The sequence below is a fragment of the Vicugna pacos genome, chromosome 1 (assembly GCF_048564905.1).
Source record: "Vicugna pacos chromosome 1, VicPac4, whole genome shotgun sequence".
NCBI classification, from domain to species: domain Eukaryota; kingdom Metazoa; phylum Chordata; class Mammalia; order Artiodactyla; family Camelidae; genus Vicugna; species Vicugna pacos.
The window spans coordinates 6444698-6516786 of NC_132987.1; the positions used below are offsets into that span (position 1 = coordinate 6444698).

At 40.7% G+C, this 72089-nt stretch overlaps 2 long non-coding RNA genes across 4 annotated transcripts; one reads left to right on the forward strand and one right to left on the reverse strand.

Moving 5' to 3' along the window:
• Positions 1 to 16171: 16171 nt before the first annotated feature.
• LOC140696972 (uncharacterized) lies at positions 16172 to 17530 on the reverse strand. The gene is made up of 2 exons (XR_012073813.1): positions 17446 to 17530; positions 16172 to 16309 (listed from the first exon to the last, which is right to left on the reverse strand). It is a non-coding gene; the product is annotated as an uncharacterized lncRNA (long non-coding RNA).
• Positions 17531 to 17626: 96 nt separating this feature from the next.
• LOC140697085 (uncharacterized) lies at positions 17627 to 41315 on the forward strand. Of its 3 annotated transcripts, XR_012074155.1 has the most exons (8): positions 17627 to 17825; positions 19448 to 19630; positions 28015 to 28101; positions 28849 to 28987; positions 30156 to 30255; positions 30796 to 30866; positions 31511 to 31781; positions 41099 to 41315. It is a non-coding gene; the product is annotated as an uncharacterized lncRNA (long non-coding RNA). The 3 variants fall into 3 exon arrangements; XR_012074077.1 differs by lacking the exons at positions 30796 to 30866; positions 31511 to 31781 and adding an exon at positions 36298 to 36423; XR_012074281.1 differs by lacking the exons at positions 30796 to 30866; positions 31511 to 31781.
• Positions 41316 to 72089: the final 30774 nt, after the last annotated feature.

Genomic DNA, 72089 nt, shown 5'->3' on the forward strand with positions numbered 1-72089 from the left:
TGTAATTGATCTGGTATAGCCTGGGCATTCGTAATGTGTAGCCGGGTTAAGAAACACAGTCCTAAAAGATGGAAGGAGGAAAAAAAATGTATGATTTTCTGATTTTCAGGGAATTTATGTACCTTTGCAGTATGCTACTTTCTTTAACAAATGAGTGCACAAAGGCTTTCCACTGGACTTTGAATATTTAAAAAAACAACAACAGCTATTAAAACAAACCCAATTCTCTGGTCTCACGCATATTTGCATTTACTCAAACAGTTTTCTGTTTAAAAAACTGAATTCTGCCTTCGTGGGACATATAGGATGACATGTGATTGTGGCTTTAAAACGTGAATATTCCATCAGTCATCTCTCTCTGCTTGAATTCTGCCTTGCCCTCTAGACAAACTCCCACCAAGAAAAAGCTTAAGTGTCTCACCTAATTTGCCAGGAGGCCGCTTACCTATTTAGGTTAGGGGACCAGAGTTGATGAGAAATTCTTTGGGAAGCCAAGCACAAGTTTTTGCTTTCAACTATTTATAGCAATCAGCTGGCTTTTCCAGTCCCTCATTAGATCAATCATGGCCATTGTCTTACAGTTGAGTGGGAAATCGTTACAGGTGGAAGAGGCGAGATGCCTCTAATTCAGCGGAGGCCCCCCTAACAGGAAATCTGCGAGGAATTACAATCAAATAGGGGCCTTGTCAGGGGGATGGGGTTGCTTCCAAGGCAGGATTTCTGAAGCCTTTCTGGATTCTGGGTTGAACATACAGTGAAACATACAGAGAAGCTACAACAAACCCACATAAGACAAAGAGAAGACGACCCTTTCGGTTCAGGCACATTGCACGCCTGGTGTTGGGTTTTTGGCTCTCGCTGAAATGCCGTTTGGTACTGACAAACTCAGACTTGGCGGGGGCTTATCTTTTTTACAGGCCATTTATTTGGGAATGTGTTTTACAGGTGGCCCTGCCGCTGGGTCCAAACTCCGGGCTTCTGTAGTGTAGCACACTGCACATCTTTGCGGCTGAATCAAGTGTCACATATTATGGGCTGCTGGTAGCCAATAATTTGGGAAGCTCTTTTTTCCCTCTCTTTGCTTTTTCCCTGGCTATTGAGCAATGACAGTCAAAAGCCAGCTGAACCCATCATGAGGGGGCAGGCAAGAGAGAAGTCGCCAGGCTCCCGATTTCCGCTCAGGCCCCTACGTGGGCTCTGGGGCGACCCTAGGAGCAGGTGGGTCTGATTTGGCATCCCTCCCATTAAAACCTGCCTCAAAAATCAGTTTATTTGAAGGAGTTAATGAAAGTGCTAGATATTTTCTACCCACTGGCAGAGGAAAAAGTAGTGCGCACGTCTGAATAAATAACTGAAAATGGCTTCTCACTGTTCAGGAAGTACAATCAATTTGAAATTAGGATTATGGAAACATCTGCGAAAATTCAAGTGTCATCTCAATTTGGGCTCATTCAGATCCTGTATTTTTCAACTTCCCAAGCAGTGCATTTAAAATCTAATCCTAATTAACACACATAGTTTAATTATAGCCAACAAAATATTCTACAAAAATTGTGTGTGCTGGTTGGGGGGATGGGTGGGGAGGGAGGAGGCGAGGGAGAAAGCCAGACAAATGTTCCCTGATTGTAAAAATTCTTGTTTGGTTAATAATATAAATCCTCAAGATTTTAAACACACACTGAAGTTCGCTTACCAGTAATCAAAGTGACAGGATCCTAAAAGCGTGGAGCCTCCTTTCGTCCTGGTCCTACTTTCTTCTTCCTTCTTATTTCTTCTTAACTTGGAAAGAACAAAGGCTTTGTTCATTTGGCTCACACACTCTCTTTTGTGAAGACCTTTGTTGCTTTGTTTATTTTTTCCCCTCTGATCAGAAGATAAACCTTTATGGTTGTGTTTGAGTACAAATAAAGAAATAAATCTCCTTGCATAAAGCAAACTTTATGGTCTGTTGTTTTAGTGGTGATGCGCACCTCTAAGGATTTGAAGGTTTAACTGAGGCGCACCAGCATGTTTGGATGCTTTATTGGAACCTCATCCTAATCAAACCAAACGCAACAATCAACCATCTTGCAGAATTATCGGCACTCTCTCCTCCCAAATCAGGCGTAAGTGGAATGTGCAAAGGGAACATAAATTTAAAGAAAACAAAACAAAAATCAAGCAAACAAGGGGGGAAACCCATCTAGAAGCTCAAGAATAATTTTAACTGAAATTAACTCTCGAAGAGAATGTAAAAATCTTCGTTGGCTTTGTCTTGGTCATTTTGTATGATTATTTTAATCAATAATAAATATAAGGATCAAAAGTAAGATTTTAAAAATTTTCTTAAGTACTCTGTTCCTTTGTTGCTAATACTAAAATACAGAAGACTAACTTCTACTCTAGATTCTGTTAGTAAAATTTAATTATATCCCTACTGTTGACAAAAGAAAAACACTCAAATTCTTGGTGTCATCCTGAAATTTTTACTGTAGTATTTGCTGTAATGAAATTGGACCCTCTGTTAGTATTAAGTTAGTCTAGGTTTCTGAGGATAAGGTGATGATATTTCTTGTAGGTTAATACCACTGTAATTTCCCACATCTAAACCCAGTCTTGAAGACAAAATTCACTTTCTTTAGCATTTAATAGTCTGTACATTCGCTTTCTTTATAAATCAATTCATTCCTTTGTTCATCATAATTTTTAAGAATTCGTAACAGTGGGGCAGTTTTCCGCCAGTGAAGAGTAATGAGGAAATTTCAGAGGGTGTGCTAGGACATTTTGCTGAAAAGAGTCCTGCATTTCTTTCCAGTGGCTCAGAAAGGCCTATGGAGAAGAAATGTAAGGTATTTCTATACTCAAAGGATAATATTTAAAGACTAGAACCAACCTTGAAAAGTTGTCTGCAGAGTAAATTTTGATTAAATTTTATCAGATAGTAAAGCTAACAATTTTTTTTTTTACCAATTTTTACTTTCTTTCATGTTCTTTCTCTCTCCCTCTTCTTCTTTCTCTTTTCTTGTGTCTTGCTAAGTCCATAGCTCCAATAGTTTGTTTTTTGGGGGGGGTAATTAAGTTTATTTATTTACTGATTTATATAGGAGGTACTGGGGATTGAACCCATGACTTGGTACATGCTAAGCATGTGCTCACTACTGAGCTATACCCTCCCCTTATAATTCCAGTTTTTAAAAATGTCATTCACAAATAGTTCTTGAGTGCCTACAATGTACCAGTTCTTGAGAATACAGGTCCTTACCTTCATAAAACTTATAGTCATGGGGCAAAGGTCAGCTAACTACCATGTGTGGGACAAATCTAGCTCTTTGTCTGCTTTTATAAATAAAGTTTTATTGGAAACACAGCCATGCGCCTTTGTTAAGCACAGTATTTGTGGTTCTTTCCTGTTGCAGCGGGAAAGCTGGGCAGTTACTACAGAAACTGTGCAGCCCTCAAAGTCTAAAATATTTACTATCTGACTCTGCAGAAAAAGTTTGCCAAATTCTGGTCTAATGGATTTATAATTTCTTTATCTAGAAATGTCTTCTTTAACTGCAAAAGGCTAATTAAAACAAGAAAAAAAAATCCCTCTGAATGTGAACAAGTTTTAGTCCTGACAGCCTCCACTATATCCAATACAATTTTTCATCACTTCCTAAGAGAAGGATTCTGTTTTTGCAACTGCGGGAGGTTGGAAAATGGCCTCTGATGGGTCCACATCTCCTCCTCATTGTTCTCAGTATTTAATTATCCTCCAGACCTATAGCCTAGTACATTGTCCTTGCTTTTCTAACTAGAGAGAAGAAACCATGTGCTATGTTACCCAATATGGCTGAATTGCAAAACTTTCTGACAGACACAACTTTTAGCCATGCAACCTAGAAACTGCTCCTTAATCCACTCCTTAGTAATAATAAAATTAATCACACACTCACATGCACTTAAAATACTGAATACCTTAATTATTTCAGCCGTCCCATTTCAGAACTTTGAGCATGTTTGTCCACACATTTTAGCATAATCTGGTTAAACCTTTTAAACTTTCTCATCTAAAATATACATAATGAGAGGTGTGGCAAGATTGTCTCTAAAAGAGGCAGAGAGCCTTCCACAAAGGATGGTTGAGTTCAGCCGTGTCATTTTCTGATGAAGCCCTTCTAGCCTTGCTGGAGGGGGTAGGGGGCGGGTAGTGAGTGACCCTTGGAACACAACACAGGGATCCAAGCATCTGGCTTCCTGGATAAACTCTGTGACATGTCCTCTGGCACAGCTTTGCTTGTGCAGGGACTGCAGCGCAAAAACCAGGGCAGATGGGCTATCTTGTTGGGACATGTAGGGCATTGGCATCTGATTTCGAAGCTATCATTTGGACTTACTGCCTTGATGAATAGTTTTCTTGAGCAAATGTTGTCGAGAAGGGTTCTAAGCCTGGATGCTTAGAAACGGCCAAGCTGGAGTTACCGCTGAAATTACCCTCAGCAGGAACGTCTGCAGGCTGGGGACGGCACAGCACACACCTTCGAAACCTCACCCATGCTAGGTTCCAACTGACTGGCTCTAAGCCGCAGTGGGGAAGGGAGCAGACACCGTATAAGACTGATAATTCAGAAAACAAATGATCAGAAAAGGATGAATCTGAAAATCGGGCTGCTGCAAAGTTGTACTCAAGGATACTGAGTGGGGATGGAGAGGAGGAACTTGGCTCCGCCCATTCCAGGAGAGCCTGGTCAGCAGAAAAAGGGGTTTAAAGGCTCCTAGGTGTGTGAGTCACCACCAGGAGGTGACCACTCTAACTTGCTGCTGTGTGTTGACTAGGTTTATTTTTTTAAAATGCTAAAAAAAAAAAAAAATAGAGAAAGTTAGTGGCTTAAGGAACTCTAGGGCTACTTGGAATTAAAACTTACATCAGAACTGGCATGCCACATTGTGAGGTGCCACGCCAATTAGAAGATCATTACATAGACACCTTAGCATTTTATTTTTAATTTTGTATTGACATATAGTTGATGTGCAATATTATATATTATGGGTGTGCAATATAGTGATTCACAGCTTTTAAAGCCTATGCTCCATTTATAGTTATTATAAAATATTAGCTGTATACCCTATGTTGTACAATATATCTTTGTAGCTTATTTTATACCTAACAGTTTGTACCTCTGCTTCCCCTACACCAATATTGCCCCTTCTCCCTTCCCTTTTCCCATTGGTGCCCACTACTTTGCTCTCTATGTCTGTGAGTCTGTTTCTTTTTCGTTACATTCACTAGTTTGTTGTAATTTAGGATCCCCGTACAAGTTATTTTATATAGTATCTATTTTTCTCTCTCTGATTTATTTCACTTGGCATAATGCCCTCCAAGTCCACCCAGGTTGTTGCAAATGGCAACATTTCATTCTTTTTTTTTTGGCTGATGTTCCTCTCTCTCTTTCTCTCTCTATTTCCTATTTCTTCCTGGTTCAGTCTTGGGAGATTGTACATTTCAGAGAATTTGTCTGTCTCTGCTACGTTGCCCATTTTATTGGCATACAGTTGCTCATAGTAGTCTCATAAGATCCTTTGTATTTCTGTGGTGTTGGTTGTAACCTCTCCTTTTTTCATTTCTGATTTTATTGATTTATTTATTGTGGACTCTCTCACCATTTTCTTGAAAAGTCTGGCTAAAGGTATGTCAATTTTGTTTATCTTTTCAAAGAACTAGCTGTTAGTTTCTTTGATCTTTTCTATTGTTTTTTACTTTCCACTTTATTTATTTCTGCCCTGATCTTTATTATTTCTTTTCTTCTCCTTTGGGTTTTGTTTGTTGCTCTTTCTCTAGTTCCTTTACATGTAAGGCTGGGTTTTTTTATTTGAGATTTGTTTTCATTTCCTGAGGTAAGATTGCATTAATTTTCCTCTTAAAACTGCCTTTTTTGCATCTCATCGGTTTTTGGAATTGCATTTTTATTTTCATTTGTCTCTAGGTATTTTTTTCTTTCCTCTTTGATTTCTTCCATGATCCACTGGTTGTTTAATAGCATACTGTCTAGCCTCCACATATTTGTGTTTTCTGCAGTTTTTTTCTTGTAGTTTATTTCTAGTCTCATAACATTATAGTCTGAAGAGATGCTTCATATAATTCCAACTTTCTGAAATTTACTGAGGCTTGTTTTGTGGCCTAGCATGTGATCTGTCCTGGAGAATGTTGCAGTCTGTGCATGCTGCTGCTTTTGGATGAAATGTTCTATGCAAATGTCAATTAAGTCCATCTGGACTAATATGTCATTTAAAGCCAGTATTTCCTTATTGATTTTCTATTTGGATGATCTGTCCATTGATGTACGTGAGGTGTTAAAGTTTCCTACTTTTATTGTGTTACTATCAATTTCTCCCTTTTTGTCTGTTAATATTTGCTTCATGTATTTAGGTGCTCCAATGTTGGGTGCATGTAAATTTACAATTGTTGTATCTTCTTCTTGGGCTGATCCCTTGATTATTATGTAATGTCCTTCTTTGTCTCTTCTAATAGACTTTATTTCAAAGCCCATTTTATCTGATGTAAATATTGCTGCCCTGGTTTTCTTTTGATTTTCATTTGCATGAAATACCTTTTTCCATCTCCTCGGGCTGTGTATTTCCTCAGTCTGAAGTGGGTCTCTTGTAGGCAGCATATGTGTGGGTCTTATTTTCTTATCCATTCAGCCACTCTATTTCTTTTAGTTGGAACATTTAGTCCACTTACATTTAAGATAATTATTGATATGGATATTCTTATTGCCATTTTACTAATTGTTTTGTGGGTATTTTTTTTTTCCTTTCTTCTTTTTTTGTTCCCTTCTCTTGTGATTTGATGATTATCTTTGGTGTTACATTGGATTCCTTTTTCTTTGTGTGTATCTATTCTATTATAGATTTTTAGTTCATGGTTACCATGTTTTTATATAGCAATTTATATTTATATGTGATTGTTTTAGATGCCTTACATTTCCAAAACTTCTGATTTTGACATCTCCTTAGCATTTTAATCTTGAAATGGAATGCTCGTTTTCTTTGTCTTCTCTGGGCCTGTCCCCCACTGGTCTTGGTATTCAATCCGAAGGGAGCAGGGAGGACAGACCCAGTGCGTAGTGTGTACTGGCCTTGCAGAAGGCTGTTTCAGTGGGTGAAGGAGGGCTCGGTCCACACTGACCCCACAAAGCATGACAAAGAAGCTCTAGCTGGAGTACTAGGTGGTGATGGGAAGCCAGTGGTGATCAATTCAATTGGAAGAAATTAGGAGCTATGCTGAGTGATTGTCTCACATGATATTCCTTGTGCAATCTCACTGTGTACCTTAAATGTCCCATTTGGCCTTCTGGTTCACTACTCACCTAAATGTCCAAATAAATTAAATTGAGGCTCTATCCTGCTTTGGATAGAGAAGTCTCCACTATATCGGAGGACTCTAGGGTGTGGGCAGTTGTTTACAAAGGAATTTGGTTTCTGCCACCCCTTACTCCCAACTCTGACTCCAGGCTCCCTTTTGGGTCCTCTGGCTTCCCAGGACCACTTCCTTAAGAAGCTCCAGCCTTCTTTACTGTGCTCTGTGCCCCAAATGTAGACCTGGCCTCCGCTTCATTCACTAAGGTGTGATGTTCCAAGGCTGGCACTTCTCTCTGTCCTTCATGAGACTCCTCTAGGAGGGAGGGAGCAGTGGAGAGATGGGAGGGTACCCCAGAGGGTCACTGCAGCATAGCACGGGAGGCCGTTTCAAATCAGGAAGCACACTTCCCTTTCCAAGAGTCCATCGCAGAGTCCCCTCAGGTGGTTTCTTGCCCAGGAGCCTGTTCGATAGCCACACTGCTAGGGTCCTACTTTCTCCTCTCAATGTCTCCTTCTTCTTTCCTAGGTCCCACCTCTGAGCCAGGCATTTAGCTCCCCAGGGGAAGTCTCAGAATTCCTTAAAAGGTACACACAGACTTCAATGGCCTTGGTCGATACTCTTTAGCCTTATTAAGCCAAATATATTTAACCCCTCTTTGTCTCCATTTCCCTCTTCCAGAACAGGGTTGGAAGTACCCTGTGAACAAGAAAAAAAAAAAAACAGGAAATTTTTTCTGTTTAAGATGGATCCTACAGCCATCTCTTAGATTAACCCTCAATCAATAGAACATTCATAAAACAGCAATTTTGATTTTCTTCCATGAGTCAGTGGATTGAAAGGAAAAGACTGATTTGAAGTCTGTGGAACTAGGGCTCTCGCCTTGACTCTACTTATACTGGGACCTTAGAAAGTCCCTCTTTCTTCTCTGATCTTCAGGCTGCTTATCTGAAATTGGAATCGTTTGGGTTAGACCAGCATTTTCCAAACTGTGTTCTTCGTATACTAGTTCGGCAAGGTGTTAATGGGTGTTCCAGGGAAAATGCGTTCTGGGGTTCATTCTTGAGGACTGCGAACTTCAACAAGATTGAGAAGGTTTCTTTGCTGCAGAACTTCTCAGGTCTCTCCATGAGCAACTGTGACTATGTGGGAGAGAAATATAACGTGCAGTGTTTCCCAGACACACTTGAAAGGGCTCCCCCAACCCCATTTTATGTAAGAAACCTATAAATATCTTGCAGAAATGATGCTTATTGAACACTGTCATTCTTGAGAATAACTAAGATGAGTCATCTCATCCTTTTCACGTTCACGTTCCGTTGCAATTGTTTCTACTTGCTCAGCCCAAGTGAAGCTATACAACGTTGGCATAAAGGCATGACTGGCTATTTCTTAATGGCTTTATCTCTCTCTCTTTGGTCATTTTTTTTAATTACTGGAAATCTTCTTATCTTCAGAAAAATTGCAAAGCAGAGCTCTGGGGATATTGGTAATTGCAGTACTACTTGTTCAGCTGGCTCTGGGTTCCATCATGGGCCCTGTAAGCCTGTTTCTACTTTACTGAGCTGCTGTTACTACCTGTCACCTGAAGCTCAGGGTTTCCATTTGAGGCATGGCTCTAATTAAGGGATTAAGGAGCCAAAGACCTAGAAAGGTCAAGTTACTCCCCCTGGCTCAGTGCCACTCTCCCACCTGGTAATTTCAAAGTATAAAATTTTACTTTTTGAAATGATTCAATGCTTTTTTTTTCAGGTTGAAAGGAAAATAGTTTCTTTCTAGATTTTCTGATTGTAAAATTCTGGGTAAGTTTACCAAAGTGAACTTTTTTGTGTGTGGGTGGGTGGATGGTTTCTCCTGTGGAGCTGGTTCTCTAAGAATGTACTTGGTCCACTAGTTAGATAATTTGGTCCTAATTAGAAGCAAGGGTCGAGGTGGATTCTGGAAAATATTTTGATGCTGTGGAGGAATCTGGTACAGTGCATAGTTTTAACTTACCATCCATGACCTGGCAATGGTTCTTTTCCCAACTCTCTATCAAGTTGCTTTCAGGGCTGAGTTCCTTCTCTCACCCCTTTATCAGCACACCTATACCTGGTGTTCTAGTACCACTAGGTCTTCTCAGGCTCAAGAAGACGTTGAGGGGGGTTGGATATAGCTCAGTGGTAGAGCGCATGCCTTGTGTGCATGAGGTCCCAGGTTCAACCCCCAGTACCTCCATTAAAAAATAATAATAAAGAAAGGAAAACTAAACAAGATGTTGAATAACCTCAGTCTAAGGTATGAGGGACTTTGATGGGTGCTGTGGTGTGTCTCCCCCGATTTCCCTTCAGGAGTGAGAAGGTACACCCCCAGTCGCTGGAAGGACTGCCAGCAGAGATCTTCCTAAAGGAATTGCCTTGACTGAAGACAGCTGTCTTGCCCAGCGTCAACTACATGCATTACTGGTGGATGAGGGGATAAAGGCATCCATGCTGTTACTTAGAATAACTCTGAAGGGCCATCCCAGCTTCAGAACCCTGTGGCCTTGGCCGACTGTCCACCGAGACAGCACGGCATCACAGCCCAGCTTCTCCCTGCCCTGATCCTGCTTCCTTCCCTTCCCCAGCAGTTATGAAGAGCCCTCCTTAGTCAAATTTCTGCACATCAACTTTTGTCTTAAAATCTGCATCAGGAAACCCAGCATATAGCAGAGGCTCCATATATTACCAATCCCTGAAAGACACTTGTGATTTAAAGGAATTCCACAGAGTTAGGGTCATGTTCAACTCAAAAGGAAGAATTGCTGATGCTTCAGTTGCTTGGCAGTGTGACATCTGGAAGGGAGTGGAAGAGGGATGGTTTATACAGATGGAAGGAAGGAGTCTTTTTCTTTTTTTAATCATTAGTGCTTTTTATGTCTTGTTCAAAACATCTTTCCCTAACTGGAAATCATAGAGATATTGCTCAGTGTTTTCTTCTAAAATTCTCGATGTCTTGCCACTGGTAATTCCATTTGGAACTGATTTTGCATGATCCATGTTCCGTTTCCATAAAGGACAAAAAGTCAGATAAAATTAAATATACGCTGTTTAGGGATATAAGCATTTGTGATGAAATCATGTACAAAAAAAAGGAAATGATAAATAAAAAATTGCATGGGTTAGTGGAGGCGGTGGATAGAGTGAAAAATATTAATACAAATCACTTCAATGAAATTGGTGAGGTTCTAATAGTTGGAATAATCGTTGATGGAACACTCGTGAGATATCCACTTTTATCATTAAACTTTATGAGCTATGTATACATTACATATATTCATTAGTGTATCAATGGTATTTATGATTTTTTAAAGAGAGGAAAATGAGAAGAAAGGAAGTGAATACAGAAGAACAACTCAACATTTTGCTGTAAAAGGTGCTTAGAAACATGGCCAGTAACTGGCATGGAATGTGGAGATCACAGAAGATTTTTCTTTTTCATCCTTCTCTTAAAGCTTTATTTATAGCAAGAACCATCATTTATCAGGCATTTACTTGACTAATATGGATTTGCATGAATAATATAATTTAATATTTTTTTTCCTGAATGATGCTTCCTTTTTTGTGCATTGCTTTTTAAACATTTTTATTTTTTATTGATTTACAATGTTCCAAATATACAGAAAAGTGCTTCAGTTACATATATATATATATAATATATATATTCTTTTGCAGATTCTTTTCACTTATAAGGTTATTATAGTTTATTACAAGATATTGACTATAAATCCACATATTCAATATATATAAAGTATGCATACTTTATATATGCTCACCTACATAGAGTATAGATTTTTTAACGTTTTTTATTGATTTATAATAATTTTACAATGTTGTGTCAAATTCCAGTGTTCAGCACAATTTTTCAGTCATTCATGGACATATACACACTCATTGTCACATTTTTTTCTCTGTGAGTTATCATAACATTTTGTGTATATTTCCCTGTGCTATACAGTGCAATCTTGTTTATCTATTCTACAATTTTGAACATAAAGTATAGTTGATTTACAATGTTGTGTTAGTTTCAGGTGTACAGCAATGTGATTCAGTTCACACAAGGTTGTTTTTAAAGACATAGGATATTTCAGCAAATTTGTGTATCGATAAGAAAATTCAGCAGTTCAAGAAAAATTTTAAATGTAGGAGAGAGAAGGGGCATTTGGAGGAGCGATGCCCTGCATTCTTTCACAAGGTACTTTTCCTCTGTCATATTACCAGTTCCTCCATTTGCATGTCTCATCCTTTTATTTATTTGTGCTTAATCACAAGTATTATAGAGCTCCTCCTTGGTGTCCGGAATTCATACATGAATACAGTTAGTAGTGAGACTTGCTCTGGCCACCTATGTCCACGAGCTTACTGCAGTGATGTCTGCCGCCTCCTCCCTAAATTAGAGAACAACCAAATGCTGGGAGCCCCAATTGGCTCCACCCACCTTCCCAGGCTCCACAGGAACCAGCCGCAGGACGGGCAGGGCTCCAGCCATGGCTACCTTCATAGTCATTCTTTGACTTCTCAAAGCCCTTTCTGCCTCAGGCCCATTGCACTTGCAGACACGGGTGCCTGGTTTTCTCTAACCCTTGATCAACTATGTTCTTCCTTGTCAAGCCTCTGCTTGACTGTCTTTCTCGCCAAGAGGCAGTCTCTCCAGCTTCGCCTTGCTAACCGCACCTTTGCCATCTCCAGGGTGTGATTATCCTTCTATTCTTACTCATATGGCCCTATACATGATGCCTCCCAGTGCTTATTACAACTTCCACCGCAATGATACATTTATGCATCAGTTGCCCCGGTTCAATCAGCAGACTCCCCGAGGATAGGAGCCATGACGGCTTTGTTCCCCCTGTGTTCGTATCTGAACTTTTTCTGTGGAAAGCGTTTAGCAGACACACTGCGGTCCCCTTCTTCCTGTTTCCATTCTGTATTGGGGACAATACCCAGCTCAGCAAGAAAATAACGTTGGACACCAATGAGGAACCAATTCTTTTTTTTTTTTAATTTTCATTAAAGTATAGTCAGTTTACAATGTTGTTTCAATTTCTCGTGTACAGCACAATGCTTCAATCATACATGAATATACATATATTCATTTTCATATTCTTTTTACCATAAGCTGCTATAAGATATCAAATATAGTTCCCTGTGCTATACAGTATAAATTTATCTATTTTATATATACCAGTCAGTGTCTGTAAATCTCGAAGTCCCAATTTATCCCTTCCCCCCCTTTCCCTCGGAAACCATAAGTTTGCTTTCCATGTCTGTGAGTCCATTTTTGTTTTTAAAATAAGTTCATTTGTCTTTTTTTTTTTAGATTCTACATATGAGTGATATTATATGGTATCTTTCTTTCTGTTTCTGGCTCACTCCACTTAGAATTCTCCAGGTCCATCCATGTTGCTGCAAATGGCATTATTTCATTCTTTTTTTATGGCTGAGTAGTATTCCATTGTATAAATATACCACAACTTCTTTATCCAGTCATCTGTTGATGGACATTTAGGCTGCTTCCATGTCTTGGCTATTGTAAATAGTGCTGCTGTGAACACTGGGATGCAGGTGTCTTTTTGAATTAGGATTCCCTCTGGATATATGCCCAGGAGTGGGATTGCTGGATCATATGGTATTAATTCTTAATCCACTTTTGTTTCTGTTACAGTTATAGGGCTTGGTTTAGTGGCTATGCAGAAGTTTTAAGAAAAATGAACTAATTGTCAAATCAGAGCATGTTAAAGCTAGGTGAGGCCCAGGAAGTCCTCATGGAAATATCTCTAGGGTGGAGAATGACAGACAAGAGGAAGAGGAATGAATACCAACAGCTAAAAATATGACTATTTACTTAGTGCTTAATATGCATTAGCCTTGTGCTAAGAGCTTTCCCTACAATGATGTCTTTTCATCCCTTTGAATTTCCCAAGAGAAGATTCTATGAGCCTTATTTTATGTTGGAAGAAATGGAAACTCCAAGAGTTGTGTACTTTGTCTAAAATCAAACACCTGGTAACTGGTGATGCCAAGACTGAAACCCAGGTCTGCATGACCCTGAAACTGTGCTCTCCCAGTTTTACTGTGGGGACAGATCACCTGTGGTCTCACTCGGATGGAAATTCAGAGTCAGTAGACCTGAGAGTCTGCAGATGACAGGTTTCTGAGGATTCTGATGCTACTGGTCCTGGAGATGCACTGGGAGAACCACTGCTCTATTTTGGCACTTTGCAGATTTTGACGTGCATACGAGTCCCTTGGGGATCTTGTTAATAAATGCAGATTCTGCTCCACTAGGGCTGGGATGGGTCTGGGGATTCTGTAGTTTTTTGCTAGCACCCAGTTGAGACCTGTTCTGTTCATCCATCCATGGACCATACTTTGAGCAGCCAAGCTTGGATGCTTTCCAAACTCAAATGACAGGCATATTGTAGACAGAGGCTGAGATGGGCCTCAGAGCCTTCTTCCAACTCCCGACAGCTCCTGATGGCTGACAATCTTGGACGATGATTGTGCTGTAAGTTTGTATCTGAAGCTGCCTTTGAAAATAACAAAAAATCCACATTGGTGGTTAACCACCTCAGGACAGGGAGAGGGACAGGGTGGCCCATTCAGTGAATGAAGCCCGAGTGGGGATGAGGTTTTGTGTGATGTCAGTGGGGAAGGCCTGCCAACACACCAAGTTCACGTGTGCATCAAGCCTGGAGCCAGCGCCTGTCCCCTGCCCAAGATCTTGAAGCAACGTGATGTCACCAGCTCTAAAAAACCCAAGGTTCATAATGAAACTTGTAATCAGGTGAGCCTTGTTTTGTTTTGAGTCCATTCACACTGTTTCTCACAGTCCCTCACTCGGTGACTTCAGGGGTGAATTCTGGGAACTCTAACTGATCTTTCAGGTTTACATAAAGTGGGTTTACTCCCCTCAGAGAACATCACTTGCTTTCTTGTAAATCTTCTCCCTTGCTCAGAGGGGGAGCCTGGCTCTCACTGCTGATTGATATATTTGCTGATGGCAGGGGTTGCATGAGCTCCTATGTCATCTAGTGTCTACGCTGAAACCACGGCCAGGACCCATACTTGGGTGGCCAGCAAGGCTCTTGAGCTACATATCCCAGCATTCTGGCCCTGCCGTCCACAAAACCTGATTAGAAAAATGAGCTCTTGGATTGTTGTCCAATTGAATCCAGCCTAGCTTTTCTCAGGAGTTTACTTTTCTCTTTCCTTGAGTTAATCTCCCTTTTTTTCTATTTTTTTTTTGTGGTTAATTTTTTTGCATACGTATTCCTTTTTATATTCTTTTTCATTATAGGCTATTACACAGTATTGAATATAGTTTCCTGTGCTCTACAGTAGGACCTTGTTGTTTATCTACTTTATATATAGTAGTGTGTACCTGCTAATCTCAAAGTTCCAATTTATCCCTCCACCTCCTCCCCTTTCACCTCAGGTAACCATGTTTGTTTTCTATGTCTCTGAGTCTGTCTCTGTTTTGTAAATAAGTTCATTTGTGTCCTTTTTTTCTTAAGATTCCACATATGAGTGATATCGTATCATATTTTTCCTTCTCTTTCTGGCTTACTTCACTTAGAATGATGATCTCCTGGTCCATCCATGTTGCTGCAAATGGCATTATTTCATTCTTTTTATGGCTGAGTAGTATTCCATTGTATAAATATACCACAACTTCTTTATCCAGTCATCTATCGATGGACATTTAGGCTGCTTCCATGTCTTGGCTATTGTAAATAGTGCTGCCATGAACATTGGGGTGCATGTACTTTTTTGAATTAGAGTTTCCTCTAGATAAACCCTATGATCCAGCCATCCCACTCCCAGGAGTTTACTTTTTGAATAAGATGGATTCTCCTTCTTAAAAGACAAGGCAGACAGGTGAAAGACCCTCACTGAGGACAACTCCTCCTGTTACTCAGAAATCACCAAATGAGTAGAGCAGCTCAGGCTAGAATGGAACAAGGTATTGGCCCCTGATTTTCTACCACAGCCTTCAGATATGGGATTTGAAGACCCAGATTTCCGTTCTAGCTGTGTGCCCTTGGGTGGGTTATTTTACCTCTGAAGATGTGATGTTCCCCTCTGTGATGGGGATAATACACCCTACTGTGAGTATGAGGATCGGATCCCACGATACCTGCAAAGCCCTTTGTGCCTGGAGCATAGGATGCGCCATGTACAAACTAACCTTTCTTTTCTGATCCCCATCATTCTGCCCTTGGTAGATTCCAAGTACCACAAGCAACAATGATCAGGTTGTGCAAAATGGCAGATTCAAAGGGTTTGAGGTTCCAAGGTCCATTGAGGTTCCAAAATATTCCCATTCAGCTGTCTCCTTCTGGGTTCTTGCCATCTGATGTGTCACTGTGCATCTCTCTGATTACACACTGCTGTCACTCAGCGCGCCGGCAGACACCAATAGATGCTGTTACAACAGCTGATTGTGCAGGCCTGCCTCCGCGTTTGCTCAGCGAAGATGCCTCTCAGACCCCAAAGGAGCCATACTCCCGGCCAACTTTAAGAAATTGGTTGCTTTATTTACAAAGAGATCCTTCCTGAAGGTTTCCCAGCAGAACCTAAATGGGTGATTTTGCGCAAAAGAATTAAAAACCAGGTTCCCACGGTGTTGTGAATGGAGGTCTGCCACACGTGCAATGTGGACGATGCAAGGCCTTAATGTTTTATTAGATTGGAATCGTTTCTGGCACTTAAACATTTTGATGAAATTTGTTCAATTTTCTGGGTGTGTTTTATATGAAAAAATTAAATGTTTTTTTGGCAGTTCTATTAAGTAGACACAGGGAACATCTCTGGATAGTTTAGTACTCAGAAATCAGTGATACAACATTTTATTTAATTTACCCATTAAAGAAAAGGCTGTGTTGAAGTGATGCTTTTTTCTTTCAGGCCACACCTGATCATCGTGACTGTATATGAGCAGTGACTCTTAGCAGGGACATTTTCTTCTCAGCTACGAAAACAAGACCACATCAATACACTGTCATGGTATGAATTAGTAACAGGCATCACATCTGGGCAGACATGGCCCCCTGGTTCTCACTGTGGTGAACAGAGAGAGCCACATTCTGGTCTTCACATGTGCTTGGCCAGTCCTTTAGTGCAGTGCACAGAATGAGCAACTGTACAGAGTTCCCGAGGAAATCTTCAGACACACATTTTTTGCCCGAATGAGAAAGTTGCCTCTGCTTTGAGCTTCCTGTTCTTGCTTTCTTAAAACTTCAGCCTCTGAATTCATTGTGTTTCCTTTCCCCTACCCGTTTTCCATTTCCCCAGTATCTGGGAGGGGAGATTGTTTGTTTCATCTCTAAGACTGCTGGGCTACAGGTGCAGTTGGTATACACACACGAGGAGCAATTTTCTACAAATTTAATGAAGGGCTATTAATAGTTACACCGTGTGGATTTGGAAAGCCCTCAAAGACCACTTTTGTCCCTCTAGGTTCTCATTTCCTTAAATTCCTTCATTAGAAGTGACTCTGGGCTGCTCTAATGCTGAGTTGACCCCAAAAATGATTTGCCCTTCTGTTTTCACACTCATTTTTTTGAACTAGAAAAAAGAGGGAAAGGGAAAATTTTGGACAAAGAAAAGGAGGGAAAAAGAATATGAAAATGAATATAAATATATGTATAACTGAATCACTATGCTGTACACCAGAAACTAACAGAACATTGTAAGTTGACTACACTTCAATTTAAAAAAAAGACAGAGTAGACTGTACAGCACAAGGAACTACATTCAATGTCTTGTAGTAGCTCATGGTGAAAAAGAATATGAAAATGAATATATGTGTGTTCATGTCAGACTGATACATTATGCTGTTCATGGGAAATTGACACAACATTGTAAACTGACTATATTTCAATAAAAAATACATATACAAAAAAAAGAGAGAGAGAGAATGATTGTGGCAAAAAAAAAAAAATAGAGAAGCCTGCAGCTTTCTGAAGTTTTGTAAAAAATATTTCAGCTTTGGGGACTCATCTACACCCAAGTGTCCAAAGACTGAATGACCTGATCTCCTTATCTTCCTGGAGGGAGGCTGACCAAGGGACGGGGGACTAGACAAATCAGGAGGCAGGGCTTCACCTGTGGAGTACTTCCCGAAAGTTAAAACTTGATTTTCCTCTTTGGGTTGGGATGGTGTGGGGTGAGGGAGAGCCCCATTGTATTACTGAGTGTCCAGGGAAACGGAAGATGCATAGAACATCTTCCAGTTGTTCCTGGTCCTGGACTATGAATTCTAGAACCACTGATCCTGCCTCTCTGGCCCTCCCCTATTCTGTTCCCACTCGCTCTCAGACGCCTGTCTCCACTTCTCCCTCCACTCTACTTTTCACTCAATCTTCTTTCCATGAGTCATCTCTGGAAAGAGAAACCAGAGGGAACAAAGAATACAAGAGAATCTTTAATAGCTGGATCAGATACTACTTGTAAACTGGAATCAAGCCTCACAACTTCCCTGTGAGGTGAGGAAGCTTCCTACCACCTTTGACCTCCTGGGGGATGTCTGCAGAGGAAAGTGCCTTTCTGCTGGGCACGCTAGCCGGGGCAGGGCACAGGGCTTCCTGCTTCTCTCATTGTGGGGGACCTCTCCCTAGTTTGCCCTTTCTCCCTTATTCTCCAATGGAACTCTTTTGAGGAGGGGAACTGATCCCTTGTGTTCAGCCACTGGCACAAGAGAGGGTCACATGGGAAGAGAAACCCCAATCCTTCCATCCTTTCCACTGGAAAAAGACCCACCTTGCAGCCAGAGATCTTGCCACTGTCACTCATTATGACCAAGGACTTCTGCCCTCTGCCCTATTTTTGCTCATCTGTAAAGTGGACATCATAGACGCAGTTGGGATACACATAAGAGGAAGAATTTTCCACGAGTCTAGTGGACGGCTATCTAGAGATACAGTGTGTAGATTTGAAACACTGTCAAACAGCCACCCTTGTCCCCAGGTGTCTTCCCAAGGCTTACTTCCTTGGGTTGTTCTGAGGATTAAAAGAAATAATGTAACTGCAATGGCCAGGCAGGAGCTGAGGTCACGCTAGATGCCCACTTAAGAGTCACTGAAAAGAAAAAAGAAACGTGAACAAGATCTCAGAAGTGAGACCAGGGAAACCTTTATCTAGACACATAGAGAAAAAATCACTTACGGAAAATATTTTTAATGGAAGGGAACACCCTTAGTGTCCAGATTCTTCTCCTTTTCTTCCCTGTGACTTAAAACCTTTGAGCCTATGACAAAGCTTAGCCTCCCTGCATCCCCCAGTTTTAAGGAGGTATCCAAGAGTAATCAGCAACGCTGAAGGGAGAGAGGAAAGCTACAAAGAATTGGACAAGGACAGGAACACAGAGAAGAGAAGTGGAGGGAGGGGGCGGGCAACTTGATGAAATCTATTCACTTCTCACAGTCCTGCCCTGGGCCGGCCCCACGGAGAAGAGTGAGGATGGACAGGTGCAGTGGGTGGGCAGGGTACCACGGCTGGACTGTACACCAGTTCTGTAGACACCAAGATCTTCATTATGTGGCACACCTTTGTAATGGGCTCTAGTTATATGAGTTTGGCTCCAAGCATTAAAAAAACAAAGACTAGTTTAAATGAGCAAGGGCTCTCTTTGTCCCATGCCACCACAGAAATCCATAGGTTGGTGCATGGACTAGCGTGATGGCTCCAGGAAGTTTCTCAAGTCTTAGCCCCTTTCCAACTTCCTGCCTTGCCTACCTTGATGTAGACCATTTGCCCTTAAGATGGTTGTTACATGGGCATACCCCAGGCAGAAGAAAAGCTAAGGGGGCAAATAGGAAAATTGGATTCTATATAGAAAAGGAAAAAAATAAAATTGTCCCTCAGGTCCTCTCTTATTGGCCAGAATTGTGTCACATGGCTGCCCCTAGTTGCAAGGGAGTCTGGGGAAGAGAGTCTCACGGCATGCATGTGCAAGGCAAACTCCTCCATCTGTGTTAACGCACCTTCAGTGAAATCGACATCGTTCTCTTTAGAGCTTCACTGCCCAGTGTGGCAGTTAACAGATATATGTGGCTACAGGAATTTAAGTGGATTAAAATTAAACAGAATTACAAATTAATTTCCTCAGCTGCACTAGCCTCTTGTGACTTGTGGCAACCATACCGGACAGTACAGATCTAGAACATTTCCACTATCTAAGAAGGTTCTGCGGTGTGACTTTGGATAGACATGAGGAGTTGCAGAACATCGTGTTGAGAGTTGGCAGAAGCAGAAAACAGCCTGCATTAAACAACAGCCGAAATTCTTTGAGGTGACTGAGGCTCTAACTGTTGATGGTGTTGGGGGAGGGAGGCTGTGGGAACTGGATAGGGATGGGATTCTAGAATATTTGTGATCAGTGAGCAGCAAAAGCATTGCTTCTAAAATCCGTATTCAGTCATGCTCTGGTTCTGGTCTTCCTCCAAAATATCTGAGATTGTTTAGAGTCAAGTTTAGTCCCTTTTCTCACATTATGGATGGACAGGTAGCATCTCCCTTCTCTAAAACGATCACGATGAATATATTTGGGATTTAATTGTCCCTACGGCTTGCTCGGTCCATCCTTTAGAAGCTCCCGGAAGCTGAGGGGTGGATCCATGGTTTGATTCCCAAGAATTTAGCAGCATTATTTGTCTAAGCATTAGGGGAATTATTCAGCTAAGTCCTGACGACTTGAAAGCAAGTTTACCTCTGAGAGTGTATTTCCCTTTCCTTCAACACTTCAGCCTCATTACTTGTCCTACATCTTGTGTTGAATCACACAAGATGCCCATCTGTCCAAGGGCTTATTCTGTTGGCTCACACTGAATGGCTTGAATTTCAACTTTACTTTGAACTTATTGGCTTATCGCCACCTGCTTTTCCTGGGCCACACGCACAATTAAGTCATACGCTTATTTCTCTCACAGATACTTTGAACTAACATGATGCTACGAAAGCTGTGTTATGTTTATTCTTCTCTCCTGTTGTTGTTGTTGTTTTGAAACGGCAGCTTCTTTCTTTTTTAAAATTTTTAAATTTAGAAATTTTTTTCATATTTTCCTTTTTTTAAAATTGTAGTATAGTCAGTTTACAAAGTTGTGTTAATTTTTGGTATACAGTTATACATATATATGTTCCTTTTCATATTCCTTTTCATTACAGGCTATTACAAGATATTGAATATAGTTCCCTGTGCTATACAGTAGGACCTTGTTGTTTATCTATTTTATATACAGTAGCTGGTATCTGCAAATCCTGAACTCCTAGTTAAACCATCCCCCTCCATTTCCCCTCTGGTAATGTTTTCTGTGTCTGTGAGTCTGTCTCTGTTTTGTAAATAAGTTCATTTGTGTCAGTTTTCCAGACTCCACATGTTAAGTGATATCGTATGGTGTTTTTATTTCTCTTTCTGGCTTACTTCGCCTATTTCGTGCCTGAATCAGTGGCACCGGCTCTGCGGGGAGAGAAGCTCTCCTGATAAATGTTGTGTATGGTACCACGGCCAAAAGTTTTCCTCTTCCAGCTCTAGTTAAAATTAATTACGCTTATTGCCTCCCTTCTCATTTTTCTTCATGTCTAGAAAAGTGATAGGATGTTCTGATCTTCCTTTTGTGGTTCCAGGGCAGTGGCAGTTACCAGTAATTAAAGGCGCAGTGTCCACTGTAGCCAGGGGATGGGAACTGGCGTGCGAACCCAGGGAACCGGGACCGTCCGCCTCCGCGTGATGCTTCTGTAACTCTCTCTCCGCGGCGGGGGCCCAGTTGGCACCCAAGAAGTAATAAATAATCATGATGAGTAGTCTCGGCTTGTGCATTCCTAGAATGGTGCCTTGCTTTTTCTAATTTTGTAAAATGGCTTCCTGATGAAGTAGAAATGTCCGTGTCACCATCACAGAAAAATATGGATTGGTTTTCAATGAAATATTAATGATTAGCCACTCACTGGGCTTTTCCTTTGTGAGGAGCGAAATGAAAAGGGAGCTGAATTTCTTGAGAATGAGTTAAAAATGGGATTGCTTCAGTATTAACTCTGGCTGAGCCACACTTTGGAGGGGTGGTTTCTTGTTTGTTTGTTTGTTTTTAAAACGAACGCCCTTCCTCCATGTCACCCCCATCTCTCCTGACTGCCCTGCCCTCATTTTGGGTGTCTTCATTCTTCAGTAGAAACTTCAGACAAATAAGGGCATGGTTTTGACAGATGGGGTTTGTGGTGCTAGAATCAACCAGAACTAAGTCTTGCCTCCAACACACGCCGGTTTTCTTTCGTGAACTTTGAGAGCGCTCCTTATCTGTAAAGTGTACTCATGTGTAAAATGGGAATAATACTAATGATGTCTACTTCATAGGTTGGTGGTGAGGATTAAGAAAGAGTGGGTGGGGGAGGTCTGAGCACAGACGACAAGAAACATTCATTTTCATTCTTTGGTTGATGGGGTGCAGCCAGGCAGGAGGTAAGACCCAAATTTGCTCCAATGAGCCTCTTGGGCTAGCAGTGCGGTGGAGACAAGAATGATGGAATAAGATTTGGGGATTACCTGTGGCTTTCTGCTTCCTGCCCTCTTCTGTTTCCTGTTACCACTTGAGAGTTTGTCCTGCTGACTCTGGACATGGTCTGGAAATTTCTCCTCCACTTTTGCTGACTCTGTCAGGATTAGCAAGACAGCAAGAGTCATTCAGACCAGAGTGGCTGAAACAGTGAAACAGGCAGGAAGGACCCATCAGAAGAGGACTTGCCTCTGAGTTCTGGAAGGAGGGGGTGTTGGCTCTGCCAGGAGTTCAGACTCTGGGAATTCTGTGTGCTAAGCTTTCTTCCCTGGGGAACTGCCACCTGCAGCCAACCCTTTGGTCCCCAGGCCCCCTTCCTTAGGCGTCTGTAGCCTTATCTGGAGACTCACAGAGGGCTGAGGTGAGATGGAGCGATAAGCAGGAAGTGCAGTGGAATTTTATTCCTGGAAAAAAAAAAAAAAGGGACCTTGGCATGAGCAGCAGAAGAGAGGGTTCGGGATGTTAATCACCGCTCCTTTTATCAGACAGCTTTATTAAGATCAATGTTTTTTGTTGCCAAATTAGAGTGGACCTAGAGCGAACTTCCCAGCAGTTATTAACACAAGTCCACATTTGCTGGAAGGATTGGGTACCTCCACGTGCTCAGCCATAGCTGGAAGTTACACAATATCTGTATCATTTTTCACAGCTTTGTCATTAGCTGGTAATGATTTGATTATTTTGCAGATGAATCACAGTATAAATCTCTTTCACAAACACTACCTCCAAGTATTAATCAAAACCATTAAGGCAAAGCAGTCGGTGCAAATTAAAAAATTTGCATGTCTAAATTAAAAATTACAGTAATACATCATAAATAAATCTTTTAAATTCTCTATGGCCTCTGTGCACATCCTTTCTTTGGTGTGTGTATTTTATAATGAGACCGGAGATACCAAGTTTTTTTCTCTCTATATATATATATTATATGTATATATAAACATGATCTAATTTTAAAGGGAGAATTCAGATTCTTAGATGGAATCTGGTATTAGAACATGAAAAGGAAGGGGGAGGGATTTTTTCCTTTTCCCCATTTATTTCATTTTTTTTCCCCAGCAGAATATTCAAAGATGGCACAGAAAAAGAAGGGAATGGAAGCTATTGCAGATAATTTGCAGCGTCTTCCATCGTCGCAAAGTAAATATTTGTAAAAGGTGACGCTTCTTTTTCAAATAACTTTGAACTGTGAGGAAAATTACCAAGTTGTGTTTTAGGTAATATTTCATTTTGGAACTATTAACACATTACTTGCAGTATGGGAGGAAATTAGAGGGCTTTGAGTGATGAAAGCCACCTTTGGCATTAAAAAACTATTATTATTCCCTTGAAACGCCAAAGCAAATTAAAACAGGAAAATGAAACTTTCAAGTGCCCTGGATTTGAAAAGGCATTTTTCCCCCTTTCATTTGTCAAAAAAAAAAAAAATTTTTTTTAAATGACTTGTTTCACTGGAAACCTGAAAGAGATCATTTATAAGGCAGAAAGTACTTTTTTCAAAATGCCTTTGCCAAGTAGTTTAGGGGTATGAGAGTGCCCACATGTGAGTCACCACCCTGTGCCGCGTTTAAGTGGGTCTCTGGGGAGCCAGATACAGACCAGTGTGCACCGAGGATCAGCTCAGCTCCAGGTACCACGGTGGCAGCAGCAATTAGAAAGCACGTTCGCTCTGCCCAGGATTTAACCCAATTAACCTATCTGTAACCTATTAACCTAATTAAACAGAAGAGCTCCTCTGTAAGGGAGGTCTGCAGGACTCTCTCCATTCGGGGGTAGAAGTTGAGAAGGAGGGCGTAGTTTAGGGAATATTGTAATTTGAAGTCAGATTTTTTTTTTTCCTTTTTGGTAACAGAATTGGGACATCAAAACACAATTCCAAGGTGCTCGGTGTTTCCCTAACAGAAGGGTATAGGTTTAACCAGCAGGTAACTTTACACTTACTTGTGTCCCTGCCTTGGGGAAATCTTGCCTTAAATTATTTCTCACTGATACAGAGAGATTCAGTAAGAAGTCAGGAGAGCCATTCTCTACGTAGGACTGTTTGTCGCTTTTTCCTTGCCTCGTGCAGATTTCAAAAAAGTGCACAGAAAATCCTTTTATTGTTTTCCTTAGCTTAACTCAATTCTGTGCAATTGTTTTACCGCCATGGCTAATCCTCATGTCTTTAAAAGGTGGGATTTCTCTCTGGCCCCTTGCTAGCTTGTGCGTCCTTAGCGAATTGCTTCATCTCTCTCTGGGTCTCACTTTACACATCTGTGGAAAATGAGTGGGTTGGATGAGATGGTCTCATAAAGGTTTTTTTTTTCCCAGCTCTAAATATTTTGTGATTTTTATATCCTTACTTCTCCCTCTATGTCCTCTCCTTTTGAATCCATTTACCAATAAACATTTCTTGAACGACTTTGGCTAGAACTGTGGCGCCCAGTATGGTAGCCATGTGTCTATTCATATTTAAGTTAGACAAAATTACAGATGCAGTTCTTCATTCACATGAAGCTACCTAGAGGTGATCAGCAGCCACAGGTGCGATGGGATGGCCCTGGGTCAAGCACTTCCATCACTGCAGACAGTTCTCTGTGCTGGAGGAAACTGAAGCTGAGTCCTTTCCTGTGACTTCCACAGTCCCTTGATTGTGTAGAATCCCGCATGTCATTTACACACGATGATGCGAGAAGCCAAACTCTTATGGAAAACTCATCTTTATTCAGTTTAACTTTGGTGATATTTATAGGACCCATAATACACTTAACCAGGCACTCAGCCACTTGCCAGCTGGATGACCATGTGCAAATTGTTCAGCCCTTCTGAGCCTCAGTTTCCTCATCTGTAAAGTGGGTATAATAGTACCTATTCTGCAGGGGTGGTTTCACATGAAGCCCCTGGCATGGTGTGGGGCAGGAGTAAATGCCTACTATCTAGTAGTAGTTCATATTCTTTTTGTGAAAGAGCAAAGCCCATCATTAAATTGCTGAGGAATTTGTATTTGTAGGAGATATCATAAATGCACGTATCTTGCTTCTGAAAAATATGTTAGCTTGGCAAATTAAACAGAAGGATGGCAAAAACCCTCGTTAATAAGTCACATGTCTGCTGGGCTAGAGGGAAGAGAGCTGAATGTGTAAATGGAAGTGGTCCCTTTAGTTTTACTCTTTCGTGCTTGGGACATGCCCTTCCTTCTCTCCCACATTCCATACTTGCCCTGTCTGGGAACAGCCTGCTGGTGGGCTTCTGTGAGGGGGCTGCTCTGCTGGCAGCTTTCTAGAAGATCCTCCCCATGCAGGTGGAGGAGGGCTCAGTTTCCTCGTTCTAACTTCCACCTAACACAGCCAGGCATCTTTTCTGAAGGCTGTGGTCAATGCATGAATATTTTGGTCTCATGCAAAACTGCAGCATTTGTCTTTTAAGAGGATGATGTCAGGAAAGGCTCCATAGAAGCAGTGGCCTCACCCAGTTACTGAGGGCCAGGGATAAAGATGAGGTGGGGTGCATATTCGAGGTTCTTTTTTGCGTACGTTGACATCCATCATGGATGCGTTCTCTGCTCCTACACCCCTTATAGGTATGTCTCTCATCCTCTTGCTAGAGGGCGAGGCATGGCATCTTCTGTAATGTCAGTATTGGGGTGAGTGGAGGGCTCCAGTGCTCAATAGTTTGCAGAGGAAGAGATTTAGTTTTCAAACTCTTTTCACTGTTAATGGCAGTGGTGTGATTTTATAAGCCCGGAAGCCCTCTTGTCTCAGGCTTCCCATTTTCTCTTCCCCAAACATAATTTCTCCACCGTTTATATTTACCAGGATAATCCAACCACACAGATAACCTCGGCTGACGTTTGAAAAATTTATACGAAGAGCACATGAACATATTTAGAAAATTCAGAGAAGGAAAAAGGTAGAAAACAGGGAGCAAAAATACACTCAGCCCCCAGCCCCACCCCTGCCCCAATCCCTCTAACATAAACAACCATTGCTCATTTTTTCTGATGTGATGTTAAAAATCCATCCACACATAATACCTAAAAGCCACCTCTTAACAATATACACAATAAAAGCCATGATATACACAGTGTTCCGACCCTGCTTTTGGTTTTTGGTCTTAATGTTATGTGTTTGAGGTTTCTTTCCCTACCAGAACATACAAAACTACCACAGTTTTTATGTTATTGGCTGCACAGGATTCCACCATACAGTGTCCCATTCCATAAAATATTTACTCCTTCCCTAATTGATAGACATTTCGTTGGTTCCAAGTTCCTTTTTGCTGCGACAGACTGTGGCTCACATTAGCTGTATATAGGTTTACTTCAGCAAGCAGCAAGTTGATTTCTAGCTGTGTAGGTGTCAGGTCAAAAACAATACATGTGACGATGTCCAGGTCCATCATGTTGCTGCAAATGGCATTATTCCATTCTTTTTTATGGCTGAATAATATTCCATTGTATAAATATACCACAACTTCTTTATCCAGTCATCTGTCGATGGACACTTAGGTTGTTTCCATGTCTTGTAAATAGTGTATTGTAACTAGTGCTGCTGTGAACATTGGGCGCATGCATCTTTTCGAATTAGAGGTCCCTCCAGATGCGCCCAGGAGTGGGATTGCTGGATCATAGGGTAAGTCTATTTTTAGTTTTTTAAGGAAAGGGAATGATATCCAATATTTTCTAGTAACCTATAACAAAACAGACTACGAAAAAGAATAGATACATGTGTATGTATGACTGAACTATTATGCTGTACATCAGAAATTGACACAACATTGTAAACTGACTATTCTTCGATAAAAAAAGACAATATATATTTTCACTTTAACAGCTATTAGTTAATGGTCATCTAAAAAGTTTTTAACTTGTTAATATGGTTATCGTCAGTGTTAAGAACAACTGCTTCCCTAGAGGCTAGTTAATATCAGCTATTCTCACACTTTACCATTTGCTTGTCAGATAAAAGACGATATTTTGTTTTGATTAACATTTCTTTCATTATGATCAAGGTAAACATTTTTGGGGTATTTTTACTGATTTTTGCCAATTGCTTACTTTCTCCCCTGTAAGCTGCCGTGCACAGCTACCCTTTGCTTATTTTGGGGGAGAGTCATGCTTTCCTCACTGTTTGTGCAGCACTTTATAAATTGACTGAATTAGCCCATTGTCTGGGTTTTGCACACATATATTTTGTCCAACTTATTGTTTGGCTCTGGACTTCAATTACGGTCCCACCCACCTCCCTCCCACCTCCACCCCCCACTGGAGTTTCCTTTGTATGTAGTCTATTCCTGATCATTTCCTTGACTGGCTCTGGGCAATTTGAACTTGTAGTTCTTCCTAAAGCAGAAAGGAATGATGTGTAAAATATGTTGCCCCGGTGCAATTATGAAAAGCGCCTCCTTTCACTCCCAAGAATGTTCTAGTGTGCATGATGAATTATATGGTCATGCTGAATTTTGGTCCTTCCCCACCTCCACTTTAATTAGACCGGCCAATCTTTGACTTCTTTAAAATACTGGGGTGCAGCATAAAATTTAATTTAAGCAATGCTCTTCGAAGCCAAAAAAAAAAAAAAGAGAGAGAGAAACTCACGATCTAAGGTCTTCATTTATATGTTCAGTAGGCTTTATTGAAACATATCAACTCAAAATCTTGTTCTAGACAATATAAACAAATCAAAAACAAGCTTATCACCCACTTGGAAAGGAATGACAAGCACTACCATAAAAAGAAAAGTGTGTTTAAACTGAAATAAGATTCTCAGCTTAATGGCACTTCTGTGAGTTTATAAATGCAAATTTTCCTTTCCTATGAGCATGAGCTAATATGAGAGGGCGTCTTCCAGTGCGAAGTCAAAGTAAGGAAGTAAAGGACTTGTTTGGCAAATTAATTATAGAAGATTTTTTTTTTCGCAGGAGGATAACACAAATTTGCCATCAGCTTTTTCCACCAGAGGGTAGGTAGAAGAATAGAAGAGGTAATACCAGTTGGTAGTTCTTATATGTGGTCAGATATACAAGATCATCTGAGTGATGAAGAGTTGGTTGAGTAATATTAAATACTGAGTCTTGTGTGTAACTGTTTTAAAGGGAGAAGCCTTTTTTAGTGCCGCTCATTGTGTTAATGTATCAATACTCTCATGGTCAGTTTCAGATACTTTTCTGTTTCCTGACAAACAAGACAAATCACGATCTTTGCTAAAAAAAAATCAGAAAGAAGTACAGAAAAGTTTAAGTGAGTAAAAATTTGTTTGTTTTGTTCTTCAGACTTCTTATAAACAATTGTTGATGGCTACAGAATATTCCCTTTCTGGGGATGCATATAATTAATTTAACTTTTTGTTGACTGTGTTCTTTTATTTTATATTTCTTTTTTTTTCAGTTATAAACAAAACCAGGACACACATCTTGGCCCCTAAATCTTTCTTTGTATCGCCAAACAGTGTATTAGGAAGAGATTCCTACCAGAGAAATAGTGGGGTGAAACAGTGAGCTCTTTTAAGGCTCTTATATCCAGAAGCCAATTTTGGGTAGAAAGTTGGCAATTCCTGCTGCTGGAACCACAGTGACCCCTCTTGCTGCAGCCGCATAGTGCAAAGATCCTGGCACCTGAAAGGAGGAAACATAGTCAAACCCATTTGGTGGCTTTAAAACAAAATTTCAAGCAGTGCTCCCTGTGACAAGGAAGGGGACAGCTCTCAGCTTTGTTCCAATTTTAAAAACACCTGTTCATGTGACAGAGGATTTCGTTTCTGTCTTCTATGTTATAAATCTTCAGCATGTGGTACAAACCAGCCATTTTTAAGCTGTGCTTGGCAACCCCTTGTTTGCACATTGCTCAGATAATGCTTCGCTTTCCTGGTGCAGGGTCCGGGGGAGTAAGGATAAAATGTAATTCGAGTTTACGCTCCCAAGTCAAGCTTGAGAATCCCTATTTACTGTCTCTGTGGTTTGCTCTCAAGTTACCTTCTGCTTTCCCCAGCTCTCTGGAGGAAACTTTGGCCACGTTCCTTGTACTATTCCAAGCAATGAGAAGAATCCATAACAGTTCTCACCCCCTTCTGCACTGTGGCATGTTAAGCACACGTGGAGTTTTTAAGGGTGAGCCAGGACTCGTGGAGGTAAGTGAGATTTGTATTTAAACAGGCGTAAATGACTGAGTCACTTGGGATGGAAACCCGTTTGGCGAATCCTCAAGAAAGGGCAGATTACTTCTGACAGGTCTCAACAGCCCAGGCAGATAGGATCATTTCACTATATTTAACTAACACTGACAAAGGAATGCTTGATTAATGCCTCCCACCCAAATATCCCGGGACTGGCAGGTCACCTTTTCAAACCAATAGGCCGGTGAAGCGACTTCAGAATTCTCCTTCATATGCATGATTGCCGCATACTTCGAAAGGTCTGATGAAGACACGCTCTGGCAAGATCTCTGGTTTTCCTTGGCTTTTTGAGGGGGGTGGGACGCTTTCCTTGAATGTGGGTAGGTCCATTTAGTAGAACACACATCTCTGCCAGACGAGTGTTACATTTATGATTTATTTATTTATGATTTGAAAATAGAATAAATAAATTGAAATCAAATCAACCCCTCCCGCCCCGATCGTGAGGCGCTGGAAGTTACAATGCGTGGCTTGTGCAGTCCGTGAACCGTGTTCACACCCAGCTGTTTGGTGAGGTGCCACTTGTGTGTGCTACCTCTTCACCTGTCTAGGAGTCTCTCACTTTTGAGATTGAAAATAAAATCAATTCTTACTACCAGGAACTGAGGAGGAACCTACTCTATTTTTTTTAAGATGTATTTTTTTAATGGTAGTACTGGGGATTGAACCCAGAACCTCACGCATGCTAAGCATGCGCTCTACCACTGATCTATACCCATCCTCGTCCTAGTCTGTTCTTAAACCCAGAGACCCATTGTGTTTCTAGCATTGGCAATTCCGATAGCCAGGAAAACATAGCGGCCACCAGAGGAAACCATGGGTGTCACTGCCAGGCTGAGGGATGTGACGTGAGGGGGGGGAGGTGGGAATGAGTGGGCCAGGCACTCCAACTCACCTGTCAAATCTCACTTAAATTCCTCAAAGAGGCTTCCTCTGACCCCTCTCCCTGCCAGGAAGTTTTGGACCTTATTAGTTTTCCATGGCTGCTGCAAGAAATTACCACACATTTAAGGTCTTAAAATAACAGACAGAAACTTATCATCCTACTGCCCCACTGGTTCAAAGTCTGACGCAGGTCTTCCTGGGCTAGAACCAAGATGTTAACACTTCTTCCCTTCTGCAGGCCCTAGGGGAACATTTTCTTGCCTCTTCCAGCTTCCAGAAGCCTCCTGCACCTCTTAGCTTGTGGCCTCCTCTTCCATCATCAAAGCCAGTAATGACAGGTGAGCTCTTCCTCTCACTGTATCACTCCAGCCTCCTCTTCTGTGGTCAACAATCCCTCTGCCTTCCTCTCCCACTTTTAAAGACCCTTGTGATTAGATTGGCCCACCGAAACCATCCAGGATAATCTCTCTATTCTTAATCACATCTACAAAGTCCCTTTGGCCATATAAGGTAGCAGATTCAAAGATTCAGAGCATGAGGATACAGACATCTTTTTTGTGGGGGAGGCATTATTCACCCTACACGGGGAGCTTTTATCATATCCTCTGATAGCACTCTGCACTTTGTAGCATTCTTTATAACGTGTGACAAATGTTAACGGCTCAGCGTATTCTGTGACTATTCATTTAATGTCTCTTTACCCCACTACAATAAAGACCCAGGAAAATGTGAGCACTGCCCGTTTTGTTTATTCCTGTATCCTCAAGTGCCTGGTACAGTACTTGGTTGATAGTGTCTGATCATTTTTTGTTGTTGTTACATGAATGAACATCATACCAACCTTATTTCATTTATGTTCTGATGCCTTTCCGAGACAGAGGTACCAGTCCCATTTTTTAGAAGAGGACACCGAGGTTCCGGGAGCAAATCGCTCTCCAATCTCTTCCTGGTCAGCACCCCCATCTTGTATCATAGTCTGGTGTACTGTAGGTGGTACTAGATGTAACAGCCCTGAAGTGTGTCAGCAGACAGAAAGAAAGCTTCCAAGAAGGGCAGCAGAGACGCTAACGAGTGCTGATGCCACTGCCAGGGACTGCTTGAATCTCTTGACTGGAAATAGTGGAGTGACTTGGTAAACATGAGCATTCACTACCAAACAGGATTTCCTGGTTGGGCAGGTTTGGTGTCAGCCCCTCTGGACAGAGAGCAAATTAGCTGTGTGGTTAACGGAGTTTTGATCCCACTGGTGTCTTTCTGCTATTTATACACATTCAGAAGGAAGTCGCAGTGATTTAAAAAAAATGGTTTTTTTTCCAAAATCTTCAGAACTCCTTTGTTCTTCCCTGGGTGGGCTCCTTGGCAATGATGTAGCTAGTGTGTTCGGCCATTAGGTCAATCTGTGGCAAGAGTCCTTTACAAAGCTCGGCACAAATGGTTGGCCCGTCGCAGGTACTCTGCCGCGTTATTTGAATGGATATTGACTGGAGCTAACGCTCCTTGGCGCTGGAGGGTTAGGGTTGTGGGAAGATGATGGCAATATCCATTTCTTTATGTTGATGATCTCTATCTTTTTCCGGAAACTATCTGACACAGCTGTGTATGTGATGGTAAATTTCTGAAATCTGAGACCAGAAATATGTTCCAAATCAGATGCTTTTCATGATAATGCATCAGTGGCTTCAAGAGAAGACAATCCTACGAGCTATCTGATGTTGAAACAAGATAACACCATGTGATGGAATGAGATCAGGCCACGGAGGAAGGTGGATTTGAGTTTGTACCCCTGGATTTACCACTTCCTGGCTGTGAGAACTTGAACAAGTTGCTTAACATATCTGAGCCTCAACTTGCATCTGTGAAATAGGTATATGCTTTGAGCTTTAAAAGTCAATATTTTATGTGAAGAGAACATAACACAATGATTAGATTCGAAAATATTATTTCTCTTTTTCCCATCTTTCGAAGGGTTTAAAGGGATTAACCTTTTTGCCTTGCAAACATTTCTTCAAAGAGCAAGCATTAGCTTAAACTGTCTCATGCCAGTGTAATAAAAAGGAGTAAGCAATTAATAAATAATCAGTTCTGTGTTAGGCTAAGTTATTGACCACATGGACAAGGAAGTGCCAGAAAACTCCCAAGAATCCTGGTGTAACACACCTTACAAAGTAGGAGAGACGTGGTCAGTGGGGCTGAGAGCTTTGCCATCAGCACAGAAGTGCAGAAATCTAAAAGGTATGAGGAGGATTACTATATATTCCAAGTCAGAGTCAGTCGGGAGAGAAATGTTCCGTTTCATTTAGTGATCATCACTACCCAGCAGGATTTTGATGAGTCTGTTGATGTGGTTACCTGTATAAATCAGGATTTGATAAGGTTTTAGGGCCTTTAAATGAGCCCCACCTTCCTGTATAGGTGAACACATGCTTGTGGCACCAAACGAGTTCCCGAGGAAGTAATTATGCACACGGCAAGGGGCATGGCACTGAGAACTGCACTGACTCTCAACTTGTGTGAATGAAAAGCCAAAGAATGCCATCAGTGCCTCCAGGTTGAACTTGAAGACTACAGAGAGATGCCCTTGAAAATCAAGAAAGAAAAGCAATCAGTGAGAGCAGATCTTGACCTTGCAGCCTCATTGAATAAATTCAGATTTTTCAAAGAAAGGCTGTGTCATAAGGAGGGAGGCCAGCAGCCCAGTGAAAGGAAGATGACTGGGCAGAGCCTAACAGTGCCCATTCATGCATGCACTGCGGGGGAGCCCACAAGCTCTGGGATTCTGGCTCCATCAACAGGGCTACCCCTGTGTAAAATGGCTGCTTTAGGCTCTCTCCATCCCCTGCCAATGCAATTCACTTCAGCCCTTCCTCTGATTCTGTGGTGAGACAGGAGGGGAAGGGGCAGGGCAAAACCATTAAAAGAATGATGTAGCTATTGAGTGTACTGTGCAAACTGGTTAGAACCAATCAGGCCCAAGATGGCAGAAGATTCACCTTCCAGTGGACCTTGAGCCTCATTATAGGCTCATTGTAATACATTAGCTGCTAAATGACACACCCACAGGTGCCACGACAATTCCCAGGCTGACCGTAAAAGGCCAAAAAGTGGGCGGTGGCCCAGTTCCTGAACACCCCACCACCACCAAATTTGGTAAAATCCTCCAATTTGTTAGCCTATGAAATTACCCAGCCCATAAAAACTGATCACCTCCACACCCCAGGGCTACTCTCCCTTCTGAGATGGACTACATTCTGCCTGTGGAATGTGTATCTCTCTAAATAAACTTGCTTTTATTTTATTGTGGACTGCCCTTGAATTCTTTCCTCCACGAGACAAGAATCTTCTCTCCACTAACGTGGTCATCAGATAACTTTCCGACGGTCAGTTTGGCTATGATTGCCTCCATGAGGGAAGAGCAGACAGGATAGTTATGCAACCAATGGTCTGGTAAATAGGACATACTCTGCACACACATCAATTTCATAATCTTTAGTCCAGCCTTGAGTGATCTCCTCGCAAAAGGGAGACTGAATTTGGAAGTTGTGTCCATAAAGGTAAACTAACTAAGTAACGGAACCCAATTAACTACCCAGTAGACTAACTGCCATCCTGTGAGGCTTTCAAGGAAATTATCAGCCTGTTTCCCAGGTAAGCAGAGAACCACTTGCAGACCTTTTCTGCATTTCTCCCTGTGCTGAATTACTCTATTGATCAAGAGCTGGCAAACTTTTCCTCTAAATGTCCAGATGGTGACTGTTGTAGGCTATGCGGTCCGTTGGTCTCTGTTGCAGCTCCTCAACTCTGCCATCATGGCAAGAAAGCAGCCATTGATGAAGCAAAAGTGGCTGTGTGCCAATCAGGCTTTATGCATCCTGGTACAGGTAGACTAAGAGTGAATTTGTGAACCAGCAAAGCAGAAGCACCTCCCCCAAATTATTTTTGAAAGTCTGTGTGAATTTAAGAAAAGCAGTAAAGTGATAATGATGGAGGAAGCCATCAGAACTTTGCTGGATTTCTTCAGCTGAAGAAAATATTAAGTACTGTTTTGTCTTGAATTATATCTGGTGGGGATGGAAGGATTTGGGCACCACTACTGATATCTCCTTGGGCGTTAGGACCTCTAAAGAGCTGCACGTAGCTCTGGTTTGTGGATGTCCATCTGTTTGCAGGCATCCCTGTATCGAGCACTCCTCCTCTGTGAACACTCACCCATCTCCCCTTTCCACGTGGATGAGGGAGACCTCATAGCTTCCGTCTTGTGTACAGTTGTTTTTATTATTCTATTCTTACTTTATAGATACATTCTAGAAGCACCACATTCCTTGTCTTTCTCATATTCAGTTTCCCCATATATTAAGTGGAACCAGAATACACACATCACAGTCGCTTTCCAGGTTTTACTTTTTATGCCCTTGAGGGGAGAAGCTGTGTACCATAGGGGCACCAGGGACTCTTACGAGGAGTAAATGCTTAGTCAGTTTTGAACGAATGAGTTAATTTGATATAAGGTCTCTGGCCCCTCTGTTTTTTGTTTGTTTGTTTGTTTTGGAGTGGTAATTCGGTTTATTATTTATTTGTTTGTTTTTAATGGAGGTGCTGGGGATTGAACCCAGGGCCTCATGCATGCTAAGATGTGCTCCACCACTGAGCTCTACCCTCCCCCCTGGTTTCTTTGGTTTGCACTTCTCTTCCCTCTCTTCAGGTGAATAGCTTTTCTCCTTGGATCCTAGAGTTCTCAGTTGTTCATTAGGCACACTCTGCCCTGGCCTTTGTTGGATACCTGCCTACCTGTCTCTGAAACGTGTAAGAGAATTTAGGAATTCTGCCAAACTCCTGGGGCTATTTGACTATATGATACAAAAAGAGCCTGCTTGGGGTTCCCCTTTTTTTGTAGTTTCGTTTCGAGTAGAAAATAGTGCTACAAAGATAATTTACAGAAAATGTACTTAAAAAGAGAGAGATGAGGAAGGTTCCTTACGAAAGAGAGGTGATGCTTATATCGGGAAAATGTACAACTCTTTGTAAATTATTTTAACGCCTTGTGAGTGCTTAAGGTTTAAGTGATATATGATGGAACAATATGTCCATATTTATCAGTTGTGTAGGTCTGTAATCAAAAGAGACTGTCTCAGCAGCTGGGGGTACCCACACAGTCATATACTTTGCATTTCCCAAAAAATCATTCAAGAGCTCATCTGCCTAGGGGTGTCAGTCAGGGTTTGCCAAACAGAACCATTTTACACACACACACACATATAAAATACATACATTATATATATATATATATATATATATATATATATATATATATATATATAAAACGCAGAAATTGAGAACTCTAGAAAATACAAAAAGACAAGACAGGGCTATTCACTTGAAAAAGAGAAAAAAATACAGTGAGAGACTAATTTTAAGGAACTGGCTTCTGTGATTGTGGGGCTGGCAAGTTTGAAATCCTATATAGGACAGTCCAGCAGGCTGGAAACTCAGGAGCCAGAGTTCTCTCCTCTCCAGGAAACCTCAGTTTCTGCTCTTAAGACCTTCTGACTAATTAGATGCGATATGGGCCCATCCATATTGTTGAGGATAATCTCCTTTATATAAAATCAACTAGTCGGAAATGTTCATCGCATCTACAAAATACCTTCATGGCAACATCTTCGACTGGTGTCTGACCAAAGAGCTGGGCACCGTAGCTTTCAGCAGCTGATACATAGCATTGACTCTCACACCAGGTTAGGAGCAAATCCAGCAATTTCTCTTCAGGCCGATGGCTCCCCCAAATTGTCAAAGCTTCCTGTGACTTGCACGCTTGAAAGAGCTCATCTGGCTTCTGAACGACACTTTGGAGCACGGGAAAGGACTTCTGGATCCCTAGCTGGAGCCTCCTTGAACAGTGGTGTTACTTCTGTTGCCACCACACCGTCTGATAGTTGATACTCTCTGATTTGCTTCCCTCTTCATTGTGGTGCTGGGTTACAGCTCTTTGAGCTCACACACACTGGCCCTAAAGCATCTCTTTTATGCCTAAGGGATCCCCAGCTGGGGAAAGGTGCTGAGTTTTCTCATGAGCCACCTATGTGCAGACATTATGTTGGCCCTCCTTCTGATGTCTCATCTCTATCGTCTGTGTTTTCACAGACCTCAGCAGCTAGGCTAATCCTTTGCAGGCATTCTTACGGTATCCCACCTCCAAAGAGAAGGGACTGCTTTCTCCCAGAAAGCTTCTTGCCCTTTAGTGACTATATCAACCTCCTTCCAGTTCTGAGCTCAATATTCTACATATGTTGGGAAGGCAGCTATAAAGGGTCTACTACACCAGGGCAAGGGGGGACTCCCAGCCTTGTGTTTGAATTACTAACAAAGATAACTTTTGTATTTAGAGAAGAGTCAAAGATCTGCTTCTGGCTAGTTTCTGCATATAAAGCTTGGCTAGTGGCTTCTCCTGCAAAGGTTCAAATTTCATCTCAACAGAAACATGCAGAAATACAACGTGTATGTGTTTGTGTGTAAGTACTGTTGATCTGTTTTTGCATTATACACTTTCTAATAGCATGAACCCTCCTCTGTAGTCTCAGAATATAGTAACCCTGGTAGGAAGAATTGGTATTTTGATGCCATCTCATTATGAGACATTTTACTGCTCCAAGTTTCAATGGGGAACTCTGTATATAAATAATGGATACGAGGATTTCCTACTTCTAAATCGCCCAGACATAATCTATAAACTTGATTCACCTCAGTTAATGGAGTCTCTTCCCTAGCCAGATTGTTCTTTGTGTGACATTATTTTGGAGTTGGTTGAAATCCTTATGCCTCATGAAAGAGCCATGACATTTCTAGCTTAGGTGGTTCGTCCTGCCGTCCTTGGCTAAATTTTCTTTGTAGCCTAGTTAAAACTTGGACACCTGGGAGCTTAAATTACCCCTGTAGGATATTAGTATATTAGCTACCTATAAAAATGAAATTTATATGAAGCATCTGTTTACATGGAGCATCCCATAAAACTGTGGCAGAGAATTCAAAGGAAAAGGCTTTCAAATGAAGGTTTCATAGCCAAGAGCAAAAGGCTCTTGAGAGTGGCATCTAGATAACTAATTTCCATTTTATACATTAACAAGAATTTTTAATAGACAAAGGATCTCTTTTTCCCCCCAAATGACAGTCTAGAATATATAAAAGATTTCAAGTATCCTTCTATGTTCATAGGAGGTGTCTCAATGCTATTTATTGTATAATTATTGTTGGTTCCAAGAGCAAATAAGGGAACAGGGTATTAAGCATTAATCTGTTGACATGTCATGGAGGACGTGACAAGCACAGGCAGTAGTCCCTGATTCACAGCTAATTCCAATTGCTACCCAATAGTGAGAGATTATATTAAGTCACCGAGTAAAAGTAGCAAAGGGACCTAGAGTTGCATACAAAGGCAGATCCCATACTACCAATAGGTGAGTGAAAAGAAATCATTTTGAAAGTCAACAGTAGCAATCAGATATCCAGGCTAGTCCACACTCTGGCATCCTTTGGTTGCAAATCCATGGCCAGTAGCTGTGCTAAACTTAATCCAAAGGAATAAAAGGAGGGAAAGGGAACCTATTTTTAAGCCACGTGGTAACTCATAGATATAAAGAAAGAGCTGAAGGAAGGAGGCTTGGAATAAACAGGGACCAGGGCAACCTAGAAATTATACTCAAAACACTTACCAACAGGTACAGGGTGGATACAGACTAAATGAAACTGATGACTGTGTGAAGCACTGGCACAGATGTAGGAGAGCATACTGACCAAAGTTGAGCCCCGAGTCTGGGAAGCAGGACCCGGTAGATGGTCTCTTAAGAGAATTCCCATGGCAAGCAGCCCTTTCCCCTCCTTGTGTCACTTCTTTCAAGAGGAGGGGTTGATTATTCATCCTTGAGTTTTTTGCCTACTGCTTGCCAAGAGAACGGCACAAGAAATAGATACATGTGCTACCAAGCCAGTAGGTGACAATGGAGTGATACTTTCCAAGGGAAAATCAAGGGACTACTATCAGAAAACAGAGATTGAACACTAGGTAGACAAAACCAACAGGTGCTTTTTAATATCACCAAATCCTATATGAGTGTCTGTAGTTGCAATGGAATAAACTTACCCCTTCCCATTCAGCTGCATCACCTCCTGTCACACATTTAGGACTCTTCTCCTCAATTAATCACATTCCTTCTCCTCTAGCTCTGGCATGTCTTCCAGTCTTTCTTTTCTTCTTTCCATAGTATTTCAATTGTAACATGAATTACGTAGATTTGAGATGTGGGGGACGTCTCAAGCTAAGGATATAAGCATCATTACAACATTGTTTCTCTGGGAAAAGGTGTTGATGTTGTACCAAAGAGAATGAGGCATTTCTCAGGGAATATGTGTCTCTTGGTACAGGTGCGATGTACCCTAGGTGGTTGGAGGTGAACACGGTGACTCTCCTTGAAATAGTTTGGCTGTCTGGGATGTCATAAAACAGGTGATCCCCAAAACAGGAGAAGATTTTTCTTGGTAGTTGAGCTTCTCCATCCCTTTCAGGCACAAGCCAGACTTGTTGCTCTATTCACAGGTACTTATAAGTTAGGAAGTATCAGTACATAAATACTGACAGCCAAGATGACCAAGGGTAAGAAAGGGTTCATAGGGAATACAGATAATACCAGTTACCAAGGGACAATCTGGTTCCAGGAGCTTGCCACACATAACATCAATGTTCAATCATAGTATAATTTCTTCCACATCAAAAAGCCTTCAATTAACTTTACTTTTCACAGCAGCTACCACTGTTTTCTCCTCCATCACAAAACTCCTTGAAAATAAAGCATCTGTTCTTTCTCAAAAATGTCTATTATCTCCTGAACTCCACACAGTTAGGTTTTCTCCACCTCTGCCACCCTTCCCCACAAAATGCTCTTGTCACGTTAGCCGTGATCTTCACGTTGGTCAAATCTGCTCTCAAGTCCTCTTCTTACATGACACACTGGCAACATTTGTAATCATTGATTACTCCCTTCTTTTAGACACTCTTTCTTGCTTTGTCTTCCAGATGTGTTCTCTTGGTTTTCTTTTATCTCACTGGTCACTGGTCTGTTTTCCTGGTCTTTAGTTTTCTGACACTGTTTAGTTTCATTCACTTGCCTGTTGATTTCATCTAGTCTCTTGGCTTTAGGTATCTCTCAGTGCTGATGACTCCTGAGTTGAAACACCCAACCCAGACCTCTTTTTTGAGATCTAGATTCGTACATCTGACTGTCCACTGGACATTATCCTTTATGCTTAATAGATATCTGAAGATAATTATGCCTAAATTAAATTCCTGCTTTCTCTGCCCCCAAACTTGCTAAAGTCAGTCTTCCCCATCTCACCTGAGGGCAATTCTATTTTCCCAATGGCTCAGCCTGGAATCTAGAGATCTCCCTCTACTCCTCTTTATCTTTCACACAGTATTCATCAGGAGATCTTGTAGGATTTCCTTCAACCTAGAGCTACACTTTCACAACCAATGTTCATTGAAACTGTATGGCAACGAAGTTTGCTGCAGGAAAGAAGGAACCATGAATTTTGGAGATTTTATCTCTTTCTACTATTTCTGATGAGAGCATTAAAACAGCTGGGAGAGAGAAGAGATCAGATCTCATTCAGAACTCAAGTAGTAAGGCAAATGGCTGTGAATTTGCTTCATGTATGCATTGTTACTCTCTTTCTCTCTCTCTCTGACTCTCAGCTGTAGGTGACATTGTGGTGGCCACACTGCACGTCTTCACCTGCTCTGTCATCTCTGAATTTAGGTTGTACTTTTTGGTATCAGCCCCAGTGATCTTCTCTCTTTCTCTTTCTTGCCTTTGCACCTCTTTGCTCACTCACTTCCTGACAAAATAAAACTAATTTTCATTCTGAAACTGTATTTAACCCTCTTCACTACTGCCAGTAATTCAAAACCAATAATTCCCCAGACTTGCTTATATTCAAGGAACTTTATTAAATTTCCAGGTTACTATAGTGATCTTCTTTGAGAAAGCTAAAAGAAACTTTCTCACCGTGTTGCTGCATATGGAACTGGCACTTTATAGCATCTTCCACCATCTTTGCAAACTCTTAATCTCTCCATAGATCTATAGCAATCACTACTCTCAGTTTATTTCCTGGCAGTGAACTCAATGACCAAAAACTCCCTTCATTGTGGAGGCCCAGGGAAACTTGAATAACAGTCACTTTTTTGAATGGAAAAGACTTAAAGTTTTGGATAGTATTGAGTTAAAGGTTAAATTTGAAAATTTGCTCTCTCTAAATTATTGCCATCACACTTATAGTAGTACTGACTGAGATTTCAGGTCTGTGAGGACATTTGCATTCTGTACATTTAAACAAACCATCAGTCATGGACATTAAAGTGAGTTGTACTCTGTGGCTATCAGCATGTTACTTGAGCCAGTGGGATCATTTCTTCACATTTTATATCTATACTGATTCTGGAGTAGCTAGGCATGTTTTAAGTTTTTAAGAATTTGGCTCTGTATGCAGAACTGAACATCCCCAAATCCAAGAACACACAAAAATTCTAAAATGAATAGTGAATCCCATTTTAAAATGTGTATAGAATTTCAATGTTCCTTGGAGTACAGAATCATTTAGAACAAAACATTTAGGAAAATAATATTTAATATAAATATTAGTTGCATCATGCTCAGCAACTTTTAACTGGTTTTACATAATTATTTTACTTAATTTTTACAATAACCTTGGGAAGTATATTGGACAGATTTTATTAGTTTCCTTCTTTTGCCAGTGAGGAAATTAAGGCTAACTTATACAGACTACAAGCCTAGGGTCACACTGCTATAAGCAGCAAAGCTGGACACAAATATATCTATTCTTAACTCAAAATTCAATTATCTTACTGCTACATAAAATTGGCATTTTTATGGGCCAGAATAAAACTGGACATTAAATAAATAATAGTAATGACAAATTAGAATAAATAATAAATAAGTAATAATCATTACAATAAATATGACCACTCCAAGGCTAGAAAATCCAGACATGACCATTAGGCTTTTGGAAAGACTGACTTCAAAAGGGACTTAAACAATTTTATTCCTATAGATCATACTTGAAATACACAAAACAATAAAGAATGGTCATAGCATTTTTTTTTCTTTTCTATAGATTGGAGAAAAGATGCAATCATGTCCATTTGGCCTTTGGAGGAAGACGAGAAATTGCATTTTTCCCATGGCTAGCAAAACTGCTGAAAATGGATGAGTCGCCAATTTTGATAAGATCCATGACTAGTATCATAATTTGCAGTGATTCATCTGTGATTTTTTTCCCTTTCCAAAATAAGGTCTGAAACAAAACCAAAGCCTTGGGAAAAAGATAACAACTGGCGTTTTTATCTCTTTTATGTGTGTGTATGTGTGAAATGGAACTTACGATAGATTTAGAATTCATTTGATTCCGGCACAGTAAGCAATCTCAAAGATCATCTGGTCTACTCCCTCACTGCTCTTCCTCCAAATTCTGAGGTTGATGACAATGAGGGCTCAGGGAGGGTTCTTCAAGTAGTCCATGGTAAATTTAAGACCAAAATCCAGTTCCTGTGCTGGTGTGTGAATTACCTTTGTGATACAATATTCCTTCTCCATGATTTATTTTAAAAAATAAGAAAAAGTAGGAACTGTATCCTTTCACCATGTGGTGGGTCTTTCTTACTGCTTCCTAAACATTAGTAGTTATTCTTCTTTAACTGGTATGCAATTTGACATTACAGTTTACAGATAAATGTAAACTGTTCCCAAAAACTATCAATTGTCCCATACCATGATCCTTTATTCTTTTTCTTGTGCCTGCATTTTTTAATGAAACTAAAATTACCATCCTTACATGAACACAGACTCTTCAAGGATTTAACCCTATAGCACACACATTTGTAGGCTGTATTTTAAAGAGCACCCTCTTTATTAAATTCAGAGGTAAAAATACCTTCTGAATCCTTGAGAATTTTAAAAAAGAAATTTTGAAGATTGAAATGAGAAAAGCCAAGAGTACTGCATTGTTTTTCTTGCCACACTTTGGACACTCGTTAGCCAAAGATTTAGAGGAATCTTTCTGACCTCAGGTAATTATTACTACAGCAAAAGTTCTCAAGTGAACTTGTCTATTGGGTTTTTTTTTTGGAGTTTAATTTAATTTAATTTAATTTAATTTAATTTATTTTTTCATTAATGGAGGTACTGGGTATTGAACCTACGACCTTATGCATGTTAAGTGTGTGCTCTACCCCTGAGCTATACCTGCTCCCTTCTATTGAGATTTCAAGTTACCTGGTTTAACTGCATTTTGGAACAAGGGATTATCTGATCTCATCATGTTTGGGGATATTGTTTTAGGTGAAGTCACAGCTCTGTTGATGCTGAGGAACTATAGACACCAAATTGTGTGCACGTGCCAGTTATTTGCGCTCTGCCGACCACCTCTGTTCTTTGTAATAAGAAGGGAAAAGAGGAAATGAGAAAATAACAGTGAAGGTGACGTTTTTCTTCTTTTTCCCATCTTCCTAGATTTGTGACTTTTTTAGGATGAAAGTTCTTTGTCATCATCTATCTTGCTTTTCTAGACATTTCATTCAACACTAAAAACCCTTTGGATGTCTAAAGGACAACGAGGACAGTAATAGAATAATACTAACAATTACTTCTCTATCACTTTGCAACAAAGAAAATCCCCAACTCCAAATTTCTATCGGTTAGAGTTTTGGACCACGTTTGGAACTATTCATATTTATTGACTCATTCAACTTAATTGACTCTCTCAAGTTTAAAAAAAAAAGCTTCCTTTTCTGGGGCATGTGGAAAAGATTAGAAAACTTCTCTTATCGATGCTTATTCATAACTACCATATGTGGTGCTAAATTATCATGAGAAATCTAGCCGAGCATGGGCAGTAAATATTAATTGGCTGCCTAAAATCGCTTCAATTTTGGACATCACTGTTACCTTGGTAAGTGCATCTTTTCTTTTGTTGAGGGGCTGACAAGGTGGTGAGAGGTAAAAGCAGAGAAAATGGAGACTGGTGACTGGGATGCTTCTTTGGGCCAAACAACGTAAGAGAAATTTGCAAGCATGGGATAGAGAATCATAAATGACATTCAGGAGGCTGTCATGATCTGTTCATAATCATGATCTACAGGCAGCCATGGCTTCAGAACCTCTACAAATACATACTGCTAAAAAGATAACATGCAGTCAATAATTTGTATTATAAAGCCCAGGTTGCTGGGGGGAAGCGGACATCATGTACTGGATTAATAGTGAGCACTGGCCTTCCCGGGATTGGACCCAAAGCTAAATCCTCTGAGTGACAGGAACAGCAGTGTTTCAGTCAGGATCTGAGCAAGACAGAAACAGCACACTCAAGCGGAGTAACTGAGAAGCATTTGATAAAGGAGCTCTTGACTGTGGTGTGGACAAGGTTAAAGGAAATCAGTAAGGGGTGGACTGCCCAAGAGCTAGCATTACCAGTGAGCCATGGCTATACTTAGATCTTAAGGGACAAGTGGAGGAGATGGTTACTAGAACCCAGAGAGAGCTTGTGTGGCTGTAGAAAGGTCTGCATGAGAAAGACTGTGACTTTTCCAAGGAGGTGAAACAAAATTGTATTGACTCGATAAGGATGGAGCCAAGGGACTCCAGTCTCCCAGTGGTGTTCCTATTGATCAAACTGAACTGAAGGCCAGAAAACAAGGGACCCAGTCAGTGCAGCCTGCATAGGTCAGCCTCCTGGGACACCGAATAGGGCGTGTGGACCTGAGGGGCTAAGATAGTATGTCCAGACCAGGTCAAGGCTGCTCTGAAGAGGGCAGTGAGTTCCAGTGCAGACAGAGTGTCTGGACAACTCAGATCCTTCAAAGCGCCAAGCAATGGCAAGGCAGCGGGCTTGAGTAATTAGATCAATTCACCTCTAAAGCCTTCAGTGACTCCTCTTCAGGTAAGATTTACCCAAGCTAAGGACAGTGCCGGGTGGGCAGGCATGCTATATAGGAGAGTGGTCCACAAATTTTAAGGTGACATGTTCCATGTATTTCTCTGCTACAGATGTTGAGTCTTATGGTGACAAAGACCACAAAAAAAAAAAAAAGAGAGAGAGAGAGAGAGACCACTTATGCCCAGAACATTTCTGTATTCACCAGTATTCTATATTCTGCTTTATGTTGATCATTGACCGTAAACCTTAAGTAAAAAATGTACAGCACTTTTGGAGTCAATTTTCCTTGTGTGTCCTAAAATTGCAAATAAAACTAGCAAGTTCATAGTTAAAAATTATTATAATGTTGCTGAATAGCATTAACCACTCTGCTACTAAAACCCAAAGTTTTATTTATCAAAATGATAATAAAACATACAAGTTGTATTATTGGCAATGGATTTTACGCTAGATGAAAATCTAACAAAAATAATAACTATACAATACATGAAATAGTCATTAAGGTGGGACAGAAAAAAAGTGATGCAATGGCTCTTATCCAAATATTAAAGTACTTCTGATAGATTCACCAATCATTTATAGTAATAGTTGCTTTTCATTCGTAACAGTCATATGAAATTGAAATTTTGGAGTTTCTTGGTTAACATTAATATTTACTCCCAGGTGCCCAGGAGAGCTTCCTGGTGAAGATCGAAGTCACATATCCCTAAATTAATGAGAAACTGAAGTCTGTTCTCTCAAGTAAAATATGTACTAGAGGACCCAGTTCATAACAGTCACTGATACAGAGATGATTAGGACAATGCTGTGGTACCACTTCAGATGATCCTACAGTTAGTAAGAACTAGAATGTTACACCTCTTATCTTTCATATTATATTGTAGCATTTTCTGAGGAGTCATTTGAGATTCTGTAAGAGGTTCAAGTTTGTCATTTGCAGAGAGTACACCACACTCCTGTCTCCATTTCTAGAAACATCCAGCCCTGTTTAAAGGGAAAAACAGGGTGAGCAGGAGTTTGGGATACTACCAAGAATCTCAAGTTTTATGTGGAGCTCTCAGAAGTCAAGCCTGTGAGCCTGATCAAAGGTGGCCAGTGAAATAGCGATGAAGGTTGTGCTGGTGGAAGGTAGGATGTCAGTGGCACTAGTTTATGGGAAGAACCAGAGAGGAGCAGAAACTCAAAGGATTGCTCAGGCAAGTCGACAGGAAGCCATCAAGGAAACCCATGGGCTGGCAAGAAGGATAGTCACTGGGAAAGACACCGAGCATCCATGCTTGTTTTCTGCTGGTCTGCTGAAGACCAGGGGGCTAATTCTTGTGTGCAGGCTCAGAAGAAGACTTTTAGGTTCTCTAGGCAACTGAGTAAGGGGAATTCTTCCTCATTGTTCTTAAGAACAAACAAACAAACAAAACAAAACTGTGTTATATTGATGTCATTTCCCTAAATTAATGTCCTGTCTTGGTCCCACAGGCTGGGGAGAAATCGTAGAAGTTGCCCCTTCCCTAAGTTCCTCTCTCTCCTTTCATTTGCTTAATGAAGTCCATCTCATGCTTACCGCTCTCTACAAACTCTTTGTTTTTGGCTGCTTTCCTTTATTCCCAAAGCAGCCATTCCCCGTCACACGTCCTCTTAGCAACTCACCCAGTTTGCCACCCATCACATGTTAATTATTTCTTCCTTTACTTTCATTGTACTTGGTATCTGGAAGGAGCAGGGATAAGCACTGAGTTGGTTTTGAGTGTCAACTTGGCGAGTCCATCGTGAAGGTATTTTTAGGTGGGATTAACATTTAAATCAGTAGACTTTGAGTAAAGAAGATTACCTTCCCTAATGAGTATGGGCCTCATCCAATCAGTTGAAGGTCTTAAGAAAATAGACCAGGAATTCTGCCAACAAACTGCCTTTGGACTCCAACTGCAATGTCAGTTTTCTTCTTTGAGTCTCCAGTCTGCCAGCCTACCCTGCAGATTTTTGGACTTGACAACCTTTACAATCACATGAGTCAATTCCTTAAAATAAATCTCTCTTGATATATCTATATCTATTTCTATATCCTTTTGATTCTGTTTCTCTAGAGAACCCTAATACAAACTCCTATGTTCACATGCCTCAGTTTGACTGGAAGTCACACTTTACCTTCCTTTAGCATGATAAAGATGTCAGTTCTCCTTCAATTTATTAGATTTGCATGTATTCATATATCCCTTTTTCTTACCTAAACAATGGCATATTTAATTTCCTGGACCTTGTTTTTTAACCTTAAAAGTATATCCTGAAGATCACTCCCTTTCAGCAGGCAGTGATTTTTCTTTCTATGACTGCCTAGTACTCCATTGTGTGGGCATCTCCTAAAAATGGGTATTTGAATTGCTTATACCCTTTGGATATTTTTAAAATTTCTATAAGGAATGGCTTTGTACATAAATAGATTTCTTTGGCTTTTGTTTTTGTTTTTTTGCTAGGTTAATTTAGGGCAAGATTTTTAGAAGTGGAAAGATAGCACATATGTAATTTTACTAGTTAGGAACAAAATTTCCCCCATTGCCCTTTTACTGATTCACATTCCCATCAGTAAGGTAAGAAGCTGCCTATTTATACACAGTTTTGCCAGTAGAGTATAAGTTCATCTGTGATTTTTGCCAGTCTGGTAGGTAAGGAGAAGCTCATGTAGTAGTGTGTTTATTTCCCTGACTAGGTGTAAGATTGAGTATCTTTTCATACATTAAAGGAAATATTTTTATGTCTTAATCTGTGAGTTGCCTGGTCAAGTCTTTTCCTCATTTATCTATTAGATTGTTCCTTCTGCCTCTCAGATTTTCAGAGTCCTTTGTATGTTAGAGATACTGGCCCTCTGGGATATACATTTTCTGGTGGTTTTTGTTTTTTAGATCTGCCGGCTTTGCCTTTAATATTTTTAATGTAATAACATTTGTCCATCTTTACTTACTTGGAGATTTTGAGTCATAGTTAGGAAGAAATTCCCCAGGCTCACATTATAAAATTCTTTTTCAGTATTGATAGAGTTTCAATGTTTATATTTAGCACTCTGCTGTAAATGTATCCATGATGTTTGTATAAGCTAGACATCTAATTTCATATTTGCTTTTCTTCAAAATAACTATCCAGTTGACTCAAGACTATTTGTTAAAAATTCCGTCTTTCCTGTACTGATATACGTTGCCATTTTTATAAAGCATTTCATTCCCATAATCATTTGTGCCTTTTCCTTTATTGGTCTCTGAATCCATTTATGCAACAACATTTACTACACTATTTTAACTGTTGAAGGTTTAGTAAATATTTATTTTTAGGTTTTAATATCTGGTAGGACTGGTAGCCCTATATTGCTCTTTTATTGTGTCAAAAAAATCCTCTAATTTTTTTTTTCAGTGTTTGTTTTCTCAAGATTGTTGAATTTTGTTCAATGTCTTTTCACATCTATGATAATGATCATATAAATTTCCCCTTAATTCTATTAATGTAATATATTATATATAGATTTATAGATTATGGATTTCCTAATAGTCAATAATTCTTGTATTCCTGGGATGGCTCTGACTTGGTCATAATGTATTATTATTTTTTAAAAAACTTTTATTAGTAAATAATTTCAAATGTATGTTACAATATTGTAAGAAAAATGTAAAAACCCCCATAAACTTCTTTATACCCATAATTCAGCATCTCTGATTGTTATGATTTGGCACATTTATTGTCATTCTCTTTCTCTCTACACACATCTGTGCGTGTGTGTGTGCACATCCACACATACCCAGTCACACATACACATACATGCACATTTTTTTCAGAACCATTTTGTGGTGTTACATTATATTCCTTTACCCTTAAACACTTCAGTGAATATTTCTCAAGAACAAGAACATCCTCTTACATAATCTTATTGCTGTTATCAAATTCAGAAAAAAATTACATGAGTAGACTACTACTGTCAAATTTTTCTTCAAACATTTTGTGCAATTCACCAGTGAAGGAATCAGGGCTGGTGCTTTTATTTGTGGGAAAATTTTAGATTACTAATTCCATCTCTTACTTGTTATTGATCTGTTCAGATTTTCTGCTTCTTCTTGAATCAATGTCAGTAGTTTCTAGTTTTTGAGGAATTTCTGGAAGGATAGTAGAGATGCTCCTCTTTCATTTCTGTTTTTAGTCATTTTAATCATCACTCTTTTTCTCTTGGACAGTTTAGCTAAAGGTTAATTTTACTGATCTTTTCAAAGAACTGATTTTTTTTCACTGATTTTCTCAATTGTTTTTCTAATCTTTATTTCATTAATTTCCACTCTAATCTTTATTTCCTTTCTTTTGCTTGCTTTAGGGGTGATTTTCTTTTTTCTAGTATCTTAAAATGGAAGATTTTGTTATTTATTTGAATCTCTCTTCATTTTAACGTGGTATTTTCACTATCAATTTCCCTCTATGTACTGCATAGCTGCATTTCATAAGTTTTGTTATACTGTATCTTGATTTTCATTCATTCAAAATATTTTTAAATTTTCCTTGTGACTTCTTTCCTGATCCATTTTTAAAAAGTTTGTGTTTTCATTTCCACATATGTGTGAATTTCTCACATTTTCTGTTATTAATTCATTTCTGTTGCTCATTTCATCATGGTTGGGGAAAACACTTATATGCTTTAAATCATTTTAAACTTATTGAGGCTGTTTCATGGCCTAGAACATGGTCTGTCTTGGAGAATGTTCCTTGTGCATCTAAGAATAACATAATTTTGCTGTTATTGGGTGCAGTGATCTATAGATATTGGTTAGATGTTTGCATTACAGTAGTTCAAGATGTCTGCTTTCTTGCTGATTTTCTGCCTAGTTGATCTATCCATTTTTGGAAGTGGGTATTGAAGTCTCCAGCTACTGTTGTTAACTTGTCTATTTCTCCTTTCTATTCTGTCAGTTTTTGTTTCATGCATCTTGGGGCTCTGCTTTTAAGTGCCTGTATGTTTAAAATGGTTTTATCTTCCCAATGAATTCACTCTTTTATTACTATAAAATGCTCTTCTTTATAATAATATTTTTGCATTACAGTCTGTTTTATCTGATCATTAGTATAATCACTTCAGTGTTCTTAATGGTTGCTCTTTGCATGGCATTCTTTGTCAGCTGATATTCATAAGTGAAATTGATCTATGAATTTTCTTTTACTGGGCAATCCTCATCACCTTTGGTATCCATGTGGTATTTGCTTTGTAAAAAAAAAAAAAGAAGTAGAATATTGTCTTTCTTTTTTGTATTTTGAAAAATTCTGAATACAGTTTGAAATGATCATGAAAATTTGATTATGGATTTGAACATTAGATGATTCCAGAGAAATATGGTTAATTTTATGTATTATGGCTACATAAGTAAGTGCTTTAATTTTTAGTGATACATATTGGACTATTAGGGACAAAATGACATATTATCTGGGATTGCCTTAAAATACTTCAGCAAGGGGAAAAATATCTCAAATCTTGATAATTATTAAATCTGGGTGATGGCTACATGGGGTTTGTTGTATTCTTTCTTTTTCTTTTTTTGGTATATTTAATTTTTTTTCATAATATAAGATAAACCTGAGTTCCAACCCAGATTTACTTTATTAGAATTTTCAAGTATTAAGCCAAGGAATCTGTATTTTTAAAAGCCTCTCAAGAAATTAAGAATATTGTCTAAATCCACAAGGACAAAGGAGAAGGAGACATTTTCAGTTAAGAGATTTTAATAAAAATTCTGGAAATGGAAAGCATATGGAGGAGTGGGAATTGATAAAGTAGGGGGAGGCACAGGCTAGTTTTTGCAAAGAGAAATACAGAAAAGAGGAGAGGTGATGTGCACTACAAGCTCAGATACATCCATATGGCTACAGATAGGAGTGTGTGGGGCTAAAAACAGAAGGAAATGGGATGAAATTCTGTATTTGGAAGCACTGACCTCCCTACCTCCCACTAGAGCAAGCAGAACCCAGGGAGCCAGATGTCCGCTCGGATGGGGTATTGGAGATTTATCTCAGATAGAAGACATTGGCATCTGAGTGACTGCTCTGTGTCCAGCATGTACCGTTCCCTTCTAGAAAAATAAAAGTTGCTTCAAGAGGAAATTAGCTTTAGGAGAGTTCATACTGACTTTCCTGAAACTATAATAAAGAACTAGGGAAATACAGGTGTATATCCAACTTGCTGTTAGATTTGTTTCCATTGTGTTATTTATCCACACAAATTTCACCTTCTGATGGAAGTTTACCTAGAACTTTCCATGTGCTTCCCCCCTCCCCAAATTGATTGAGATATGACTAAACATATGAACATTGTGTAAATTTAAAATGTACAGTGTGATGATTGGATACATCTACATGTCACAAAATGTTTACCATAGTTAGTAAGGTTAGTGAACCCATCCTCTGCCTTACATAATTACCATTTGTTGTTACTGTTGTTACGGTGAGGACGTTAAAGCTCTCCTGTCGCGGCAACTTTCAAAAATGCAATAGGGTGTCATTAACTCTAGTTCCCATGTTGCACACCAGGCTCCCAGAACTTATTCATCTTATAACTGAAAGTTTGTTCCCTTTGACAACATCTCCTCACTTCCCCCACCTCCAACCTCTGGCAACCACCACTCTACTCTCTATGAGTAGAATTTTCTACTGAGATTTTCTACTGAAGTTTCTATGAGCTCATTGCTTTTAGCTTTCGCAGGAAGGTGAGCCCCCTTTCTCTGTGACCTAACATCTTGATACTTGACAAAGAAGTCTCTGAAGTTGGGTTGCTGCTGTTCCAAACCTGTCTTCAGTGGTCTTTAGGCTGCATTTGCCAGACTCCCTTGCTGTTAAGGATGACTAATGGAATGCAAGTACAATACTGTGTGCTGCTTTGGGACCTCCCATGGGTGGTCCTTCCCCCACCCACCTCGCTGGAAGGGAGTCATCCACCAGCGTGAACTTGGTGGCCTCAAAATGAAAGACACCCGTGTCCCTTGGTTAGTGCTTGACAGGATGCTGTCTGCGCATGGGTAATGCCCAGCTTAGCCTTTGGATGAGTGAGAAATAAACTTGCGTCACGCTGAACCACTGACATTTAGGGGCTTGCGCTCTCTGAGACGCCATCTTCCCTCTAGCTAACCCACCATCCTTTCCTGCTTTCTTATCTATCCTGGCAAATAAAACCGCAAGTCCAGCTGCACCAAAAGAATTCGGGGAAAAGCGATGGCGTCGTTCCTCTTTGTTCCCTTGCAGATGAGCGACTGGCCCTTCCACACACCGTGGGGACAGCAGTGGAAAATTTCAAAAGAGCACAGAATGCTTATTTCCAATAAGCAATGGATAACAACAGCAATGGCAGTAATAGCATTCACAGCAATAATAATAAACATCAGTCTCTCTTCAGCACACCCCGATTGGTGTTCAGTGGCCCAAGCGCCATTATGACTCAGGTGTGGGCCTTTTCTAAGGCAAAGAGCGGGACACAGACCTCTGAGCCCGGCACACAACAGAACACAGTCTCCTTCCCTCGGCCGTTTTTCACAAGAAGCCGAAGGAGATCTGTCAGGGCAAAAGCTTTCTACGGAGCCTCCCAGGATGAGAACTCCTGGTGCCGAATGCTTTTACTGGAGCGCGCCAGGCAGGCATAATGAAGTCAGTAATTTCTCCTGCCTGCAGCCTTGAATTAGGCTGCACGGTCGAGCCTTTTAGGCTGATGAAAAAAAATACCACAGAACTTGAGAAAAATGGTTACGCCTTATTAAATTATTGGAAATCTCTGGAGTTGCATCTCTCTTAAGGTTCCAAATTGGCATACCTGTTAACTTAGAGCGTTCAAATTTCTCTAAGATATTATTGTATTTAAGACCCAGTGCCATCCCTAAACTGCACATGAATTACAGAGCGTCGGGGGAAAGAGCGAGCGAGTCACCGGTTCCCGGCTTAAAAATCTTCGCCACAATTAGTAGTTAGTAGCTTCCAGAAACATTTGCTGGATAAGTAACCACGGTCAAATCGCATAATTTGCCCCCCCCCCCAGCCCCTCCTCCTCCCTTTCCTTTTCTTCCAGGCTTTTGAGTGCTGGTCTAAGAGCTGTAATTTCATCTTTAGGCATATTTCTTCAGGCCTTCTTAATGAGGCATTTGATTTGTCCAGTCCTGCCTTTCTGAATTCAGCCTTTTAGGGATTTGGGGTGGCGAGAGTGTGGGAAAAAGGGAACGTGGAATACCGCGGCGCTGCTGAGAAAACACAATCTCAGGATTCGAAGCGATTGTGAGTTATCTCTTTTCCCCCTTAGGCAGTGCTATATCTAAAAGGATTCTAGACAGATAATTTTCCATTGTCAGATATTTATTGCATGCCTATTGTGGGCCTTGCAGATGCTGGGCATGAGAGATACGAAAATGAATTTATATTATTTTTTAAAAGCTTTTAAAAATGTGGAGATATTAGGAGTGACGAACTTCTTTTCCCGAACCCAGTCTGAGAGGAACTAAATACTCTGCTTTTATTATTTAGCAATTTTGGACAATAAAAATAAGAAAGGAAGGGGGAAAATGTAGTCTATAAAACACTGGGGTTTTGCCTATCTTATTTACTAAGTTCTGGGAGCCATTTAAATGTGTTCAATAAATATTTCCTTGTAAGTTAAAGAGTTACAGGGAAGAATGTCACATGCAAAATTCTCTAATGATTGAAATAAAACAGTTATGCTGCAATAAATGAAATATTTCCGGAAACCTTAAATATTTATTGCATGTCTATGATGGCCTATTAAGTATTTCCATACGGGGAGTATGAATGTTTTGTTTTTGTCACTTGACTTTGTGTATACGGAGTCACCAACAGGTTATATTGCTAAAGTTTCTTTCTAAGTGGAAACTGGGAACTGATTGTGTCAGAGAAATAAAGCTGTGAGTGGTGGGTATGTCCCCAAAATTATTCCATTAAGTCCTGCGATACAGCTTTTCCATGAAATAAGTGGAAATTAAGCTTTTTGATAAAAATAGATATATTTTCATAGTGAAATTAAGGAAGAAGCCACGTTCTTTTGCTTGGCTGTTAATGAGAAAAGCAGATTTAATTAGGAAGGGCATGAGGATATAGGTGTCAACACCTTTAGCAGGAGTTTGGAGATGGATTTCTTGATTCTGTCACCAGCATGAAGGAGTTAGCACATTTTTTTTTCCTGTGTCTTTTGGTGAAGGATGAATAGGCAAGAAGGTTAATACTTCAAAATGCATTTTGCTTTCCTTTTCCTAATCCAGGTGTGTTGGAAGAAACCCCCTTTCATTCATCATGTCGACTGGGGGTTTCACCCAGGAAATGAATGGCAGGAGAATGAAGAACAGAAAGGATATCTTTCTAAGGAGAAGGGGAAATGGCTGGAGTGTGAAGACAGTGAGAATGCAGGGGAGGCTGCGTGGTGAAAATGAGGTGCAAGATGCCAGGGTCCAGCGTGGGGACGCCATGTCTCCAGAGGGCAAAAACATAGGGGCAGAGAAGACAGCCCAGGCCCCGGAAGTGACCGCTGGGACCAGCCCGGGCGAGCGCCTTGGCAGGGTGTGGGCAGCAGGCCCAGGAGAGAAACCATCTGAAGGGGAGCAAGATAGCTTGTCTGAGAAATGCGCCATGTCTCACTAACTTGGCTGCAAGCTCACTGGGGAGGAAGGTGAGATATTTTTGTTTTGCCTTGAGGGTTGACAGAGAGCGTTATTGTCCAATGCTGGCTTCCTTTAGTATGGGGAACCTTAAGAGGTCTTTCTTATGTTAAAGTAGGGGCTGAGAACGCTATTGCTCCAAAGCTGGAGGCTTAGAATATTGAGGGAGCAGAGAAGAGGTCTAACTACAAGAAGCATTAAATTTCCTGCAACCGGGAGGTTGGGGGAGGGTAGGGAAGATCTTTTGCTTTGTTCCCAGATTCTGAGACCTCTAATGAGGGGACGATGTGGATGCTGGGGCTGGACATGAAGCGTTGGTAGCCCTGGGAGCTGTGATACAAGGGTCCAGAGGCTTATTTGGCATAAGGGAGTGGAGGATGGAAAGATTCAGTCTTACTGCTTTCAAGAGGTCTATGTAGATTCAGACAATGAGCATCTTACACGTGACCCCAATAACTTGAAAGCAAGAGGTTCCATCCAATGTCACTAAGTTACCGTAGTAGGTTTCTTGTAAGATTTCAATGGAGGGGGAAAACCACTCTCCAAAAGGATGGAGATGTGATTTCTTGGAAGCCCTGGTGTGTGGGGATTGAGTTACATGTAATGTAAATGAGAAAAATAAAAAAATATGTTCTGCTGTTGGCGTGTCCTCACGTGCTTGTTTTTATAGTTTTGCTACATATGCAGCAGTCCATAAAAATACATGGAATTGTTTTGAATGTTTTAGAATTTTATATAAATGGTATCATACAGTTAAGAGGAAGGGATGGGGGGGTGTGGAGCTGTGTGTACTGTGTTGTTTATTTAAAAAAGAAAAAGATCTGAAGCAAATACAGTAAAATGTTAACATTTGTTAAATCTGGATGGTGGATATCCAGGTGTCGCCTAAGTTTTTATTCCTGTACTTTTCTGTAGGTTAGAAACATTTGGTTATTTTTAAGAAATAAAGGGGGAAAAAACATACCAAAAAAAAATAATAAAGACAAAAATCAGCCTAATGTTTCTGCAGTCCAAGTGTCCTGGTAGGTTTAATACCAGTTTTACTTGAAATGTTTGCAAATTAGTTTGTTGCAACTCTTGAGGTATGTTAACAGCTTGAATCAAAGCCCCGCCTATCTGATGACCCACTGATGCTGCAAACTGAACGTGACCCACTTTTACCACAGTAACTGGTTTCCACTTCTCCCTTGTAGCAAAAGTTATGATACATTCGATGACTGCATCCAGAAACCTAGCTATTTTCCAGATTTTTTTCCCCCTAACTTCCCATGTTCAGGTCATTGATTCTGTCTCCAAAGACACACATGAGAACTGGACTTTGACCTCCAGCTCTGTGGTCACTACCTTATTTGGAGCCATTTTCTCTTCCCTGAAATACCTCAACAGCCTCCCAGCTGGTTTCTCTGCTCTGACTCTTCCCATACCAGCTTCCTCCACATAGCAGCAAAAGTGATTTTCTTAAAACATGGAAATTCAATCATTTTAGTCCCTTCCTAAAAGCTCACAATGTCTTCTCCAAATACAAACCTTTAAGCCCAGTCTACAAGGCATTGCGTGATCTGACTCTTGAATTCATCTCCAACCTCATACGTCACCCCTTTCCTCACCCCTCATTTATGCTGCAGCTATAATTAGCTACAGGAACACCCCAAGCTCCTTCCCACCCCAGGCATCTTTGCATCTGTCCTCTCCTCTGCTGTAACCGGTCTTTGCACAGCCAGATCCTTGTTTCTTTAAGTCTCAGCTTCAGTCCCTCACTGACCACTGTGTTTCAAGTATATCCTGCCCCCTTGCATTCTTTATTAACCTTCATTTTTGTTTCTCTTAGAGAACTTTCTGCCACTCCCCATTATTTGACAGGATTGATTACATGATTGATTGCCACTTGTCATTCCTTTTTGGCTGTCCAGGATCTAAATTCTCTTCATATATTTGGAAACTTTCTGACCTAGTGAATCTAAGCCTATCTCTAGGAAATGGCTGATCTTTGTCTTCTCAGAGTTCTCTGTACCTTGGACACACGACCTAGACTCTGTCATTCCGAGCACTCCCCCCAGATTTAGAAATCAGTGATGGGGGTAAGGAGAGACTGCTTAGAATCCTTATTGGTAAGGGTGGTGGCGGCAGAAGCAGTGGTCCAATCCATTTCTGGAAATGGCAGGAACCGTGGTTAGGGTAGAACTAATCTGCTCTCCAGTTCCAGACAGTGGTGGACAGTCCAAGCCTGGGTGTGTCTTTCCAGCAGTGTAATCTGGGATGCTGTCACTGGAGCTGTGGCATGGTTTGAAGCCTTGTGCCTCACCATGTAGCCTCCAAGCCTATTTCCCAGCACTGTCTGGGATTCTAGAAGTTATCTAAACAAATCTAACTTTTTAACAGATACTTTCTCTGCTTCAGTTAATTCTAGTTGGTTTCTGTTCACTTGTCAAGACTGGGACTCAGGTAAGGCAAATGGGGCACACAGGGGACAGCATTTTAGAAGGGCCACCATTGGGTCATGAAGTGCCAACCCTGTATTTGCATGTCCCCAAGAGGGAAACCTCCTTAACTTGTATGGCTTACGTGCCTCACTCTGCCCCAGCCCTATGCTTGCAATGGTAAAAAGATATCAAATTCAATTTTTCTTGAGGTCTGGATTTTCTGAAAATAAGTGGTGAATGACCCATCTCATGAAGCTAGAGGGTGGAATATTTCTGTAGGTCTAGCTAAGAGTGATAAACTTCTTCCTCCAGAATTAACCCATCACTCTCTTTCCATCTGTATAAGAGGCAAAAAATAAACTGGAATTTGGAGAGGCTGGGAGTGGGAAATTTCTTTTCATGGACTGAAGGACCCAGGGACCAGCATTTTGAGTCTTGTGTAAACCTAACAAGTTCTAGTTGGCTCATTGCCCTTGGACGGCACAGTAGACTAAGAAGCAATGGAAATGGCCAGAACTTCCTGAATTTGGCAGGATGGTTGATAAGTGAGTCTCCTGTTGGGAGAGTTAGGTGCTGTAAATGGGAGCTGGCCTGAGTCCTCTGCCCGAGAGAGCAACACAGAGGAGCTAAGTGGTCCAAACTGAGATATGAACTGCCAGCAACCAGGGTTGACGGAGAGGGTCATACATGACCGCTTGAAGAGGCCTTGATACTATCAATGCAGATCACTGGCGATGGGCGATCTCTAAAAACCCACAAAAGCACCTCAGGAGGACCACATCCAAGAGTACTTCTATGAGATTCCGGCTACTGGAGTTGGGTAAAACTTTTCCTGTCCTCAGTCCCTTTCTAATATCTCCTGCCTCACGCATGGTCTTGGCCATGGGAACTTTGAAGTATAAGAGGACTCACAACTTCTGTGCTACCACAATGGCCCAGGAAACCATCACCCTGCCTCTGGATTCGGCACAAATCTTCTGATGGATCTGCTTTCTCCTGGCTTTGTCCTTTCCTCATCCAGTCTAACCACAGCAGCTAAATGATCTGTTAAAGCCCATTCCACATCATGTCATTTCTCTGCTCAAAGCCCTCTAGTGGCCCACATGACCAACAAGGCCCTGTGTGCTCTTGGCCCCTCTTCACTCACTGTCCTCCTGTCCTTCTGTTCTCTCCACTTCTTCACTCTACTCTAACCAAACATCTTTAGGGTGTTCTGTATATAGTATCACATCAACTGCAAATTGTGGCACTTTTACTTCTTCCTTTCCAATTTGGATGCCTTTTCTTTCTTTTTCTTGTCTTATTGATGTGGCTAAGATTTCCAACACTGTGCTGAATAAAAGTGACGAGAATGATCATCTTTATCTTGCTCCTGAGCTTGGAGGAAACAGTTTCAGCTTTTCACCATTGACTATGACGTTGGCTGTGGGTTCATCATATATGACCCTTATTATATTGAATATGAAGTCATGTTCCCTCTATGCCCACTTTGTTGAGAGTTTTTTTTATCATAAATGAATGTCGAGTTTTGTCAAACGCTTTTCTCTGCATCTGTTGAGATGATATGACTTTTATCTTTCATTTTGTTAAAGTGATAAATTACATTCATTGACTTGTGGATATTAAATCATCATTACATCCCTGGAATAAGTCCCATATGATCATGGTGTATAACTCTTTTAATGTATTGTTGAATTTGATTTGCTAATATTTTGTTGAGGATTTTTCCATCTATTTTCATCAGGTACACTGGCCTGTAATTTTCTTCCTTTTTTGTAGTTGCTTTTGCTAGTTTTTGTATCAGGGTAATATTGGCATTGTAGAAGAAGCTTGAAAGTGTTTCTTTTTCTTCAATTTTTTGGACTAGATTGAGGAGGTTAGTTAGTAACAATTCTTTAAATGTTTGGGATAATTTACTTGTGAAACCATCTAATACTGGACTGCTGTTTGTTGAGACTTTTTAAATTACTGATTCAATTTCATTCTTAGTAACAGATTTATTCAGATTTTCTATTTTTTCCTGATTCAGTTTTGGGGGACTGTATGTTTCTAGAAGTTTATCTACTTCTTCTAGGTTGTCCAGTTTGTTGGCATATAGTTTGTTGTTCATAGTAATCTCATTACCCTTTGTATTTTTCTGATGTCCATTGTAACTTCTCTTTCATTTCTGATTTTATTTATAACTTCTCTCTTTTTGGTCTTGATGAGTCTGGCTAAAGGTTTATCAATTTGGTTATCCTTTCAAGGAAACAACTGATCTTTTCTATTTTTTTTTTAGCCTGTTTCATTTATTTTCACTCTGATCTTCATTATTTAATTCCTTCTACTAACCTTCTTTTAATGTTGTTGTATCTAGTGCTATGCCTGGAATAACTGAATCCATTTTTCTACTGGCCCAAGGATAAAGCAAACACAGAGAAGGACCAAGAGAATTGCTAAAAAGTATATAGAGAGCTTATTTTAATCTTGGACTTTTATTATGATACTTAATAAATCCCCATATTGTTTATAACAGTTTGAATTAGAGCTTGTTGCTGGTTGAAGTCTAAAGAATCCAGCTGATACACCTTTATTGCTTTTTTTTTCACTTTCCTCCAAAAAGGGATTTTCATCCAAATAAAAAGTAGGTTCATGAAGTTATAAGCCATATAATGTGAGTAGACCCATCCAAGAAAGTATCTTGCTAAGGACTCAAGGAGAAGGTGATAAGTCTGAAAGAAGAATGCTGGAAGAAAATGGAGGTAAGAAATAGACTAGAGAAAATGTATTATGCAGAGCAGAGGTGGATGAAGAGGGTGGCTTGGGACCAAATCCATGCGTGCTAGTGGCCTCTTCTGATGTGTCTTTACCTGAAGCCCCAGGTATCCTCAGCCAGTAGAGCTTTCAGACTTCAAAGAACCAAACTGGATCATAAGGAAATGACAAAGCCCTTCCTCATTTTCCATCTTGAGCCTTCTCTTGTTAAGTTATCTGATATAAAGATCATTTCAGCATGAACACAACAAATCTGTTCTCAAGGCTTTTGTGTCTTGCTAAAGCAAAAGGTATATTGAACAATCTTGCATTCAGAATTTTTGTGGTATCTTTTAGTTTGAGCAGTTAGTCACTCTGAGTTTAGTTAACATACGAATGTGCATTGAGTAACTACTATATTCATCACATGTGCAGATTAGTGCATACTGCAGGTCTTCAAGGAGTCAAGACAGAGAGACAAAGCCATACCTCATCAACTTAAAGCACTCAGAATAATAGAATAAGTGTGAAATAAAAATTCTTAAAATGTGCTCTAAGTGTTCTTTGAATGATCATTTCCTTTCAACCAGGTGGATCAAGAAAGGCTTGACAGAGGAAGGGACACACCTCAGTTGGGTCTTGAGAAACAAGTAGGCTTTCAAAAGAGAAGAATATTAACTAGGGTGAGATCTTGCATGGAATGAGGAAATTTCCAGGAAAGCAAGAAATCTGGTTAGGCTGGATAGAGTTACACATGAGGAGGTCTCCAGAGAGGTAAACCTGGACAGGTACACTGGCAATTGACAGTAAGGGAACATCATTCAGGGAAATTAGCCTTTATCCTCCAGGCTGTCCAGAGAAATGGTTTTCAATTAAGGGAATGTGACCAAGTCTGTGAAAATTAACCCAGGTAGCAGCAGGGGGACATATGTTCAGGGATCGGAGGAAAGAGAGTTAGGAAGTTAGAAGGCCCTCTTAAGGAACTATTTTGGTGGTACAAATGAAAGATGAAGAATATCTGAAAAAGGACAGTATTGGTGGGGACAGAAAAAAGAAGTTTGGATACTATTGCAGGAGAATCCACAGGTTTCAGGGGGTGGCTTGTGACTGAGTTCTGGTCCATGGAATGTGGGTGGAAGTGAGAGAAACCACTAAAAAGTCTGGTTCTTGATATTCCAGGTGGCCTCCAAGTCTTCTCTTCCTATCCGAACCAGCCTTGAAAAGTGTACCTGATGGTGTACCCATGTGATGGGAGAAGCCCAGATACTTTTATCACAAGATGCTGAGGAAAGCCACCTGACCACCTCTAGACTGTGACATGAAGGTTTTTGTTCCATTTGTTACAGTAGCAGAGCCTAGCCAACACTAATGCATGCACTTGTTTTTGGAGAAGTCCATGAATTTGTTTTGAAATGAGATGAGTTGGTGCTAACTACCCGGCACTTAGAGAGGCATGTTTGAGATCAAGAGGATGTTAAGAATAGAGTTGCCACTTTCCTATTTGTCTACATAAAAGTTTCATTTGAAATGATTTATGCACATAATTCAAAGGGTCCTAAAACTTTTATTTTTTCACATTGAACATCAACAAAAAAAAAATCTGTGGCTAAAGTTAGCTCCCAAACTTGGATTCTTTCATCATTTATCTAAATAAAATTTCCCACCATTGCACTCAAGACCAAAACTTTAGAAGGAAAACCTACTCCATCCTCCTAAAGTACTTTGGGGCTATAGGACACAGGAGCAGAAGAAATCTATTTGTGTGATGTGGAGGTCACCAAGGAGGACTAAAAGCTTCTAAAACCTCTCCATCAGAAGAGATTAAATTGGCATCTGAACAGAGCTTTAGATCATCAGGCAAACCTCCTCCTTTAGGGATAAAAGCCCATTCAATCAGATATGTGTTGACTCTTCTGACTAAGAGTAAAGAGTTTCAGAAAGTAGATTAAAAGGAGAAACATTTATCTGGGTATCACACAAAGATGACTTCTCTGCCCCCACCCCTAAGAGGCACAACCTTATACAATCAGGATCAAGGGCTTTATCAGGGGTCATAATAATGACAGTAACAAACATTTATCAAGAACTTACTAGACCCCAGGCTCCTGGCAATAGTCCCCTAAGTCAGATTGAAGTAATAGTTCCATTTTGCAGATGAAGAAGTTTGGTGATTTGCTGAAGGTCACAGCAGGCGGGATGCCCACAAACTCAGACCCAGGTAATTTGATATCAGACTCCAAATTCGTAATTATTACAGTCTATTGATTTAAGAACTTCCTTTTTTAAAAAGAAAATTGACGTCTCTGAATGCACCACGAGCTGTTTTCACTGGAAGTATGTTTCCTTCTTTGCGGCACACAAAATAATAATAGTACATCTCACTAAGATTGCGTCTTAGATTCCATAAGTGTAATACAATGCTAATCAGCCTCTACTGATTGTTACGGCACGTGTAATTAGGCGAGAAAGCAAGGGCTGACTTAGTAAGAGCTATGTATTAGGGAAGATGCTTTCCAACTTTCTCACAAAGCAGAATGCATTATGCAAACAAAATCTGACCCAGAGCTCTAATACGTAAAGCAGAGAGAAGTGGTATTAGTATAAATGTACGTTATGTTCAAATACACAACATGTATGTATTATGTGCTTACACAGTGAGACTACAAGTTAGCACATGGGAGGTCTTCAGTAGGTTGAATTTCCATTTGAATGTCCAGGATTTGTTTGTTTTTTTTTAATTAGTGTTTTAAAAATATTTAAAGATATAGTTTAAGCCATCATGTTCAAATCAAATATGAAGGAAATCGGGACATACCTTTGAATCCATAGCATGCACACCATTCTTTAAGGATGATTTGAATCACTACGTGACAACTGTCTTCATAAGACACTCCAGTTTCTCTTTTATACTGGACAGTATTACATTGAAATTTTGGGGAATGACAACCATCCAAAGAATAGCCTTGTAGGATCGTACAGCTTGAGGGAGGCAAAAGAAACAGTCTCTTCAAGTTCTCCGCCCTCACCCATGTCACTTCTACCATCACTAGGCGTTTTTTGCAGTATAACAGGACTCCTGGGGCCAGCTTTCCAGGTTTGAGTACCGACTCCATGCCTGAGTTTCTACCCGAGCCAGGACAAGTTGTTCAACTTTCCCTGACTTGGGATTTCCTGTAGGTAGGAATCCAAATATCAGCAGTTATTTTGCAATAATTTTAAGAAGCATATGAAATAATATAAATGAATCATTACCCACGATGTCTGTAGTAAGCAATTAATACATTTTAATGTTTATAGTTATTATGGTGTCTCTGCAAGGGGGCGATAACCATGTGAGGGGCTGGGGACAGAAAGATGCTCTAGTGATGGTCTCTGCCATCCAGGAAGGCTCATCTCTTTGAGGAGACTGAACATAAGCATGAAAGATAAATAGTAGTAAAAGTCGACACCAGGTAAGTGGTTGACAAAGACAGGGATGCTCAAAATCACAGGCGCAAGAGCACCTTGTTTTCAAATTATATTCAGCCAGCTTCTAGACCTCACAGTAATATAAAGATGTATGACAGTAGCTGTAATCTGGGGATCTAGAGAATATATCTGGGCCACTGATTGTAGCTACTGGCCTGCAATGCTTAGAAAGGTTTGAGCCAACTTTAAAGTATCATATACAAATCTGAATTTCCACAGACTTTTGTTTCTCTAGAGACTTCACCTATTTCTGGCAGAAATGTGGGGAGAGGACATCCACCCTGAACACAGGAATCAAAGGAAAGCACATTCAAGCAGCTGCCCCCAAATCCACCAGCCATCCGCAGAGGGGGTGGCATGGCCCTAGCCTTCTGCTGAGTGGGGTCACTTAGGGAGGGTGCTTCCAAAGGGAAGAGGAGACTCGGCTGTCCTTCAGGGGTTGTGCTGAGATCCTTCAGAGGCTGGAGAGGAAACTCACAGAGAACCTCCTTCCCTTTGTTCAAAGCCACTCTGTGAGGAGATGGGAACTTCAACCTTTGGGAGGAAGCCCAGTGATGCTCAGCATATCCAAGCATCAGATCAGATCATCATAATAAAAAAAAATCTAATGACATATTGATTTAATTTGGGGGGGGGGAGCAGGATAAACTACCACCCCACCGTATCTATGAGATGTCTCCACTTCTTACTGCAACTTCCATTTTTTTAAGTAGAAAGCTTTCAACCCTCTGTGCTTGTCTAATGCCTGTTCAGAGCAGTTTAAGACCCTGTTCCTGTTCCAAAGTCAATACCTGTTAAGATGATCTTCAACCCAGGGAAGAAAATAAAATTTTAAAAAGTTTGTTTAAAAATAAAATCTGACTTTCCAACTTTTTTATTTCTTTTAACCAAAAGATCGTACAGACTGGACCCCGGGTCTGCATATTAACAATCACTTGGGAGAAGAGGTTGCTATCCCTCTTAGGAATGTGAGCAAGCTCTCTGTTGGTCAGAGACCTCACCACTCCCTATTGGTCCCCATTGCTGCGGTCAATTTCACATCTGCATCAGCACTGCCCTTGTCCTTTTGGCTTTTTCCTACTTCTTCTTTGTGGAAATAAAGAGTATTGCTACATGTTCAACGTGCAAACAAAAGTCTCATGCCTCGTTTGCTTTACTCATTGACCAAGTCTTTCTGTTACAGTCATGTGACTCTCTATGATTTATAAAGACTTGGATACAAAATGACACTTGAAGAATGCTTACAATGGAAGAAAATGTGCAAGGAAGTAAGTGACACGGGAGGAAAAAATCAAATGTTGCAGGGATGGAAAGAGGGGATTGAGATTATCAGGTAAGATTTCATGGGGGAGGTGGGTTTTGAAGAAACTATGAGTTCTTGGACTAGGACGACAATATTGGGGCAGGTAAATGTCTACACTGTGCAAAATAAATAGTTGTCTAGAGACTCATGTCATATTTCATTCTTTCTCCCCTGCTTAATAACTTCCAGTGGCTTCCCATTGTCTTCAACACAAAATCCAAACTCTTTAGACTGATCGAGACAGGAAATCATTTAAGATGTGACTCCTGGGTACCTCCTTAGCTTGTTTTGTGCAGCCAAATCTCCCACTGTGGCCCCAGTGACCTAACCAAGCTCAACCGTTTGCTGTTCCCCCTAGGTACCAATCTTGTATTTTGAACCAACTTTGTTCAAATTTACCCCCTGTCCCCTCAACACACACATTGTCACCTCTTCTGAGAACCCTTCTCTGATATGGTCTTCCTCCAAGGCTGAGTTTGGGGTTCCTTCTCACTTAGCACGGAAGGAGAGCAGGACTATGTCTTCACATTTATGCCCCTGGGCTTGTCATGGTCTCACCATTCATTTGTCTTCCTCAATGGACTCTCAGTTCCTTGACAAAGAATAGCCCAGAGTGCAGCGCTGTGAGGAAAACAGAGATGGGCTCATTAGTCCCGAGAGAGTCACTCTATGAGCCAGCAGAGTACGTAGGCATGTTCTTTTTCATGCAATTCAGCTGACCCCCAGGGTTTCCCTGGTCCCAGATATTTAAGTCAACTTATTATGAACTTTTCTGAAAGTCCCAAGCCCTCTCCACAATTTTTGGCAAATTCCTGGCAACTTATTCCTTATCCATCTGGTCCTGGACACTCCAGCTGTCACATGTGAATCTTCCCTTCCATCCTACTCTGTCCTGGAGGTAACTCAGCCCCTGCACCCGTTCCCATGAGAGATCCTCTAGAAATCAGCTTTGTGCTAGTTTCATTACTTTATTGAAAAATTGAGGCGACAAAGGAGAGTTTACCACACATAGACAAATAATCTGTCTACGCCTAATTCTCTGTAATGCTCTGTTCTCCCTCAAGCACTTGTCAGGGTATATCCCTAAGCAAATACTGTTCTCTTTCTAAGAGGAGAGTGCCAGCTGTGAATGCAGGGGCATTTTACATCATAAACTCATGTTGACCCTAAGTCTTTCTCTTTGTGTTTGTCTCTTCATTTTCCTTAGTTCTACTGCATGGAATGAGCCAAAACACGTTTATCTTCTACAAGGCAGGTTTTCAAATCTTTCACATAGTTCTGATCTTTTAACAGGTCAAATGTCTACACTGTCTTTCTCCAGGATTGGGGACTCTGGGAAGTAATTCTTTTTATCAATGAGAAAAAAAGTCCACTGATTTTCATAGTATTACTACTGAGAGTTTTTATGTGCAAACCTTTCTTCAAAGTTGCCCTAACTTAATCCAGTGAAATTTAAGATTTCTCTTGCCTTCAGTTGGATGAACACTTTGGGGACAACAAGCAAAGTAGATTATTTCACCCAACTTATTTACACAAAGTTAAAAACCGGGTCACAGCCTTCCTATTTAAGCTGATCAACTTAATTATAACTCTTGGATGCAGGCATGTGCAATGTTTTCTGTGGTTTGGGTGTAATTTCCTGCCAGCGCGGGATGTGGAGGCGGAGGGGAGAGGGGTGGTTTGCTGCTGAGTTTTGGCACCAAATGCTCCAGTCCAGCTGCTCTCTGCTGAGTGTCAATGACCTTGCCCAACAGCACCCAGACAGTCAAGGTCCCCGTAATGAGAAAACCAAATTACAGGTACGTAATTTTCACAATTTTCTGCCAGGATCTCCAAGCTGGTGACAAATTGATATACTACTGTCTGTTCGGAAGGCTGGCTTTCAGAAAACAGACGACTCTCAGTTGAAATCCTATACCTGAGGGATTGTGCAATTTCAAACCTCTGAGATATATATATATATATATATATATATATATATATATATATATATAAATAAAATCCTTCACCCCAGTCTCTTGTAAAATGTTGAACTGTGGAGCATACTTGTTGACACTTCCAGAACAACAAGATGGGAGAAAACTCTTCAGGCATCGGGGACCAGGAGATCTTGGGAAGGCAGCTAACAATGGGAAGATAATGTAGGTCCTAGGATTAAAGTCTCATATTGTGAATTTTGTTATCCATTCCCCTGCCTAGCTTTTAAATGTTGACTGTTAGGTAATCATTCCTTTATAACTACATATGTTTCTCAAAGATAATTTCTTAAAACCATAATAGAAAAAGAGACATTGTAACAGTAATAAAAACAACTGATATTTATTAAGGTTTTCCTGCATGTGGAGTGCAGTGCTAAACATTCCTTACGTCTTCACTCATTCGATCCTCGCAACAAGTTCATGAGGTAAAGATTATTATTGCCCCCATTTTGCAGGTGCGAAGACTGAGGCACAGAGAGGGTGTACTTTGTCTGAAGTTGTACAGCCAAGGGATGGCAGGACTGGTACTCAACCCGGGCAACCTGTCCCTGGAACTCATGTCCTCAGTCACCAGCTTGGGTCTTTGTAAAGCACACTGTGTTTTTCCCATAAGAGCAAAGACATCGCTGATTGGTGTATTCCTGACCAAGAGCTCAGCTTCAAAGAAAAATAAATGACAGAACTACTGTTAAAAAAGTGAAGGTATAACTAAATGAGTCTCTTCCCAGTAGAAATAGTTACTAGTCGATCTGAGATCCCAGAAAGCAGTTCCCAAACGCTGGACTGTAGAAATGGTCCCTAGTCCTGGGGCTAATCACTGGGTCCAAGGTCAAGCATGAGAATCTTTATTTCTAACGTTTCTCCAGGTGATTCAAAAGCAGATACACCTTAGGAGATCACCAATCTAAGTTTTATTTTCAATACTTATTGAGCATCTACTACTTGTTGGTTAAACAGAGATTTAAAAAAAAAAGCAGCCATAACTTTAAGGTGCTCAAAAATCTAGGTTTGTGTAGGTGGGCGGAGATAGGAAAGTATACAACTATACTACAGTACAACAAACTTCTCTGACCAAGTAAAGGGAGGGCTAAGGATTCCAAGAGAGGGAAAGGGGCGAGGAGAATCTTAAAATGCTTTGCAGGGAGATGACCTTTAGGCTGAATTATCTGAAAAAGACAAGGATGAGTCACTTAAAAAAGGAAGATGGAGGAAGAAGGGTAGGGAGGCATTTTTTGGACCCAAGGACATATGTTCATTCAACAACCACGACAACATACTGCACATTTGCTCTGGGCTAGGAATTGATTCACATGATGGACAAAGGACATGCACAGAAGAACACAGAGGTAAGAGCATGTGGCCTATTCAGGGAAATAGAGTGGCCCATTGTGTTGAGAGGGGCCACAGTAAAGGGTGGCCTGGTGGCAAGGTCCAGGCTTGTGGTTCCAGAGAAGCACATCTCCAAGATGGAGATTAGCAAGCAGGTGGTTTACGAGGGCGGGCCCCAGAGATCACCACGCATGGAACACAAGATGAGGATAGTAGGCTTGTGCAGGCAGTCTGTTGCTCAGAATTATGTAGAGCTATAAGTAAAATCACCCCAAACGAGTTCTCTATTCACAACCAGAACACTGATTTTATTGCTAATATTAATAACAATTATACAGGATATTGCTTGCAAAAGTGCTTTTATCTTAATGCACTCATTATGCCCTTAATATATTCTTAAGAGCCAGCTGGAAAGAAAATTAGTTCCATTTTGCAGAGGGACAAATGAAGGCAAAGCAATGTTAAGTGTGTCACTTGGCCTGATTTTTTTCAGGTTGAGGGGTGACCCGCCCTCCTCAGAACACCGGTAGTTCTTCCTTGTGGTCTTGGACAGTTTTCTTCGGTGTGTATGCGTGACATTCTGCACCATCGAGTGGTAAATCTTTTTAGAGCAAGAATGTTGTGCCTCTGACACCTCTGCATCCCACAGTTTCCTGCGGCCCTTGCCTGTCTCCAGTGCTCACTTGGGGAGCTGACCGGGTGAAGGAGATGAGTGAATTGTACAAAACGCCGCTGGGCTTCAGCCATAGAGCTAGGTACACGCTTGGTTATCTGCCTGCCAGATGAGTCTTCATTCCTAGACTCCTCTGTGATTCACAGTATAGTCTGTAATCCAGCAGTGATGCAGACTCCCACCCCCAGCCCGCCAGGACCTACTCAGTCAGCAGCTGCATTTTCACAAGACCCCCAGGTAATTCCCACACACGTGAATGCTTGAGAAGCATGGCTCTGGACAAGACTTCCTCACTTTCAAAAGTACTGAGTTCTTGACCTCGAATAAACGTACCTTGACTGGCCTTCATTGTCTGTGGTTTACCTGCAAGGTTCGCCCACGACCCAAGGACGATCGAAGAGGGTCACACACGACAGCCGTCTAAGGAAACTGACATGAAACAAACCAGTTGTGGAAATCAGTATTTCCTCAAAGCAACACTAATAGTAATAATAATAAGCATAATATGGAGAGAGAACATTTACTGAGACTCTATGGCAGGTACGGTCCTAAGTAATTATATTTATCTCATTTACTGTACTTCTGGTACTTTTCTAAATATATATACATATATTATATTGAAAAATCTCATATATTATCATTTTTCCTTTGCTTCTCATTTATCCTTAAATAAGACTTTACACACACACAGCCCTAGAGGTCAAGTCCTGCCGTTGATTCCACATCACAGATGCGGGATGGAGGATGCTGGGCTCCCAGATCCCATGACTGGAGTGTGGAGAGGCCTGAACTCACACCCACGCAGTCTGGCTCCTAACCACCAGCTGAAATAGGCTTAGAATGACCTTGGCCTGTAGGTGTACTTTTCCCTCGGTTCCTGACGTCTACAATGGTGAAAGCTTTGGCAAGACAATCCTGATTCATAGAAGAAGGTGGCGGGGGCAGGGAGGACAAGTCAGGAGAGGTAGTGAGTTCACTCCACGTGGAATTTTGGGCCCCAGATCTTTGATTCAATCTGGGCCTGGGTGTCCAACCTCCAGCACCCACCTCCCACGATTCCAGCTACAGCTAATTTCCTTAAATTCCTATGCTTAGCTTAACGATTCCATTCCATCGTCTTGTGTCTCCCTCCCCCCTGACCCCTCGTGTTTCTGTATCTCTAGAAAACTAATAAAAACTCGAACAGGAAATATAAAATCACCATGAAACCAAAACCAAACCTGCAGCAAGACCTCGGAGGGCCCTGTGCAATCAGAACTGTGTGAAGCTATCTTCTGGGAGCTGTAAACCTAATAGCTCGCTCTGTGCGAGGCCAGCTGCAGGGCTCCGGGGACAGATCTGCCCCTTGTTGGAAAACAGAAGGGCTTGTAAAATTATTTTCACAAAAATTTTTTTCTTTAATATTTTCCCAGCTACCTCAGGCACACTTCTTCCCCTCTGCCCTACTTAGCTAAATGACTGGTGTTTGGGAGGAGCCCTGAGGAAGGCCTCGTGATTTTTTTTCCTCCCGTTTATGATTATTGATAAATAACAAATTATTCTAATAATTACTATTCTATTTCTCAATAGATCACTTAAAAGAAATTTTTTAATTGAGGGATTTTCTTTCTTCTTCGTTTTATTTGTAATGTGTGTGTGGGGGGGGGTCATCTAGGTTTGTGGCCTTAATTTTGCTGCAGGAATATTCTTTTGCTCCCAAGGACATTGCGACTGTTTTGTCCTGCGTGTGGCCTCTCTCATCTCATACAGACATGGCTCCATCCTAGCTCTTCTTTCTTGCCCACAGACCCACAAAAGCCCTTTCTCCTCTGAACCTGTGTTCCAGCACAATTCTCTGTGCTTCTGGATACTGGGATTATCTTTTGATGTGTGTCCCTAAGCCTGTTGTCCTGTTCCGAGGGATTGGATGTTCCTTTCCTTTGGCCTGGGTTTCCAGTCCCTGAGGCTTGAAAGCTTTGGAATCAGCCATAGCCAAGTCTGAGTCTTGCTTCAGTGATGATTCCAACTATCAAATAGCTTTGAATGAATGGTTGCATCTTTTTCACACTCAGTCCCCTCGATCATAAAATGCATTCAATAGCAGGCACCATCTTAATAAGTATTGACCAGGTGATCAGTCTCTGTCCACATGGTAACTTACTTCATTCTCCTGTAATCCTTTAAGGGAGGTGCAGTCAACATCCTGTTTTATGGGTGGAGAGAGGGGAAGACAAAATCATGGTCAAGGTCATAGATATAGACCTGGAATTCACTCATGGGTGTTATGACCTGCAAGTACTTGCTTTTAATTACCCTGTGATGAAATCTTCCAAAATGTAGGGTTACCGTGAAGAGTAATGAACGAATACTGATCTCCCAACAGGCCAGTCTCTGGCTCCGAGAGAGTGAGTAGTAAATGCTGTTCTTCCTCCATGTAGACACTCAGGTTTATAATCAGTGTCTCTTCTTGGTTCACTCCAACACGGAGACTTAGTGCAATTTGTTGCCTTTGTAGAAAGCTTGCTTGGTAATTCTGTGAGGTCTGTTGTCCTCAGACCATAACCTTCAACCGTCACATTAAATACCACACACCAACACGGGGTTATGTATGCACATGGAGGGTCTTTTCTGAGACAAGATTAAAGCTTGTCACAAGTGTTTTGTCTTCAGAAGATGGAGAAGGGGTAGGCGCCAAGGGATGGCGGAGGCAGTGCAGACAGGGGCTCTCAATGTGTGTTCAGTGTTCACTCTAACTCCCTCCTGATCACTTCTGCGGTTCCTGATCTGCACAACTTCCTTATGGATCCAGAGCAAAACAAAGCAGAAGAGGAAGTAGACAAGAATTCGATTAAAATGACCATTGTCAGATGTTTCAGTGCACTAAAAATGTAGCAAGGTAGATTTAGGTCTCCAGAATGGTATTGTACCTCACAGTCAGCAGCTGAAGTCCTGTGTCCCCGGACTAGTGGTTCTCAAAGTGTTTGCCTTTGTTCCAGCAGCAGCTTTATCGCCTGGGAAATTGTCAGAGTGCTCTTTCTTGACTCCATCCTATGTCTATTGAATCTCAGACTGCGAGAGGCTCCTGTTTCTACAAGCCATCTTGTAATCAGGTTCTGATGTGAACTCAAGTTCAATCATCATTTCAGGAGACAAAGGGTGTCATTGTCAAACCACAGCTGCAAGCTAAATGCAGCCCACTCCCTGCTTTTCGAAAGAAGGTTTCAGTGGGACACAGCCACACCCATTCATTGACTCGTTGCCTTTGCCTGCTTTCAGGCAGCCTTGAGTTGTCGCCACAGAGACTCAATGGCCTACAAAGCTGAAAATATTTACTAATCTCTAGCCCTTTTTGGGAAAAGTTTTCTAGCCCCTGGCCTAGAGAATTATAGGAACCGAGGCTTCCAGTCAACCGACAGCCACTTGGAAGTGGCTCATCCCCATATACGCTTTGTGACTTGGGAAAATTTCCTTCTGAGCTTTAGTTTTTGCCTCAAAATGAAGTAAGAATATTCTAACTACCTTGTAAATTGTGATGTATAGTTAATCTAAGAAAAGCTGTCAGCAGAATTCCTGACATTTAATAATCACTGAATGAGTGGTAGTTATTATTTTTGAAGCAATACTAGATAAAATTTACTAATTGGTTAGTTTATACTTGAGTCTGAACAAATGTAAGGAAAAAATACCAAACTAAGCTCATAGTTTGGTGGAAAACAAAGAAAAATTGAGGCCTGCAATCCTACAACAGGAAATACAAGTTTTCAAAGTTATGAGATATGCTTAGGTTTCCACTTTGATTTTAAAATGCATTTGTATACTTAATTTCTTTAGACTTGAGCAGAGCCCATTAATAAACAGTCATCTCTTAATGCTTTAGAATTTTTCAAGTATTAGTCAATGCTTTCATTTATTTTGAGTGTGAATATAAAGAAAACTACTTTTGGAAAAGGGATTTCAATTCAAGTACTATCTGCTCTTGACACTTTTTCTTCCCTGTTATGGACGTTAAAACTTGAACTTTATGTTGATAAAGAACAAGAACTACCAGTCATATCACAATATTTACGTACATATATGTTGCAATATATATGTGTGTACGTATATGTGTGTGTCCGAGATATGTGTATTTTGTGTTAACTAAAATGATGAGGGTTAAAATTATACACCTAATGTTTCAGTTCTTTATATCTTTACCTTGAGGTTGAAAACAACAATGATTTATGATTGTTTATGATTCTGTGGGTTGGCTGAGCTCAACCGGGCAGTTTTCTATTCCACGTGCAGTAACTACTGTCACTTATTAGGCCGCCTTCAACTGGAAGATTTTCTGGGGGCTGGGACTCCCAGGACAGGTTCTCCTCCTCCAGGGCCCCTCTCTCCATGGCCTGTCATCAGTCAGTGGTGAGACCGAGCTGTTTTTAACATGGCCGTGGGCTTCCAAGGTGGGACATTCCAAGAAGACAAGACTCAACGTGTAAGCACTTCTAAAACCTCTGCTCCCACCGAAGCTGCTAAGGTCCCATTGGTCAAGGCCATTCACATATCCAATGACAGGATCACTGTGTAAAGAGTATGAATAAACAAGGGCATGAATTCTAGGAGACTTGCTTACTGGGGACACCAATGCCCTAGACAACCAC